Genomic DNA, 68,725 nt, shown 5'->3' with positions numbered 1-68,725 from the left:
AGAAATGGCACGGATGAAAAATGAGTCGACCTTGGTCAGCTGTCTTTAAGGCAGGTCTGTTACATGTTTGTCTTATGTATGAAACATTGTAAGACTGTGGCTGTGTACAGACTGCAGAGGTCAAGGTGGAAGTCTAGCCAACAACTAGCTTATGATGTAACATTCATGTTGGCCTTTATGCTGGGCTATATGCTGCTTCACCTATTATTATGAAGACATAACAACAAAAGGGAACGTTGGTAACCTTAGCTTCACCAACAAAAGCAGATCTGCTAGCTGGAGGCCAAACCAGGTGTTTGAACGTTACTGAAACAAAATGTACGTAAGAGTGCTTTCACACCTTCTGAGCTCTGGAGGAGACCAAACCACCAGCTCATGAACCACAGTCCGTTTCCAAACAGACTTTAAGCAGACTTAAAGTAGGACCTAATACAGGAAGCAAACCAAACACAATGCATTGTGGGTTGTTAACGGGTGCAGACACTTGCAGAGACAGACACGCAGCCAGGCAGCGAGAGGAGTACAGGACAGACGTGGGGGAGCGACGAGGAGGCTGACCAGAACTTTTCACAAATGCTTGGAAACGCACAAGAACACTTTGAACACAGAGGTGTTCGAAGTGTTCAGTGAAAAACTAAAGGAGACAGAACTGATCGATCTGTGGAACGGTGTCGGTTACAAGTAAAAAAACTCAACAAAACATTAAAGTCTGTGATTCTCTCTCTTCTTGTTCTCTGTCTTTGTTTACGTCAGGGAGTTTACCCACGTGAAAATTCTGACCAATCAGAGAGCAGTTTCCTCGAGCATCAAAACTTTTGGTCCGCTGCTAAAAGCTGCCGTGTGAACAACAAACCAAACTGCAAAATGCAACTTTTTGCAACAATGCAACAATCTGGTCTTTGATTCGGACCAAACAAACAGACTTCAGGTGTGAAAGAGTTTTACTGTCGTCATGTTACAGGTATTATCTCACACAGACACAAGTGGATACATTAACTCACTGCTTTGAATCCTGCAAACAGCTGTGCTCAAACTTCTTTCTTTCACTCCCTTCCAAAACAAATGCACATGCTACTTAGACCCCAAGACGTACTGGATTTGTCCACAGGGGGGCGCCAAAAACAACACGATATGAATGTTTCCCACAGCAGCTTTAATCTTTATTCCTTTGTACACACATCAGTAAAGATACAAGTACGGATAGGTGGTCTGTTTTTTGTTTTGTGGTGTGGAAGCATGGCTGCAGTCTTTGGTCTATTTTTGCAAAATAGAAGCAGAAATCAAAGAAACAATGTGAGAGAGTATTTTTGTTGATGGCACCTGAATTTAATTTGTAAATGAGCTACTTTTTCCAACTCCTGCATGTGTTAACAACATGTTTTTGCAGCAGGATATCGCAGCGTTCCTTCCTCCTCTGACTGCAGTTCCTGTGTGTGAAAGTGGAGCAATCGACCACTGGGGACGAACTCTGGAGTCTGAACGTGAGGGCTTCCCACGCTCGAGGCTCTTCCTCTGATTAAAGACTTAGCATGCTGCAGCTCGGTGACAGTAAATATTTCTCATCTCTTCTCCTCCTTCTGCTTCATAAACAAGGTCGTGCACTGTCATTGAACGTGACAAATGATTTGTGTCACGCCGCAACATATAGAGCGGGGGGATGACCCACATAGATAACGCAGGCATTTGCATGTGATGGCATCGAAGAGCAACAAACAGCCGAGTGGGAGTGGGAGGTGACCGGGGGAGGACGTGCAGCACGAGGGGGGAGGGGGAGGGTTTAACGAGGGCTGTCAGGAGGGCGAATGAAGAGATGATTGTGGAGGAGGAGAGAGGTCAAAGAGCACTTCAGTGGTCTGGCAGTGGCAGCCTGTCACAGGTGGAGGAGACAGGGACTGATGGAGGTCAGCGGACAGAGAGCACTTCAGAGACATCACACGTACAGAGTCTTGTTTCTGCTCTCACACACGGAGGGAAAGAGTGCGCTTCTTATAGTTCAGTCCATGACACAGTGAATTTAATACAAAGCAATTAGAAGTAATTCTGTGCTGGACCATTATTTCCTCCTACATGATTTTGATTGTCATGAAAGCAACGATTCTGTCCTTCACTAAGCATGATGGGTAAAAATGCACTCATCTTCTCTAGTGTCATTACAATTAAAGCCACCATAAAATGCATTAGGGCTGTTTTTACATATTAGTGGGTCTAAATCTCTGATAGATACACAGTGTGTGAATGTCTCCAGTAGATGTGTTCGTCCTGCAGCAGTGAAACAGGCTGTAATGTCTGCAACATAATCCTTGATGGGTCAAAGGTTGTCCACTAAAAGTTCTTGTTGTTTCCACTGACAGGCTCAGATTGTTATTCTAAGTGTGTGACAACATGACAGAAAGGATCCCGACAGAGAGAGGTGATTTTTTTAAACTCAAATCAGCAGTTACATCTCTGTTTAGAGCCACCAGACTCCATCGACAAAAACAGTGATTTTACATTGCAGGATGCAGGAGTTGCTGGTCTAACGCTGTTTCGATCTGTACGTGTCTTTTGTGTTATTGTGTCATTTTGGAGCCTTAAATGGTTAGTTCAGATCCAAACAATATTAGTGTTACCAGAATTAGACAGACTTATCAGCAGTCTGTTCTGTGAGGTAAAATCACTGTTTTTGTCAATGGAGTCTGGTGTGTTTGCAGAGAGCGATGTAACATCTGTTTGTGGTTAAAACAATCATCTTCCTCTGTAATAAAAAGGTCTGTCTCTGTAGGGATCCTTTCTGTGTTACGTTGCAGCTGTTGCAGCCCGTTTCATTGCTGCACCAGACTTTTTATGGAACTCGGTTTCCAAACGTGAGATACTGATTAAATATCAGCATGTAGCAATTTAGATTCAATTATTCATTAATTGTGCTACCAGTTGCTCATTTAATGTAGCTTGCGCTGCCCTCCTGAGTCGAGTAAATGTGTTTATTTTCTGTCCACTGCAGGATAAAAACATGATAATAAATGTTACTGATAAAGAACAGAAAGGAGGGGGATTAACTGCACTTCTTTCTGTTTTTATAAAAGCAAAAATTGGAGCTAAAAAAGGAAACAACATAATGATGAGGAAACACTCGGCTGAATGTAAAGGAGTGTGCAGCAGCAGCGTCCTGTGGGATGTGATGACAGCAGCTCTAATGCTTTTTACTTCTTTTTGTTCAAACTGCAGCACTCTGTGTTTTTGCACCAAATGAAAAAACCTGATGAGTTAAATGCTCCTCGGTTTGTCTAAAAGCAGAGCATTTATTTTGATTATTCTCTTACCCACAGCTGAACATATTCATGTTCTCGTTTTAAGATGCCGCAACTGATTTCAATAACAAACCCCACTTTATCATAATCGCTCCCCTGCTGCTGCTGCTGCTGCTGCTGAATGCACCGTGCAGGATGATGATCCCGCACTATAAACCAGCCTCATCCACTGTTATGCTAATAGAAAAGAAACCTGGACATGCTCGACAGTCTGATTCACCTGAGACAACAAAAGGAAAAAAAAAACAAAGGTAGAGCTCCCAGGGCAGTAAAACACGGCTTTGTGCTGAAAAGTGGAGCTGAATATGCAACAGATTTCTCATTTAACACAAAGCAGAGACAAACATCACACTGTAATGATGTCCTTCAGGTCCTTCATCATTTCAGAGCACAATTAATGTATATAACCTTCTCAACCAAACCCTAATCTAATATTAAACCTGAAACTAAACCTCAGCGGTCAGTCTGTCACACCGCTTGTACAGACACTCTCATTTCCAGCCTAGCAACAAGTGACCACCGAACAAACAGCTCAATATTATCGACGGTCAATACAGAAGACACACACAACACAACCTTCAGATATGATTCAACAGAAAACTAAATACAAAACAAACTGAACGTGTCCCTGAGCTGTACGAAGCACCGTGCTGCACTGTGAGAATGTCTGCATGAGGAAATAACACGCGCTTTGTGCAGCAGACACACACACACACACACACACACACACACACACACACACACTCTGTGTGAACTCATAAAGAAGACACCATGCAATAAATGCAAAGTGTCGGTGAGGCATAAACCTCGTTATATGGCCTGTTTTATGAGCTGCCATCCGTCCTCCATTGGTTCATCAATGTAAACAGAGCTCGAGTGTGCAGACGGACTTCAGCAGAGCACAGCTTCTCCATTAGCAATAATGAGAGTAATCATCTACAATACACTGCTCTTCATCGTCTATTAGTGCAGATGAATACACAACAATGTGCGCCTTTTTCTTATTGAAAGTGAGGTAAAAAGTCGATGAATATCGGGACTGTGATGTTTTTATTTTACTGCTTCAGATCTCAGTGAATCTGGATGCTGCGGTGGGATTTTGGATATTGTGGTTTTCCTTTTTAATGAGCTGAATGTGTGTGACCATGAACAGGACACACAGGTAGATCATTGAAAGGACTATTTAAGTCAACTAAAAGGAGACAATTAATGGACCAGTTCTCAACCATTCTTTATAAAGAAAAGGTTATTATAGCTTCTTAAATGTGATGTGAAATGTGGTTTCTTTCCTCCTCTACGACAGTTATGGACAAAAACAGGACATTTAAAGATGCCATCTTGGGCTTTTGAAAACACTGATCTACATTTCTTTCACCATCTTCTGACTTTTTAAAGTCCAAACAACTTTCACGAACGGATCAATCATCCATTAAAATCCCTAGGAGAATCTGCAGAAAGGAAAGCAATGCAATCTTCCCTTTTTAGTTTTAAATGTCTTTATTTAACCTCTTGTTAGGTTTAGTTCATAACACTGCTGTCAGTTTACCAGTTACTCTCAGTGGTGCACGATCTGCAGGACCAACCAACAGGAAGTGACAGAAAGGTCATCAGTCGCTGACACAGGTGTCGTTTGCATACATTTGGTTTAGTTACAGCTGATTATATGATATTTGCAAGTTTAGTTATAAAACCATACCAACAACAAAGAACGGCTCTGTGGTGTCAAACAATAACAGTCTGTACGTTAGCGATGTGATGTGTTTAATGTACTCAGCTGCAAAAACTGTGGGTGTATTCGGAGGTCAGAGCCTGAGTTACTCTTCAACCTCACAGCTCTGCAGAATTCAGAGAGAGCAGTGGAGCAGAAAGAACTCAGATTAACTTCCAAACTAAGCTGTGAGATTATTCTGCCTGTACAGATTGTACAGTTATTCTTTTTATAAACCAGAAACAGCAGTTACATCGCTCTCTTTAATGTCACCAGACTCCATTGACAAAAACAGTCATTTAACCTTAAGCAGAACACTGAGCAGGAAGGTCCAGTGCTTACATGATTGGTCAGTTTGTTTGTGTTGTAGTCTGACTTTGGTGTTTTAAATTGTTAAGTAACACACAATAACACAAAAAACTAACTAATTGAGGCAGCGGGAGACCAGCAACTGCTGTGTTCTGCAAGATTAAAAGTACTGTTTTTGTTCATGGAGTCTGGTTGGTTTCAAGAGAGCGATCTAATGTCATTTTCTGGTTCATAAAAAAGCATCTTGACATGACAACAATTCTGATTGTGAGGTTACAGTAAAAAGTATTTTTGAAGTGCGTCACATTCAAGGCCTTTCAAGCGTTTGTGTTTAATGTACTCAGTTTGCTGTTAATTAGACGCAGCAGAATAACAACAGAAGCAGACCCGATGCTCTCTGAACTCAACTTTCTGCAGTGTCATAGACAAGGACATGTTTTTAGTGGGTATCCTGGAAAATATAAACTACGGCCTACAAAATCAACTTTAAAATCTTCTGTAAACTTGAAAGGCTTCTGTCGATTCTGTAGATTTAGAGCAACTTTATGATATTTTAGACATTTTTAAAGACATCACAGGAACATATCTATAGTCTGCGTTACGGAGAATGTGGAATTACATCATGTTCGTATAGCCTCTGTCATATTTTACAGTGTGAATTTCTGTTACACCCAACTGATTTTACTTCATTATATTATTATAAGTATAATAACATAACTTCAATTATATCATTATATTACTTATGATACCTTACAGTGGCATAGTCGGGCTTTTTTTCTCCTTTTATCTCTACAGACTTTAACGGGATATTAAGTTACTTAATAATCAAATATAAAATTCACTGACAACTTCAAACCTGTTTCACACAATTACTATTAGCTATTAAAACAAGTGTCTGTGCTATAAATAATTAAATCATGTCACTCGCCTTTCTATGTTAAATAAAATGTATTGATCTATTTATCTCCAATCAAACCCTGTTAGGCAAGTATTTATATTAATGTAGGCCTGTTACTTTTTGTAGTGTTGCAGGCTATCCAGGTACGGAGGAATATTAGTGCCAGACTTAAAATAATAATAATAATTCAATTATTATTATTTTGCATTTCAAGAATAAAAGTTGAACTTTCTGCAAGAGTGCCAGGTGAGTGCCAGGCATAAGAAAATAATCAATCTGAGGAGGACTGCAAAAACGTGTAAAAAAAATATTCCACTTGTGATTTAATCTTTCACTATCTCTGTCACCTTTACCGAAAGTCTGACTTTAATCTTGACATGTCAGATTTATTCTTGACATTTAGACTCTAAGTCCGGCTTTCAACTTTATTCTTGACATTTGATTTTTTTCCTTGATATGTCTTGTTCGTCAGGTACATCCCTGGCTCTGAGGCTGAATTTTCTGACACTTTATTCTCCAAATGCTAAATAAAAATAGATTTTTCTTATGCCTGGCACTTATACTCTTTCCTATTCAGGAAACTATGTGAGGACTAAAACATATATCTTAAATATTGTGTGACATACAGTATAACATACTATTTAACATATGGTGTAACATATCGTCCATGCAGCCCACTGTGTGTATGTCGTACCTTCTGGATCCTGCCGTCCACGTCCAGGTAAATGACCCGGTATGAGGACGAAGCGGAGCCCATGGTGCCCCTCTCCTCTCCCCGGAGTCGGTGCGTCGCTGTGCGGTTCCTGCTCCGGGCTCCGTGTCGCCGCGCCGGTCCAACTCCCACCGCCGATAAACAACCAAGGAGGGACGAGAGCGTGGAGTCAGCGGTCCGACAACATCCCACCTGTCTGTCTGTCTGTCTGCCTGCCTGTCTGTCTGTCAGTGAAACACACCGATACAAACTGTTGTCCTCAGAGTCTTCCTCTCTGCTCTCCGTCACCTCGCGCTATCTACCAGCATCTCATAAAGCCTGTCCACGCGCGTCTCCGCCCCCGTCTCCTCTCACTACACACCTCCTGGGGCTGCGCGCGCTCTCCTACACATACACACACCGACACACACTTGAAATGAATTATACAGGTAGATTACACATTCTCTACTTCATGTTTATATTTCTGTGCAATATGCGAGGGGAGAATAGTCCTCCATCTCCACCAATCAGAGACAGGTTTGAGTGATGTCACTCCCAGGACTGAGTCATTCACATTAAATCAACAAAACCGACTTTACTGGTTTTTTATGTGAATTTAAACAATACATTTAAAGTCTCACACTTATTATTACTAAAAAAACAACTAAGAAAACTGTCTAACTTTTTAATTAACTTTTAAAAAGGTGTCATTGGAAATGTGAAAGAAGAAAAAAAACAATGGAGCAGAACAGAAGCAGCTTTTCACCACAGCTGCCTGTGTGTGCAGAGGTTTGTTATCTGCAGTGATAGAGGCTGAAACATTAGCAGGCTGCTAAAGAGACATTACCTTTGACGCTACTACAACCTGCATTCATAAACGATTTGTCTAATATTCTTAAATCTATCTGCTTTCTGTTGACTACATTTTGTTTCCTTTTGCTCATGTTTGGTGACATACTGAAGATAAATGTGAAAAAGTAAATGTTAAAGCTACAGTGTGGAGAGAAGGAATAGTGGGTAAGCCTTGGATCTGATCAGGCAGGCATTTAGAAGGCATTACTGGGTGATCCATCCATCATGGACGGGGAAAGTAGGCTAACTGGGGGGCACACAGGCTGTGTTGTTATTCAGATGAGTCACTGCAACACTCAACAGATCTAATCTTCTTCCGTCATAAACCCACATCAACTCCTGCAGCTGAGGGGAAGTTTAAACTCTGAACTACTGAGAGTTATACGGATAGTTTGCAGAGCCGCTTTCTTTCTTTACATCTACCGAAACAAACGAAAGGATTCATTTTATTTTATTCACATTTTTAGGCAAATGAAGAACACTTGCTCTGATAAATAAGTAGATTTTTACACTTCTAAATAAGTACAAATGTAGCCTCCGTTCAGCGTGCATCCTGAGACTTTTAAGTAATTTACCTCTGTGCTGGAATCATTGACTTTACATGCAAGCAGGGAATATGTTAGCTGCAGTTTGGGGATTTAGCAGAGCAGCTTGACACTGAGACTTAGATCTGATCTCATGTCAGTGTGACGCTAAAGCATCTTAGCAATTAGCTTTGATTGCTATACAAGCAGGGGACAATATACCCTGACTCCCCATGTTCAAAAGCAGACCTACCAACAGCTCAGAGGATAAATTCAGGCTTTTATTTTGGTGTTTTTTATTGATAGTCAATGATAAAAGCAAAAATCTAAAGTGGGTGTCTCTGTGCAGCTGAATGCATACATATGCAAGTTTTCTAAGGGTTAGCGAGGGGGTAAAAACAGACAAGGATACTGCAGTCTAGCCAGCCGATAATGAATGATATATTTGACTGGAAATTAATCATTTAAACTGTATCAAAGAAAAGTCATACTTACATTAATACTTTAAATTTACTTTGTGCCTTAAACTAATTTGAGATCCTTTAAAAGATGTTGCTTCAAATTTTCTGATAATTGAATTGCTCTAAATTAAAAGGTTAAAAATCATTGATTTTGATTCTGTGTGTAGAAATAATTGTCATAAATTAATTCAACAAATTCAGATTTTTTCCCAGAAGCTCAAAATGAACAACTAAAGTAACTTAATCTTACCTGTTACCTGTTCTATGACTTGTGTTTATATAATTAGATCAATCTTTAGTACATTCTGTGTAATAGCGCCTTATTTTGAAAACCGAAAGCAGTCGCATCTTTTTCCTTGTGAAATCTAACTTTAGAAGTTTACCTGAAACACTTTTATTGTTTTATTTTTGAAATATGAAATGAGCACGGATAACTGTTAACCCTGCTTTAGTCTTTGTGCTGAGCTGAGATAAGGGCTCTCGGGCTGGAGCTCCAGGATGGCTTTAGATGTTTGTATGTCAATACTTATGAACTTAGAATGGATTTAGAATTATATGAACTTTTGCAAAGGTCTTTGACAGAGGGAGTCGTGTTATAATCTGTTTTCCTGGCTGCAGCCTGAGGCAAACTACTAAAGTAACACCGAAACTTTTTCGTACCTATTAATCATTTAACTGCAAAATATGTAAAAATAGGAGGGATCCCTTTGGAGCCAGTATGGACACATAACTACAATCATTGTGGCCGTTATCTTCTTCAATATACAGATCAGCATGTGAGGACGGAATGACGACAGACTCTGAGAAAGAAAGAAAGAGGCAGTGTTTGCAAAATTCTGAACTTGAATATTTATAACCAAAAAACCTTAGCTGGAGTGTAGTGGATACCTAACCTATCCGTGTGTGTGTGTGTGTGTGTGTGTGTGTGTGTGTGTGCGCGCGCCTGCTTGCTAGTCTGCCTGTGTCACTGAGTGGGTGTCTGTCTGTCAGGAGCTTACCGTTTGGGCTGACACCTGCCACCTCCAGCTGAGTCTCAAGCCCCCTCCATGCCATGAATCAGACCGATTTAGCCTGCCTGTAGTAAGACGCCATCAAAAACACAACCCTGCCACAGGTAAGTCAAGAACACAACGGTTTATTTTTCATCTCCCAGAATGCTTTGTGAGTGAACCATCCTTAAAACAAGTTCATTCACAAAGACGAAAGGGAACAACTGGATGTTTATGCTGTACAAAGTCATCTGCCCATTAAAGAGACAAACAAACAAGGCACACAATGTTTCAAGTCCTAGTCCTATCACTGACACAGTAAAAACACAACGTGTGGTCTGCTCTAAGAAAGGCAATTATCAAAATGCTGCCACCATTAAAAGGAAACGATCCCAGAGTTTAACATATATGAATGTATAGAACATTACCAGGTGATTTTACTCTCATACAGTTTACAGCCAATAAATTAACAGAATATTTCTAAGTAATAAACAAACCTGTAAAAATCACAATCAGCTTCTTTTTTTTTTTACCTTACTTTAAACATTTTCAACATTGTTTCTGCCCACAAGATCAAATAATGGAAGTCACTGATATATATAGATTCTTAAACACTACATTACAAGATTGCACAGAAAAATATATATATCCGTATGAGGTTTGACGTAACCTTACATTCATAAATCTCCCCGACACAGAGAAAAACACGTTATTAACCACAGATCAGATATAAAAATACAACTTTGGTGCCTTCATTTCAAAACGGATCAGAAAAAATCACCACAAAACTGACAGGAATAACTTAAAAAAGAGGGTTTTTAAATTACAACATGATCCCCACAATCTCTTTGGTTCAGTAAGGCAAAGGTGACATGTAAAAACAGCAACTTCCACTCAGCAGGGGGGAGTTCTAGTGGTCTTCTCGGTGTGTCCACGCACATAAAGGCGTCACACAGAGTTTAAACTTGGTCCGTTAAGCTGTTTGTATGCAGGGGAACAGAAGCTGAATTGTTCTTAGGCATAATTCTTATAATTCTGCAGGTAAGTACAGAATAATATCAGGAACAGAACGATATCAGGAGTATCAATTACAGTAAGAGTCGACAGGAATTCGGGCTCACAATTTGTGTCGAGCAGCTATCCACGGGATTTAGTCCAACTCGGCAGCTACGAGCTAACACGCTAAAAGTTGTGTCAAGAAAATGTGTGTGTCTATTTAAGCAGACATTGGACTGAGTTTTGCATCCGTCTGGCTTCACTCATTGTTTAGCAGTATAGAAGCTCTTGCTGGGAGGAATTAACCTTTTTTACAACAGAGATATATCTAATAAAATCTAAACAGTTAAGTCCTGTTACAGTTATTTGTGTTGATGTTTTGGGGATCTGGCCAAAGATCCTCATACAGATGGACACATTCTTTATCCTCCCTGAAACCTCGGATTGGCCGAGCTTTTTTAAAGCTGCCAATATCAACAAAATCTATCTACTGTGGTAAAAAAAGTCTATGCTGCGCTTTTATTTTGAAGGACATGGTTTTCCTATGACGTGCGTGCAGTAGAAGTGTAGATTATTCACTCCGTGTATCCAATGAGTAATGGGTAATCCCAGCTACTGTTACATTTACACTTCAGGCTCCATAAAGCCATGATGGCATCACTGAAAGTGCTAAACTTAAGGCTAAAATAAAAAACAGTCCATTTCTCATAAACAGTCTCTGGTTTAAATGGTAGAAAGAAAATGTCTACCATTTAAAGCTAGTAGTTAAAATGGTTTTGTTATTGTTTTTCAGTGTTTGGTGATCCTTTAATGATGAGAATAGCAGGAGGCAGGAGGATCAGTAAGAACGCAGTCATGGAAGTTGCTGTTTCAAAGGTTGCTAAATAAATAACCATCATTGGAGTTCATAGAAAGTCCTAATATACACATCAAAATAAGGCCAGTTGAAATATCTGCCCATCCTCCAAGCAGACTGAGCCGGTAGTGTGGATCAAATTGGTTGCCGTAGAAAAAGGCCAGTAGAAGAAGACTTTGTGTGCGTTTCTGTGTGCATGTACAGTATGTGCAGGTGGATCCTCCAGACTAACATCTGCAGCAGGTCTGTTTGGTTCTTCTGCTGCAGCTCTTCCTCCGGGACGAAAGTACAGTCCTGTTTACAGTGAGCTGCTGTGGCTGCACACACACACATTAACATGTGCATGGGTAAGGTTCATGTCTCGTGTCCACGACAGTCCATTTATCGTCAGACACACAGTCCATTTCAGGCTTAGACAAGTGGTTTCAATGCCCTGTGAGTGCGTGTGTTTGTGTGTGCAATCCAAGTGCTCAGTGCTCCTTTAACCTGTGAAGTAGAGACAAACATTAACATTATATTGATAAGTTGATAAGTTTTACAATCAAGAGCAAAATACCCTATGAAAGCTGAACTCCACAGTAATCGTTTAACATTAGTTGTGAACAACAGAGATTGGAAACTGTTTCACAAAGCTGCTCCTGACTGATTTTATAAACATAAAAATTAGGAGATCCTGCCAGGTTCATCACAGATATTTTCCTTGGGAGGAACTGGCACCTGTCTAGCTACCTTTGTCCATATCGGGACTTAAACCGGCCACCCTCTGGTTCCCAAGCCAAGTCCCTACAGACAGAGCTACCTTCTTCCCCAGTAGAGTAAATATGTCTCCATTTGTTTTGCCATTTTATTGAAATGATTTATTGAGACAACATGTAAACCAGAACTGGAGACAATTTAAATGTCTTTTAAACAGACATTCACTGCACCGGAGAGAGACTTTATGGAAAAGGGAATACTGGTGTTACACTTAGACCCCCGTTTAAATTCTGACAACACATGTGTTTGCTATACCTGGATGACACTTAGTTTGATGAACAATAAAAACCGGACTTACTCGACAGCCGAGATGGGATGGGATTTAGATGAAGCCAGCTCCTTTGAGACGAGCCGCAGCAGAAGCTGAACACACACAAAAAGGGCTTTTATTTAAGTACAGCTTTATATTGTTTAAATATGTAAAACACATTCCTGTTGTGTGCTGCTCGTGGGTTCATCACTTTAATCCAAAGTCAAAATAAACAAATTTTTTGTGCAGCTTTAAGAACAACACCATGGAGCTCATATGCAATCAGTGCTATTATTAGGTGCTGTTGTCTTTGTTGTTTCTGGTTTTTGAAGCACTCACCAACAGAGCGAAGAAGTCTGCAGTCATCAGCATGTAAAAGACTTGATCCCAGCCTCCTGCAGACAACACCCCGGCCAGCAGGGGGCCCAGTGCTGCTCCTGGAGGCACAAACAGGATCATTTGTCTGAGTGTGTGTGGATTATCTCAACGCTTTGATGACAAATCTAGAGGGATCTAAGATTCAAGTCTGTGATCTGACACAACAGTAACAGCCTGACATATCCTCTTCCTCTGAGAAAATAATCCCCACCAAAAACTACAGTGAGCCATTGTTACAAGGATATTAGTGAGCCTTAAACTATATATTTGAGAGTTCTCAAAGCTTAATGTCTTCAGCAGGAATCAGTTGGTTGAAGGCTGAGGGCTGAAGACAAGATGGGGAAGTCGTAAAGTGCTGAGGGACGGATTAAAGCTGTGTACCAAAAGAGAAGCGAATGTCTACCTCAGATCACTCGTATGAGTTTAACCATGACATCTCCTAAACGAAACCTGCAAACATTCACCCTTCCAGATGTTGCAGAAACTTAAACGCCATCCTGTCTGCCAAATTTGTCGCCGCTGAGTTTGATAAACAGGCTGAATGAGTGATAGGTACAATAAAGACCTAACCCCTGTAACATCTTCACTGGTTTCTAACCCTGTCTCCGGCGCGTTTGTGACAGTGATGCAGCAGAAAAGAGACCGACAGGAGGATACTTCACTGACAATGGGAAAAGAGACAATCGGCATCTATAAGCGGGTCTTCCCGGGTCTGGAAAACCTTCGTCAACACGCTAATTTCGGTGGGAAAGCTGAATGAGTGATACTGACCTACAGATCCTGTGCCGTCGATGATGGCAGTGACAGTAGACAAAGCTCTGGCGTTTCCTTTCAGGCTCTTGTGGGTCCCCTGGGGTCACACAGAGGGAGAGTTATGAGAACAAGGGGCTCTTCAGATTGAGTGAATAATCATGTTTAAATTTAGACTGGTATTAAAGACACCTACCAAATCAGCAGACACTGCAGTGGTGATGAGGGAGTACGGCCCATTGACCAGACCTCCACACACTAGCAGCATGCCTGGAAACACAGAGAAGGAGAGATATGTAACAGTTTTCAGAGTTTGTATTTCAGTGTTTCCCACTCCCGCTGAAAATATGAGGCACTTTTGAAGCTTTAATAGCAAAGCCTCCTGGCGGTACAATATCTATCCCACATGCTTTCCTTGAAGACAATGTTTGTTAAGATAATTACTCGACATCAGAGCTGCTGTTGTCGCCGAGCAGCTGCACCTCCTCGCCTGCTGCATCACACTGTCTGCCATAATGACATTTACTGATTCCCCTCAGCATATTGTGAGGATAATGAGCTGCAGCTGTGACCATCAGGAGCTCAGTGTGAATGAATTAATCGTGATCAGTCGAGTCTGTGTCTGCGCTGAATGAGCAACTGATGATCATTAAGGCCTAACTAATCAGCCAATCAAAGCTGATGAGCCTCTCTGATAAATTTAGCAAGGTCATGTGACCTCATTTATTGGGAACTCCTCGATGTCGAGCAGCTGGACACACAAGACTGATATTTAGCTCAAGTGTTCTGCTCAGGAGCATTCAGAAAAACACAATGAATTAATACACCTCCACTCACACACACCTGCTCAGGTGTCATAATAAGGGCGTTACTGTACTGACCAAAAAAAAAGGTCACTGAAAAGTTTTGTTCACATCCTAAAGATATTCAGTTCATTGTCATAGAGGAGAAAGAAGTTAAATATTCACATTAAATATTCAAGATGCTGGAATCAGTTTTTTCCCCCTACATACCGTATAGGTCAGAATATAAGACGACCTTGAAATACATCTGAAAAAGTGGGGTCGTCTTATATTCAGGGTCTAGACTTTTAAAGGCTGATTTACGTTCACAACAGTAGACAGCACCACTTCTCTGTATAGAGAGTGTACCCCTCCAGACTGAGGCCAGCCGTCACTCACAGCTACAGAGCCAGGGGGATGAAAGATGGAGAGACACGGTGATCGTCCGGAACAAAGTGGCTCAAAAGTCGGCCGAGTTAACCAACAACTGAGGCGGCGTTATGATGTCAATAATTGTTATCAATGCAGCAGAGTCATTAAAGAACTGTCAAGCAGCTAAGAAATACGGTGTCACAGAGCGTAATGTCGGAAGTCTTAAAAACAACAATCAGAGAAAATCGTACCGTGGTCCTCTGAAGCGGCTGCTTCAGGAGACGGACAGGAGAGCGTGTGAAAAACGAAGCTGAGGAGATGCCAAAGAGCTGAATAGACTAATAACTAATAGACAGCTGGTTGTTTTAATTTTTATGGACACGTGGGATTACATTTTAATTTATTTGAATGCTGTGACAATTTAATCTAAAAGATATTGAAAACATGATGTTATTTCAAATGTCCTTGTTGTCTTCAATGTGTTTGTAATATCATTATTTTTAAATAAAATTGTTTTCTCTATAAAAACAAGATTTGGTCTTAAAAAGTTTTTTTTTTTTTTAAATTGTCTTAAAAAGGTCGTCTTATAATCAGGGTCGTCTTATAGTCGGACCAAAACAGAATTTAATCAAACTGATGAATTGATTATCAACATGGTTGTTTGAAGTGTGTCTGCTGCCTCTGAGAAGTGTTTTCAAATGTATGTAAAATCTATTCAAACATTTCTGATGAGTATGTTCACGTTTTTGTCTGGACTTTTTAAAGTGACACTAAATGGAATTTAACAATGTTTTTCTCTGTTGTGGCGTTTCCTTCAACCTCCAGTTGGTTGATTTTCTATGTCAGCCAATTTGGCACGCTTTCATTTCCTTTTCTTATGTCATTACAACTAAAAGATAACTCACAAAACGTTTAATGAATTAATAATAATAATTAATGAATCACTCTTCTCATCATTCAACATCAGCTCCGACTAGGTGACTCCTTCACTAGTCGGAGAGCGCTTCTTACCGATGGTTGGCCCCAAACCGAACTCGCTGATCATGGAGAAGCCGTACAGCTGCAGGACGGAGACAAAGCGTGAAGAATTAGCATCAACCATGTTACATTCAGCTCCAGTGAAAAGAGGTGATTTCAGTCTTATTTGTCAACACGGTTTTAACGGCCTTTGAGTTTAAAGAAACTGTAAAAAATGCTTTAAATATGTCCATCTTCTTTATTATAGAATAAAGACACTGCAATGTTGGTAAAGCTCCACTGTCCACAAACACATCCAGCTTCAGATTCAAGCACACAGAGTCATGCTGAACTGTTTTTGAGTTACCTAAATGTAAGCATGTTTCTGCTCAAAGTTTATCCATCGCTTCTCAGCTTAACTTCCTAATCAACAATGTTGGAAGATACTGAGATTAATGTTTTCGTGTGGACTATGTGGTAACTCCAGAATACAGTGGTTGATATATTCTGTAAGAGTGCATCAGTGCAGACTTACTGTTGGAGCAGCCAGCAGCAACATGACCGCACACGTGGTGGCTCTCTTCCCCAGTTTATCAGAGATCACTCCTGCAAGGATGCCTCCTGCACACACACAAAACACACATGGTGTAGAGAGGCAATGAGCCAGAGACACAGCCTCTCCTCTCATACTACACTACAGTAGAGTAAGTTAGCACTGAGCAAATATCAAGATAAGAGGAAAATGTGAAAGCACCCACCCACGATTCCTCCCACATCAAACAGGGTGGAGAGATCTCCAGCCTTCTTGGCATCTAGGTGAGCTGAAACACACAATAATGCACCATTTTAGTTCTCATGTGAGAGTCTTTTGTCTGACACACGAGCGGTGGTAATGAAACGAGGGGGCAGATCTGCCTACACAGTGTACCACAGAACAAGAACAGTGTGACATAACTGAGACAGACAGAGAGCTGTCAGGCCGGGATACTGTATCAGGTCGGTGATCACATAGCAGGTACTGTTACAATAATGTGTGCTAAATCCCAGGGAAAGAAAAACCTGTTCAACTCAGCAGTAGCCTCAAGTCTCTTTACATGTATCTGATATGTTTGTTGCCTTAATGTCTGAATAAGCACCAGAGTAAAAATCACAGCTGTCATCCAAGCAGCATGAGCATTTCACCACAACAGGGCCAAATCTGACAAATACGAATGACAGTAATGTTTGTAGTTGTGTTCGGTTCTCACCTGCTTTAGTGATGTAGAGCGGCAGCCAGAAGAGGAAGGTGTAGCTGACCAGCTTAGCAAACAGCAGACACAAAGAGAACTCGATCACTCCCTGCAGAGACAAACAGCACACACATTAAAACAAGGATGTTGGTTTCCTTATCAGCTGTAGCATCTCAGCTAACTTTGTTGAATGCTAATGCAGCTCTGTACCTACTGGAAGTGGAAGTGTGAAAAAGCAACTGTGTGTTAACTTGTTGTTAATGTGTTCAGAGCTTGCCCCTATTGACAAATACTATCCGGGTAGACACACTTGGTTTGTATTGAACTTGTGATAGAGGTTGATTTTGATTGATATTATCATATTTCTTGATATGTTGCAAGAGGTTTGTCGGCCCTGCTGGAGAGGAAAACTTCACTATTTAAGATAAGTGAAGCACAGCCATGCACAGGGTGAAGCTTCTCCCATGTCTTCCACTATTTATACATCCTTACATACCTGAATAAACATGTAGAGGTGACGTAGGTTTGCATTCTGTGCACAACGTTAGTTCATTAAAGCGTATGTTCACATAATAATTATAATCATTTAATGTGCTTTTTATAATTTTATAATGATGTAGAAATCATGTGTTTGATTAATTAATTAAAGCTTCAAAATAATTAACGCAGATTAATCACACTCTGTCATGTCCCCTGACCTCATATGTCCCTGAGCATAGCAGCTTTGAAAACATGACGAAAACACCTGACACAGCGTTACAGGGCTTTTAATTTATTATCATGTTATCCATCCGAAATAAATAAGAGCTAAATCAGCCCTCGCTCTCCGCCGCTCCGCTGAGCAGGGTCTACACACACGCTCTGCAGAGAAACACAAATACACACAGAGACGTCGTCAGGTGCGTCCCTGCTGTAAACTCATTTTCCTTTTAAGTTAACCTAAACCTGTCGCTGTTTCAGAGCTTGTAAAAGGTGCCGATGTCATTTGGTAATGGTCGATCGTTTTGAAACGCTGCGTCATTAATAACATCCCTCGTGCACGCGGCTCACGTGCTGTGAAACATGACGTAATAAAACAGACTGCTGATGAAGACAGAGAGAGACAGACAGGCGGTGCAGGCAGCTGTGTGCAGAGGTGCAGGTGTGTTGGGGACTGAAGGGAAGCAGACTGATGATTACAGTATTCTGTAAATTAAGACTTAAGAAGGTGAAGAGGGAGTTCAATTAAAGTGTGTAAATAAAATATAATCATCTAGAAACAGGGTAATGCAGAGTCAATTTAACTGTCATGCATTGCTCCAAAAAATCATTGATATATGCGATTAATTAATAAAAAGCATAAGTAATTAATTTGATTATTTTCTTACAGCACTAAAGATTATATAATGTTTTGACAGACAGTTTAATAAAAGTTAAAGCAAGAAGACAAAAGGTGTAAAATGGCAGCAGAGATGACAGGAAGTGTGCAAACATGAGGACATAAAATCTATTTATTCTGGTGTTATAGTAATGCTAATCAACAACATTACATGCTAATGTATAACCAAGTTAGCATGTCATTAGCATTATTCACCACCTGTGTTGTAATCATACTGTAACGTTGATATGCAAGCTAAGAGACACTCATTCTGTCCTTTTCTTGTTACAGTTTCAGTCACAAATTTCCTGGCTGGCTGTAAGTAGAAAAGCAGCTGTTAAAACACTGTGTGTGTGTGTGTGTGTGTGTGTGTGTGTGTGTGTGTGTGTGTGTGTGTGTGTGTGTGTAACTGACTGGTATGCGTAGAGCTCCCATGAAGCTGATGGCGGACGGCTCTGATTCCCTCTTCACCACCACGACCGGCTGCACGGGGACACACACGCTGTCTCTGGGCAGCAGCAGCTCTGTGTCGTAACTCTGCAGGAGAACATGTGAGGCTTTGATCAGGAGCTGCTGAGGAACTCTCCTTCAGTCCCTCCTAATAAAGATCATTAAACGGCAGTAGAGAGCAGATCATGTGCAGAGGTCCAGCTTTTTTATTGACCCAGACATTTTTTATCATTGGAACAAGATAATTTAAAAGGTGCATTTTGACAAGTTGCACACCAATAAAGTAAAGAGCGCTGCATAGATTACTTAGCCAGAGTTTGATTTGAAGATTAATCCAATTATAACAGCATCCATCCTTTGATTCTGGGAATAAAGAAAGTTACATGCCAGCACAGTTGCATCAAATACCATCTTTGTAACCATAAAGCCTCGGCTGTTTAACCCACTTGATAGATGGGAAGGGTTCGCTGCATTAAATTGAAGATAAACTGGTCCACTGTGAAGCCTGGTAAGAGCAATTGCATGCAGTAAACCCAACCCATCTGTCGTTCCAAAAGAAACCCTGAGGATGAATTCAAATGTCCCAACTTCAGTGTACTTGTAGACTCCTGGACTTGGCTGACTTGTTCCCCAGGAAGTCAACAAGTGCAAAAATATTCAGTTCATCAAGTCTGTAGAGGAACATCAGAGCTTTTTCTGCAGCTTCCAGAGAGTCTACCATGCTGCACACGAGGGGGGACATTTGTATTCAGCCTGACAATGATGTCCTAATGTTTATCCAGCATCCCACAAAATCTGACAGATTGACTGCACCTGAAGCAACCATGAAACACCTGGAAGCACTGAGAACTAACCTTCCTGTTTTGAACACTATCCTTGTAATTGTAGCCGGCCTGAATGGATTACAATGACTAGTTAAAGTGCAACTTACTAAATATAATCTGTTACTCTGACAGTGTTCAACATCATAATTTACACAGAGACGCTGCTATCGAACTGTATCTGAGCTTGTTGTCTGTGGGAGATGCATACACAGCAAAGCAACAACAGATGCAACCTAATGATGATTAAAGTGTTTCTGAGTTTATTTTTCTTCCTTTAAAACTCTGAAAACATAAACTTTCTCCTGCAATGTAAATTATAAGACTCACAAACGACTCAGTTGCTCAGTGCTCTTCTCACTGGTTTGAAGTTGGATGGGGCTCAGATGGAAAAGGTTTTGTCACACACTTTTATACATCAATCAGGATCAGGCTTTTATGGGCACAAGTCTTGACGTAAACAGACAGTAACATTGTATGTATTAAAAATAAGGCTGTAGCATACATAACCACAGTTAAACACACCTGTTTGTTGTCCTTGTACTGCAGATATACCTCAGTGTGTCCATTCACACCATTCCAACTTTTGGTGGGAACCTGCTTGGAGACATGAAATAATAAAATTATTGACACGTGTGTAAGTTAATTTATTCAGGGATTAAAGGACGAGTCTGGTGTTATTCTACAGTTTTCTTATTGCCAGCTTATCCTAGTGTGATTTCTGACAGACAGGTTCACAGACATCACATGCAGATCACTGTGAAATGACTCTTCGTCCAGACATCCTCTAGACTTATATTTTCATTTATTAACAATCCGTGTAGGAAATAATATTTATTATATTGTAAAAAACACACAATAAGGCGCTGATTGCTGCTGATACAGCTTATATAGTGACATATGTAAAACACAACCAGACTTCAGAATTAATTTTCTAAATTATGAAAGAAAACTAAGATTGTGTTTCCACTGACTGAAAGAAAAGAAACCAACAAACTGTTACTCACACTTGTAGTTGGTGATGAATTCTGAGCGTACACGCTCTTCAGGTCATTTGGATCTGTAGATGACATAAGGTTAATATAAAACCTTCTTTTACAGCTGTAAAGTCCAGCTCAGAGCTGTTCCTGTTCTCTATAGAGCAGGCAAACTAGAAATACAGCCACAGAAAGCAGACTGTGTTATCTAAAGACTCCTACAGCCACATATAGATCTTCTTTTTTGTAATATTAACATGTAGCATAAATAAAAATTAACTTAAGTAAAGAAGAAACAGGTGAAGCTCAATAATGTGTGCAATTCAAAAAGGTGCAGAAAGAAGCTAAATCAACAAAAATCAAGTCAGTCAGCAGATATTCACATGTGGTAGACTTCCAGACAACAAGGAGGCTGCACTCACGCTCAATAAGGAAGAGGTAGCAGACAATGCCCATGAATGCGATGATGAGCCCAGGTACGATGAAGGACATGCCCCAGTTGGAGGAGACCCAGTATCCAGCGATCAGAGAGCCCAGGATGTTTCCCACTGAGGTGTGTGAGTTCCACAGTCCCATGATGAGTCCACGCCTGAGAGGGAGACAGGACGGCAGCGACGAACACACATCAGGATGTTAGAGACTCTGAGAGGCAGTTGTCTTTTTAATCTCCTCTGATACAAGAGTAAGATGTTTCTATAGCAGAAACAGCCTTTACATCTCTCTCTTCAAAGCCACCAGACTCTACTGATATAAACTGTAATTTACCTTGAAGAGCACAGGAGTTGCTGATCCACTGCTGCCTCGATCAATTGGTTTGTTTGTGGGACTTTAGATTGTTTTAAGAATAAGTCAAGATCCAACACAACACAATAAAACCACCTAACAAACCAATCAGGACAGCAGTAGATCAGTTACGTCTCTGTCCTACAAGGTTAATTACTGTTTTTCTCAATGGAGTTTGGTGGCTTTAAAGGTTTATAAGCTCTGATTAGATCTCACCTTCCCTTTCCAAACCAGTTGCTGATGCAGGTCACTACACTGGGCCAGCCAGTGGTTTGGACCAAACCGTTGGCCACCTGAAATCATGAGGACAGTGTTAGTTTAACAGTGAGGTATAAGAAGTCAGGTGTGCATGCATCATAAATCTGTAATTATGTTTATGTAAACATCTACGATTTACTTTTAAATTGTGTCTCACCTGGACAACTACATAGAAGCTTAGGCTGTGGATGTTGTAAACGTAACCCAGTCCAAACAGGCAGGTGAACAGGCCGCTGGTCACCATGCCAAATGTCAGGTAGAGTCTGATGGGCAGGCGTTCACCGATGATGCCGCTGCACAGTGATGACATCATATTAATCACATTTTAATCACAAGGCTTCCTGCTTGCAAGCTTCGTTCTAAAGCCTTGTAATACGATTACGAAAGATCATTTTGCCATAGATCTTTCTAAAGGGAGTGTAACGCATTTTTCCAATAACATCATCACATGTCTAACTGGCATAATGAATTTTTTCGTTTGTTTTTGAAGTGTAATATATTTGTGTCCTTTTCTTTCTTTCGTCCACTTTGGTACCCTCCATCTATTCACCTCTGCAATGACTGCTTACTGCTACTACTTCTTGACATCTTACCTGAGGTACATTCCCACTGCGTAGGCACAGAGGAAGGAGTAGTCCATGGCTCCCAGCAGCTGCTTGTAGTTTCTTTTATCTGAGGAAATAAAGAGGAGACGTTTAGTTCAGTTCAAGTTCATCCTCAGTTCTGTTTAGTGGTCTTCATGTTGACAGGTTCTTTACTGAACAAAGCTAAAGAAAAAAGACCTAAAGCAGCAGTGTGCTGCAAATTGCTTTGCACAGTCAAGTTTTATTTACTTCATATCAGATTTTAAGGAAACTTAAAGGTGCAAAAAGGACAGTAATATAATGGCAGAATAGCATTGTCTATGATGGCTCCAGCAAATCAACTACATCCACACCATTAACTGCCACTCACTGAAATCCCCCCGAAGCTCTGTTAAAGTGAAGAGTAATGTAGATACAAACCGAAAGGCTTCCAGCTACAGTCCATGTCTGTGCGGAGGGACGGCAGGGACGGCTGCAGGCTGCCGCTGCCGGCAGCAATGGTGGCAAGTTCATGGACGGATGAGCAGTTTTTATGAAGCTCGCTCTGTTGATACAAAAAATAACAAGTGCATCTTTTAGTCCAACACCATGTGTAACACACAGACAGCATGAGGTAAACATACGTGTCAGGATGGTAAATATTCCTGCATGTTTTTTGCGAACTTTAAAAGCCTGTGTTCCTGCTACCCTACCCTCCCAAAACACGGACACATGGACCTGAAATGACATCCATACTTTGCATATCTTTCTAACTGCATTGTTATGATGGAATCCATAAAACCCAACAAACACATGGACGCTTTATGTTTTTGTTGCCAGACAGCTTCAGCGTCTTATTGGTGATGCAAAAGCAAAAGGGTAAAAAAGTCCTTAAAGGTGTGAACTTCTTGGGGGAGCTTGCCAGTCAGCAGCCCTAGAAACTCTTAATGTGATATTCCAGCCATTCCAAGATTTAAAATCCTGCTTTTGGATTGTCCGAATGGGATTTTGGTTGTAGATTGACAAGACAAGTCAATAACTAAATGTGAACATTTTACTTTATACTTCTAACTGCAAGGTGGACAACCCTACAGGTAATCAATTAACCATATCTAAATCCACTGGATGAAGTCTTAAACCGGGCTTTATTCTTGCAGAACAAGAAGCGCATGTTACCTTGACAATGCTGATAGGTTTCCTGGAGAGGTGGAAGCTGGTGTAGAGCAGGAAGGTGAGGATGAAGGTGAGCGCTCTGTACCTGCAGAGAGCAGACAGAAGAGGGCAGCACTGAGAGCCGAGTCAACAGTGAACAAGTTAAACTACACTTTTATCTTTCTACATTCTTATCTCCGTTTCCAACAAGACACTTGGAAAGTACAGCACACACATCTGCAGAGAACACTTGACAAACATTACTCCAGCTGTCAGAGGTAGCAATAAGGAGGCTGATGACATTTACGGGTATATGTGGAACATTAACAGATACTCAAAAGTGTCTTATTGACTTTATGTCTGCTCAGGGTCATATTATGTAACAAGCAAATACATCCAACATCTGCTATCACCAGCTACGATGAGTATGATGCACTGTACAGCTGACTCGACCTCCCACATCTGCCTGCCTGACAAAAAACACCAGACCGGAGGGGAAAGCTTTGTGACATCTTTAGGCACACAAAGGTTAAGCTATCTAAGGTGTGGCTAAATGAAATATGTAAACAGATTAGTGTCATTCAGATGAAAGAGAATGTCAGAGGCAGCTCATTACACAGCGGTTATGCCGTCCACATTAAACAGTGCACTCAGTGAGTGACTTAAGGTCAGGAGGTTTGTTGCACTGCAGACACAGTAGAAACTGTAAAACTAACAGAGCCGTCAAAGCCAAATGCGTTTAGTTTTTATTGCCCCCTTCAACAGCTTCAAACAGGATATCCTGTCATTTGAGTGTGTACGTCACTGTGTTTGCTTTACCTCGCAGTCCTGTTTGCACACTTATCTCTCTTTTAGATCCACCTAAAGTTCTGATTTAGCCTGTGCCTGCATGAGAGCCTGTGTCTTTCTGCAAAATAGCCTGGTGTGTGTGTGTGTGTGTGTGTGTGTGTGTGTGTGTGTGTGTGTGTGCTCATGGCTAATGAGGAGCAGCACAGTATGCATCAGTGGACATCAGAGCAAACAGTCTGAACCAGAGATCTGTCCAGTAGTTCAGGCATTGAAGTCGTTTTCAGGCTCTGCAGCAGACACTGGAGACGGATGAGGAGCAATTGTACACATTCTTATGCAACAGCTGGACAGCCCGCTGTGAGCCTGTTCCAGTGTGTGTCACTGTGTGTGTGTGTGTGTGTGTGTGTGTGTGTGTGTGTGTGTGCATGTGTGTGTGTGTGGGCTCAGAGCTCGTTGCCAAAAAACAAAAGCTAGACAGCTGTAGCAAGACATTGCTCTAATGCCAGGCTCAGACAGCCGGAGTTTTAAAATCCTGACCGATTTTGAAATCGAGTTGCTTCCTTGTGATCTCGTATGATCTCACGTGATGTAAAAACCTGAGATTATTTTGGTGCAACAACCTGTTTAAGAGCTGCTTTGCTACAGGATTTATAACACCTGTAGACTGACTGACATTACTGTGTTTATTTATAAGTCAACAAAAATCCAGCCAATCATTTGCCAAGCGATCCGAACATGTTGCTTAGAGGTAAGAGTGTTCACTGCCCTATGATCTTTAAAGGCTGTAAAACCATTTGAGTTAGCAGCACTGTGATGCAAGACGACAAGTCACGTGCACTTAAAAAAAAGTCATGTTTCTACCAGAGGTTCCTGAGGCTTTCAGTCCCAGGAGCTACTTTTCAAGGGATTATAAGGTTCCTCCAGCTCGTCGTTGTCATGAGAAATGTTCTGCTCTGAAAGGCCCACCCCAAGTCCCTTCAGACAGGGACTTTTCAGGGGTATATTTAGACCCTGGTCCCTGTGGTGGAAACACACTGAATATGTCTTTAAGTCCCTGAGGGAAGTTGCTGCAATGGAAACGCAGCTCAAGTATCCTCCTAACAAAGGAAAATGCTTCTTAGATACACAGTTAGAAGACACACAATAGCATGTCAGCTTTAGGTAGACAAAAAGGACTCTGCACATCTGAACAAACGGGCAGAACCAGAAGCTATGAATGAACACTGAGGAGTATCATGCTTCTGGAAACTGCAACATCTGAAATAAGATCTTTACAGTTGGCAGAGCAGAACTCGTATCAGTGCACTCATGGTGCACGGATGGCTTCCCAAGCAAGTAGATTAATCCTGAGAAGCATCCTCCACACAGAGGCTCTATTCAGCCGTCTGCTGTGGCCTGTAAGCTCAGCTCTCTGCTACAGGACTGTATGTCTATACAGGATACTGTATGTGCTCCAGAGAGCTGACTTATAGGAAGGCTTTTTCATGCTCGCGACTCGAGAGGCAGACGTCTCATTAAAGATGGAATTTACCTTTAGGCTAAGGGAGTTACTTTAGCTGAGCAGGTTTTTAACGCTGTGTAATCTAGTGTAGATTCAAACTGCAACTGTTCTGCAGCATAGAACAAATCAACTTGCTTAAGAAACACGATTTAGTCCAGTAATGCAGACTTTCTTTGCTGGTATAGATGGAGGCTTACCAGGAGATCTCCCTGCTAGTACAAACAAATCCCTGCAATAACAGGGAGTTTAACAGGACGTCTTTTCACTGGTAATTCTCCTTTCTGTAAAAATGCCAGACCTATTAAAGGGTCACCCTACTGCCACAGTTAATAACTTTCTAGTTGAGTCCAGTTTTATTACAAATTAACTTGCTGATGTGAAACCTGTAAGTCCAACCTTAAAGGAGCAGGCTGCTGATTTTCTAAACGTTCCTTACTGTTAAGAAATCCCCTGAAAAGACCCAAAGGACATGATGACTCCTCAGGAAACATTGCATTTCATTAGATATGCTAAATTTGCTTTAGAGGTAAAAGAAGATGTGATGAACAACCTGTGAAGGAAATCTTTATGTTAACCCGTTTGCTCATATGTTTAAATTTCTTTAATATTATAGTCAATAATCATGGTATAATCAGCTAAGGTTAATTTGAAGGATATGTATTGTCTGCTCCTCTCCAGGGTCTTGTGCATGATTTACTGTTGCTCCTTCTGTCTTAGAGAGATAGTTGGTGGCTTTGTCTGGGCTGAGAGCTCGAGGGCAACGGGTAAGCTCTAGATAGTCAGGTGCCTCACCTAAAGTCATAACAATAACACCTTACTTTGTCTCTGTGAGAGGAGTTCTTTCTCTAATGTCTAACATACACTGTGAGCCTTGATTCTGTGTCAGTCAGCTAGACAGCTGCGTTCTGTGTAGTACTGGTCTGGCCCAGCTCGAGTTGTTAACTGCTCTTCAATTAAATGACATCAAAAGACATCTATGTTTCCCAAAGAACTTTATTGGTCTCGTCATCAGAAATTGCCACCACACAACCCTTGCTGGTAACGATAGAAAAAGTCTGGTGGTTATTCTATATTTTCCCCACAAAATCACCAAACAATCCATGAATGTCTCAGTTCACCTGGTCATTCCTAACTAAGCCGCACACCAAACATGCATTAATCTGCTGCAGAAAATAGTCCCCAACAAATACTCTTTTTCCTCCTGTTTGAGAAACATTTTCTTAAGTTGTCAAGGACTGTTTCAGGATACGACTGAGCTTTAAAAAATATTAAACTGCATATCTTTGTGTACAGTTCAACATGCTGCCTGTATTGGGGCAGGTGTAGATTGATTTCACTTTGATTCCAGAAAGCCTGGTGAGCAAAGAACCACATGAAATGAGATATGACCACATTAGCAATAACGGCACTTAACTGCATTAATGCACTTTATTAGAACTGGAACATGCCCTGTGTGTGTGTGTTTGTTTGTATGTGATATATATTTTTATTTTTATATACTGTTTTTTTACTGTTTTATGTGTTTTTGTCTGCACAAATAAGGTTTGCACTCAATTTCGTTGTACATGTACAATGACAATAAAGATATTCTATTCTATGCTATGCTATAGATGCTAGCCACGTTTCCAGGTGGTTTGAAATTTGATTACAATCTGATTTCTGCTCATGTGTCTGACCCTGACTCTGTGTGTCTTTTGCATGCATTGCAATGCAACACAAAGCGATGGGGTCAAATTCAGAGTGAAAGAAGTGCATCAGAGTCGCAGAGCAGAATCCATGCAGCTACTAACAGCGGGGTGTGTCCTTTTCATGCTGCAACTTGACAGTGAAATAGTTTGGAGGGTGAAATGATAAGTCTCCATTTCTCATACTCCCGTCTTATAAAGCTGTTTCACTAGAAAACATAGTTACTGACAGCTATGTCTTTACCTCAGGAACCCACAAAGACAGATTGGATATGTAATGAAATCCATTGTGATCACTGAAAATAACAGTGCCCAAAGTCTGTCGGGACTGATTGGCCTTCTGTCTGACCAAAAGCCTCAAATTGTGTCTTTCATAACTGTAGCCTTACTGAATAGTTTTCATACTCGGCGCTATAGAAACATTTTAATACCTTAATTCTCTCAATCACACACAAGTTCAAGCCAAACTGCCTTTACGTCCCAGCATTAAAATTCTGTATGTGCACTGAGTCAAAATAACAAACAGCGTTTGTGTTAAAGAAACGTAATAAAACTTTATGACTTCTGTTTGTGCTGTGAACACAGCTCTATAAATACAACTTTTCATGGTTACGCATCAGCATCATTAGGTCAGACAAACCGCAGAACCTGCAATACGACTTCTAAGGCTGTCAAGGACTTGACTCGACAGCCATTCGCAGAATGTAGAACTTCCTGTATGCATCCTTCTCACAGTTGTCATGTAAATGCCTTGCTTTATCATGCTTTACCAGTTAAAATGACCTAAATTGACCTTCTGCACAGAAGTGTCTTAATCTGCACTTTCAGTAAAAAACCCTCGGCTTTTAGTCCAAGAAGTTTCTTTTCAGGAAACTAAGATGTTCCTCCAGCCAATTATTTTTCTGCCTTACCACTGAGGTCACACCATCTGTGAAGATTAAGATAATTATTCTGTTGACGTGTTAAAAAGCCACACCTGTACTCCACAAATCAGAGACGTTCAGAGATGCAAGGCCCAACTTGCAAAGCACTTTGTTGAGAGCACAGGCTGACGGGTTGGATCACAGGTTGTCCTTCTCGAGCACAAAACACATTTATATTTTCACAGATAAATAAATAGATGTGACCAAATGTGTTGAGAAGGGCTGCTCTTGTAGATTTAAAAAACAATAAGAACTTCTAGACACTTTCTATCATTAAAATGTATGAAATTAAAAAGAAGGAATGGGAACGATAGAAATGTTGATTCATATTGCAGCATTAAGAAAAACAGTGAGTCTGAGTTAGTCTAGTTTTAAGTATCACCTTTCTTCTGTGAAATCTGAAGCTTAGCAATAAAAATGTACATAATCAGGTAAGTAAATTCAGTCAGTAAGAGGGGATAGAATGCTATAAAGCATTAACATTTTACACGAACACACATCCGTCTAATAAGTATATTTGAAACTTGGACTGGAGGAACCTTTTAGTACCAAGACAAGAAGCTTCTAAGACTAAAAGTCAACGCCAATTTAAACACACTTGCACAAAGACACACACACATTCAGGTTAAAACTCACCACTGGTCCCTGTCGAAGGACACCAGCAGGCGGATCCCAGGAGGAATAGCTGCCATGTTTAGACGCTTTCGTTCTGACAGTCACAGTGACGGGAAGTTGATGTGAGTTCACGCTGAGCAGCCTGACGGGGTGCATGCAGACGTGGTGGTGGTGCTGCCTCGGCTCATCTCCATCTCACAGGAAGCTGTTGGGAGATGGGCAGGAGGAAACATGGCTGACACGGAGAGCAGATGGAAAAACCAGGAGTCTGAAAATATGATGGAGGAAGGGGTTGAGGGGGAAGGGAGGAAGAAAAAGAAATGATAAGGGAAGAGAAAGGGTGAAGAGATACAGGAGAGAGAAGTCCATCAGTGAGAACATGAAAAGGTCACAATCATCATAAACTGCAGGTTTTCACAGCTGGTTTCTATCACTCAGCTTATTCACAACAAAGGTCACACGTTAAAGTCTAAAAAAGAAATGACAGAACAAGACAAACCAAACAGAGGAGGTCATGAAGCTACAGTTCAGTCAACACGCATGATGACTGTATTAACAGAGTGAAAAGACAAACTACAAAGGTGAAATCAGGTAGTCAAACAGATTTTAGTTCAACTGTAGAGCTGAAATGAGTGGATGATTAATCAATGAGTCAGTCGACAGAAAATTGATAATCGATCAGTCCTGAAAGTGATTTACTGAGTGAAATAAAGATTAAACACTCTCTGGTTGCAGCTTCTCAAGTTTAAGGATTTGCTGCTTTTCTCTACGTCATACAAACAAGTCTGTTTTAAGTGCACAAGTATCCTGGTTCATCAGGTTTTCAGGGGTATCCTGGTTGTTGTTTGCACATGTAAACATGCTACTTTGAGAAACATGGATGAGCCTGTATCCTGCCTTTTCTTTTTAAGAGAGCTGAATATGCCAACTAGGGCACTTCAGTTTATAACCAGGATGCTGTGGTACTTAAACAGCTATCAGTGCTCTGATAATTCTTTGCCCTACACGTATACTACATCCTTACTCAAGTTTCACAATAAGTTATAAAGTAGAGCTTAAATATTGAGGATTAAAAAACACAAGGATGATGAATAGTGCTGAAATGAAGGAAAACATCTTGACAAAAGCGGGATACTAATGTGCATGTAAACACACAACAACAGTATGTACCTGCATGATAAATTCTACTTTTTATACACCATAGATCAGAAAAAGATGCGTTTCTAAACATTAAATGGAGCCATCAGTTAATTTGTCAAACATATTTTGTAAGGGTTCAATGTGGTGGGATATATAATAATCCATTGTGCTTAAAATCTCTCAGGTGTGCATACATCAGATTATAAACCTCTTATTAAAATACAAACATTTGACCCTAATCACTTGCCTAATCAGTATTGGGTGGGAAAAATAAAAATAGTATCCCCAAATATTCAATGGGTAAATTACCAACTGTGCCCACCGAAGCGCAGGTAGTTGTTCCACCGGGAAGTGGGTTTAAACCACCTATGAGCAACTAAAGGGGTTAATAATTCACTTATACTTCAACTGCCAAGATTTAACAATGAGGTGAGATTCAAACGAATGCCTCTCAACTGAGTCACAAAACCACATCTCTAGCCTCCATGCTGTTCGCCTCACCTGAAGGCAGTGAAACACACCTGGCCTTAGATTTGCTGAGCATCTACTGCTCCCAATCTATCCATTTGCCTTGGGCAGCAGCAGCAGCTCAGCTCTGGAAGACCACATGCTGTGAAGAGGAAAACATGATGGGCCAGAAGCTGCATGTGTTGGCCTGCATGAATACTCCTCTGTCTGCCTTACATGAAACCAGGGAGGGTGGCCACGTTACAGCCAGGAAATGTACACAATTAAGTCATTAAACTTTTATAATTACAACCAGCAGCTGTAATACACTTCATATATACAGTAGCACATTTCAGATGTCATATATAGCTTCCTGGCATAGCTTCTTGGTTATATCTTTCATTTTATGGTAATCTGAAACCAAACCTCAGGGCTCCATAAAGGTGTAACCGCAATCTCACCAAACCAGTGATTCCTGCTGGATTTTGGTCAGATACACTGGTTCCCAGCAATAATTTCCAATCAAACTAGCAAGAAAAACAGACGTGACAGCGAATTGAGACGTTACATTATTGTTTTCATCCAGCACGTCTCCAGTATTTGCAGAGGCTGAGAGCAGCATCTGAAACTTCAGACGTGGACAGTATCCAACGTTACTGTACGGCGATATTCGCTGCTGTTTCCTCATGTGTTTCATAATGTTAACAGTAACCACTATTTACTAAATAAAACGTGAATTTACATCTCCCCTCATGCTGGAAACAATGTGGTGGTTAACGACAGCTAGCTAGACCACATCAGGGCTGGATCAGACGTTAAACCGTCGGTCGGTTGGTCTCGTGCCCGGACTAAATTCGTCACAAAGACTCCATTCCTGCTGGTTTTCTTACCTCAGAGCGGAAAAAGTCGACGATTTTCTATTTGTTTCTGCCGTCAGGTAAGCGACATATCCTCCACTTCCTTGTTTAGTGTGAAAGCTAGCGACTGTCACCTCAAAGCCACACACACACATACACAGCTGGGCTGGCCGCGCGCGGCGTACGCTCCTCTCCGCTGCTCTGACGTCACACCTGGCTCACTCTACTGCCGTTCGGATGTTTGATCTCTGACCAAGAGCCAGAACCTCTCTCTCACTGTTGTCCCCAATAATGTTCATGGGAAACTCCTTTCTGCCAATGTGATGAATCAAAGATTACGGTAGTTACATTATGGAAAAAATGTAAAGATAATGACTAAATATCTCATAAATAAGATAAGATAATCTTTATTGATCTCCCATTGGGGAAAGTTAAGTTGTAACAACAGCTCAAAAAACAGTTATAAATACAATACAGTATGCAAAAAAATGACGTATGTCAAAGTAATTAATTAGTGTCTCTAAATAACGACTATAATGACTCAGTATGTAGAAATAGCCTGTATTCTAAAACAACAATGTCTCTCATCTTAGGAGAAATTACTTATTAAAAAAGGGAATTTTTCTGCTGATAATCAGAATCAGTTTATTGGCAAGTAGGTTTACACATACAAGGAATTTGTTTTGGTGGTTTTGGTGCAGAACAATTAGCACAGAACCAGAATAAAAATTAAGTAAAATTAAGTAAAAGACTTAAATAGAATAAGATAAAAAACAGGTAATAAGAATAAAAAATTATAAAAGGCAATACGTATAATACAAAATATGTACAACAGGTGTGAATTAAAAACTGTACAGATGTGCAGGATATTAGAGAGTGCAAAACTTAAAGTTAAAAATAAAAATACAGCAGTGTACGGACAATATAAAAGTCCAGTGTGCGTTAATGTAACATAGAGTCTGAATTAGAGTCTATTAAACATTCATGGAATATTGAGTGACTGAGGGGCTGGATGATTACTAATTACTTACTGTTTCAAAATAGCGACTCTGTTTCTCATAATAATAACAAAGCATCTCAATATAATGATAAACTTTCTCAAACCAATGTCTCTTAAATAATGAGATATCATCTCAGTATAATAACTCTTTGTCTTAAAGTATCCATCCATGCGCAGAACATTGCATTGTATAGCTTCATCTACAAATCCATGCTCGGACTGTTGCCCATTTACTTATCCAGCTACACCTGACATAATCAGTGCTTCTACAGCTTACGCTCCCAGGGTTTCATCGCTTTGTCCACCCCATCATTACGTACTGAACTCGGTAAAAAAGGCCTTTTCCTACTCTGCCCCATCAACCTGGAACCCACTACATCAGAATTTAAAGCTGTTCAGCTTAATTCAACGAGAGGATTCTAAAATACTGTAAAAAACATGTATTGTCTGTATTGAATGTCCTGTCTGTCTGTAACTCTGTGTTGTTACTTTAGAATAATGACTCAGTATGTCAAAATAATGACTCAAAATCTGAAAATGATTACTTACTATCTAAAATAAATAAGTATTCCAAAGTAATGACAGAATGTCTTAACATAACACCAAAAATAATGACTAATGATCTCAAAATGTGCATAAGTCTTGTTTTCTCTCATGTGCCAAAGTAACAGAAGTGAGTGGGTGAGACAGACAACGCTTAGCTGATCCAAATGCATGCCATTATTGAAGACTAGATTAGACTTGAGCTATTTCTGCCTCTCTGTTGACCTCTTTGTTGTCCTTGTTGTTATCTGTATGACTATTTCTATCTTCCAGTAAATTGTTCTTGGAACTTTGTTTTAGTACACCAGCGCCAAATTCCTTGCATGCGTGAACATACTCTGAAATAAAGCTTCTGTTTCTGAGACTCCGTTAGATTAAAAGTTGCTTTAATGACGAAAACTTTTGTAAAATGATGTGGATTATGGCTTTGGTAGTGAACTCTGTGTTTTTATACAGTTTACAGTTTGATGAGCAGCGGCCAGAGGCTGCCGCCCTGTGTTCAAATTCAGAAGTACAGCATACTGATTTCTGGTGACGTCATCATTCTGCGTCGTACAGGGGAAACGTGGGAAGAAGTGGAGCAAACAGCAAAGTGAAGCGTCTCCACGTGAACTGATGTGAACATGGCGTCGATACAGGAGCCAGAGGTCCAGTTCGCACAGAGATTAGCCTCCAACGAGAAGCCCATCCGGACCAAAGCGATAAAGAAACTGAGGAAGTACATAAATGTCAGGTCCCAGAAGGAATCAGGTAAGCTAGCATATCAGCGTTTGCTAGCTAGCTCTGGCAGAGATGCTAACAACACCTAAATCTAAACTATCACAAACTTAGTATTGGCATGGTGGTAACAAGACATTAATGTTTGAAAACGACTTGTTGGGTCAAAACCATAAATTACTATGTAAAGGGGAGATGTCCTTGTCTGACGCATATTCATGTGTGATGGGAATAAATGGGAGCCAATGCACACGTGTGGATGTAAGTTAGCTTCAGGTCAAAGGCTCATTTATTTCTAGCTAGCTAGTAACAAAGATAAACAATTACCTGTGTTACAACGTCGATAATAATTATTAGTTACTGAGTTTATAGGGACGTAATGTTACTTTGTAATGAATAAGCAGTATACCTGTTCTGAAGGTTATGCTGTGACTATAGCTCCTTTCATTAGTTGTCTTATAAAAAGACGAATCAATCATCATGACAGTCATCAGTGTTTGTATGCAGCTAACTAACCTTGACATGTGTCTTGCGTTTTCTCTATGGAAAGGTGGATTCACAGGTGATGAGCTGCTCAAGCTCTGGAAGGGTCTATTCTACTGCCTGTGGATGCAGGACAAACCACTGCTGCAGGTATGTTGAGCTAGTGTTTGTGAGCTCTGCTTACAGACACATTTAATCAGAGAACAAATGGTGGGTGTATGCAGAGCGCATTGAAGCCCCTTTCAGACATCATTATGCTAAAATGACTTGAATGATTTCCACGTGGGGTTGATTCTGGTAGAAGCAGGAAGACATTCTTCTGAGAGTTTCCATTGAGACTAGTTTGACATCTTATTCAACATCAGACATATCTGGTATATTTGTACCATCATACATGTTTGCAGATGATTGTTACATTTAAAATATTTTCAATCTTTGTTGTTAGAAGTACTTCTAGTCATTTTATCAGTTTAGTCAGCCACTTAAATTTGTCTGTTGACTAAGTCATTAAGACAATAACAAAACTGCTCAAAAATTATACTGCTCAAAATCCCATATGGGTCTGCATTTTTTTCTTCAATATTGGGTTTGAATTTGAACATTTTCCCACAATTGTTTTAATGTGATTATGCTCCTGTTCGTTCAGCCTCTCTCATGTGATATTATTTATTATGTTTCAGGAGGAGCTATCGAACCAAATCTCCGGCCTGATTAACAGCTTCCAGGATGTTGAAGGACGTAAGTTACCCATCTGTGGTTTCATGATACCATGTGATAAGAACAAGTATAAACCAGGTCATGGCCCCTGAGAGAAGCCCTGTTTTTCTTCTCCTGATGATGAGGATGATGATGATGATGATGATGGTGTGCTCCTGTTCCCTGCAGAGATTTTATACCTGGAGAGCTTCCTGCAGACCTTTAAAAGAGAGTGGACCGGTATCGACCGGCTGCGGATGGACAAGTTCTTCCAGGTGAGCGTGAGGAGAATGTTCAATGAGTTTGATCTTTTACAGTTTGTTGCTTAACTCTGGAAAAATTCAATGCTTTCATTAAAAACAATGTGCAGTGTGAAGTCTATGACCTCCGCACATGGATGCATATCTCAAGTTCAATCAACTTATCAATATACTCATAACAGATATTTGCAACAAATAAAATCTCCATCTTAGCACAATCTTTTTTTTCCAAACAAAGAAAGAGGATAAGTGATGTATTCTCTGTTTTATGGACATTACTATCATTTTCATTAAAGTAAAGGTCAAATGTTTAAGATAAAACTAGTGAAGCCCTGAACACTAAGTGATTTTTGATCTTGTTAAGCAATTAAACTGTTGATTAGAAAAATGAACTGTATGATAATCTTCAAATCTGCTGCAAAATTATTGACTTGCTGGTTGAATTTTATCCTAAAATAAACAGAATTAGTAAGGAAAGTAAACTTAGCCTTGCACCTCCAAACCTCTAAGAAATCAAATGTATTCAGGCCTGCTAGCTAGCTCTGGCAGAGATGCTAACAACACCTACATCTGCATCTCCTCTACATGCAGACCTGGGTTTGTTTTGCTATTTCTTAAGGTTAAACATGATCGTTGGCAGAGGAGGTGGTTAGTAATAACCACGCACCATGTTTACCAGCAGTGATAATCAGTCTTGTCTCGCTGTGTTTGACAGCAGTGTCCCGTGCCCGTTTACAGGCAGCTGACTCACAGACTCTGCAGCACAGCGGTCAGTTCACTCTGCGCTGTGGTGAAGAGCTGCACTAATGTGTTATCAGACCAACTTTTCTTGTAGATTAGTCGTGGAAGACGAGAAACTAGCGAGTTTTTGTTTTGCATCAAGCAACAAAAAAATTGGTCTTGCGATGTGACACTCGCACGTGAGTGCACCTCAAGTGCCATTTTGTCATTCTCCGATCACACGCCTGATTTAAACTGTCAAAGAAAAAAAGTTTGCAATCAATTGTCTGCAGTCTTTCATCAGAGTGGCTGAGTTTAATCTAAAATTGGTGATATTTGATTTAGTCTATCTGCTTGTTTTCTGTCAGAATAGAATCCAGCATCTGCCGCTCTGGAAAATAACGAGCTAAACTGCCAAATAAATCCGGCTGAAACTCCGAATAACAAAACACGTCTCTGCCCTGTAGCTCTAGTCGAGCACAGTGAGACTTGTTTGCTCTGATTGCTGTTGGATCAGGTGTTGGTACCTTCAGGAAGTCTGACAGACTGACTTGTTTTTACTGCCTGCAATGAACATCTGTAACCCGACTGTACTGACGGGGCGCCCGAACTCTGTCTGGTAAACAACGTGCAGGGTTTGGTGAGCGGCCAGCATGAACATCCGTTTAGAAAATGAAAGAAATGACATTCCTGTTGCTTAGTTTCGATCGTCGAACGCGTCTTCAGCGGTGCAGTTTAGTTTGTGTTGGTTACAAAAACAATGATTACCCTCTTGTTTCCTCTTACAGCTCGTTCGCTTCATGTTCAGACAAACTTTTGAGCTGCTGAAGAAGAAAAACTGGGAGAGCAGGTAATGAATGAAATGTGATTTTGTCACATCTAGTATCTTGTTACAAATATGTATTTTATTTTATTATTTGTAGATTTGTGTAAAAATGAAGCATTGAATCCTGATGGTTTTGACACATGGATGCAATGTGAGTTTGCTGTGAGTAACCGTGTTCACTGCTCCTCTCTCCTCAGCGTGGTGTCCAGATTTCTGGAGGTGCTGACAGCTCAGCTCCTGCAGAGCGCCAGCGGAGCGCCCAGCGGGTTGCAGTTCCACATCCTGGACCTCTACATGACGGAGCTGGCAGCTGTGGGCTCTGCAGAGGTACAGCAACACTGTCTCTAACATGTTCATGATGTTTGGGCTTTGAAAACAAGTCTTATTGCTGTGTCTTGAAGCAGTCTTGTTTTCTCTTCATAAGTGACCATGATTCATGCTAAACAGTTCACAAAGCTCACCACCTCTGTTACCTCTTGAGACCTGAAATAAACGAGACATAATACCTTGGTGGAAAGAACTAAAAAGGAGGAATTGGACCAAGTGGGGGAATTGGGATGCAGCCCAGGTAGATTGTAAAACCTTCAGCAGCACTTGATCTCGACTTGGCAGAGTCTGACATTCAGTTTTTCATCAATGATCCCTGGCAGTTGAAAAATGGACTACTTTATATAACCTTATAATCCCTGACTTTTCAAAACTTTTAAATTGCTTTTTAAAATTACATTTTTCGATGTCACAAAAAGGTATCTGCCCTGGTGGCAGATAAAATAAACGATTTTCTACCAGAGCCAAAATTTCCCCAGTATTTGGCAGGTTGCAGTTCGTTACTCCGTTCCCTGATCTGCAGATATTCTGTGCAGGTTTTAAGGTCTCACTGCTGTCAGACTGTGTGAGAAAAGTCTGGAAAAGAAAACTCTTGGATGACCTTATTTTTAACATTTATCCTCTTGTGTCCAGAGCAAAGAGGGGAAAACAACAATACGTTTTTTTGTCCTCTGTTGGATTTAATCTGCGCTCACACACAGGAGCGAGCCTCACTTCTGCTTCGTCTCAGAGTAATTATTCTCGTCCATCACAGTGCGGTCGTTTCTCTTCATCTGTCACAGCGGCCGGACGGAGCTGCAGCAGCTCACTGACCCTATCTTCACATTTTAAAGTTTTTTAATGAACGGTTCGACTGATTTATCATTTTAATTTAGCTTACCACAAGAGTAGAAGAGAGAGGATTCGATTAGATGTCAAATTGTTTTTTTCCAGTAGAAGAAAAAGTAATTGTTGTAACTTCCTGCTGCTGATCCACGACTGAATGAATCCAATCAGTTACACCTTTATTGATACTTCTCCATTACTTGTTGATAGAATTGACTCGACATGAGAAGATTAAACAGTTTTTTCATGTTGCAGAGGCTGTCGTGTTTGGCTGAGTTTGTCTGTAGGCTTATGTAGGAACATAAGTTACAAAGAGCTTAAAATAAAAGCTCAATTTGCCCTCAAGTGCTCAATAGCTTTTTTAGTTACACACAGTGACGCATGAGAAACAGTATGGCAGGCTGTAAACTTTACAAAGTGATGGCGGTGTGACTCCGGTCCTCAGGCTGCTCTGACGTTCTCTGCTCCGATGTCGACCGTCGGTTTAGTCGGTAAAACCACGCTGGGCTGACGGTCCTGTGAGCAGCCCGCTGTCAGGATGCTCTGTGCAGGGCTCTGATTTTATAAGTGAGTCTGAGCAGGACGCACACGTCTGCTCTCGCTGACTGTGGAGATCGAGTGTTTTTACATCACAGATGAAAAAGGCTTTAAACAGAAATGACATTAATGCAGGCTGATGAAGGAGTTTAGTGCAGGTATGAACTAGAGGTCTTCACAGGTCCAAAATGTTGTGCCCGAACCCAAAGAGACCCAGAAAAGTACGACCCGGAACCGAGCTGGACCCGTCTATTATTTGAAAGCTGGGGCCCGGACCCGTGCAGGACTGAGAAATGATCAGCACCGACTTCACAGCTGATTGCTACTTACAAGTTACCGTTCGTCAGCTGCCTGTCCTACCTTAATGTGACGCTCTCTCCTGAGCCTGGCCGTGCAGATAATCCATCCTCGTTGCCAAGACAGTTTATTAAACACATCCAGGGTTTCTGTTATCCATGTCGTGTTGATAAAAACAGGAATGCTAATCCACTCCTTGTTTCAGATTAAAAGTCCACTTGCTGTCCCGCAGACTGATGACAAATGCGTGGCTCGTTTAGAAGCAGCTTTGCTGTTTTGTTGCATCGAGCATCATAAAGATAACTACGATTCCTTTCAAACAATGATAACCTTTAGCCGACTCTATCATCCGTGCTGTCCCACTCTGACCTGTGATCTGACCCTTCACCTCCAAAAGCAGCTGGAGCACTCGCTCAGCCAGGTCATTAGTGCCACCTTGTGGCCAAAGCTGCACTTAGCTTGCACTTTCTCTGCACGTCACACAAACACGCAGTATTTACATCATGACCAGCACTTTCTAAACACAGCCAGGTCCACTCGGGTATTAGGCATAATGTTGATCAGACCCGGAACCCGGGGTTATAATAAGTCCCGGACTGGACCCGTGAAGACCTTAACAAAGGCTGCATTGATCAGGTTTATAAAATGTCTTATTCAAATGTTAACTTTGATGCAGGAGTTATCCCCTTTACATGCCACTAGCTTTTTCATACATTGAATTTAGCTGCATATTGAGTGAGGCCACATTCAGCTATGAAGCCCAGGATGTAGACAAGCAAACACAACTGCATAACACTCATCATTAGGAGATGGTCATTACCAGTCCTTGACTCCCATCCCTCACTTCTTTATGAGGAAGTTTTCAATGTTCCGTTAACGTGATGTTTTCTTTCCTTTCACAGCTCACTGCCGAGCAGAACTTGACGTTCATCGAGCCGTTCTGCAAAACAGCAGCAAAAACAAAAGAGTAAGTCCTCGTCGACTCACTTCCTCTGCCTGATTAAAATGCCGTCCCTCACACGAGGAATATGTATGTGCTGCATGTCCTCTTTCTGTTCTTGATTCTGCTGCAGCAGCTGGAGTTTTGCTGAATTCGTGTTCGCTGAAAACCTCACAAGTTTCTTTGGTTGTTTGCACAACCTGTGACATGTTTCTTTATTTGCATTTCAAAGCTTCTCTGCAGCTTTCAATCAGCCTGAGCAGAATACTCGCAGAATATTAAACACGTCACGAACAGCTTTCTTTACTCATCCCGTCTGCTCACTGGGTCATCTGTCCCTCTCTCTGTGATTGTTTTTCCAGTCGCAGTCTTTTCGGAGCCATCTGCAACAGCATCTTCAGCACCATCATCGACCAGGCTCCCTTCGCTATCTGTGAGTTGATGAAGGAGGTGAAAGGAGCACATGAGTCAGACTCGGACTCAGGTCAGGCTTCTGAAGAGGACGACGAAGAAGAGACAACAACAAGCAAATTAGTCGCCAAGAGAGGGAAGCAGGTGAACGGTACGTCTGCAGAGAAACACAGGACTGGATTTCTCTTGATAAAAACAGAGCAATGAAATGTCAGAAATAGTTGCAGATAGAAAATCATTAATTACAGATCTCTAGATTTGTGTCCTTTATTGGAATATAAATGAGTAACATGCACAAATGACTGAGTGATGCTCAATGAGAGCTGCACAATCAGAACCCGATGAAAATCCTAAACACGGCCGGGGGAAATATACAAATTGCAGAAGCTGAATTTTAAGATTTTAAGATGCGTGCTGGTTTCTTGTTTTCAGGTACAATATCAGATGAACAAGAAGAAGAAGATGATGATGATGATGATGATGATGAGGAGGATGTTGATGTGGATGATGATGATGATGATGAGCTTCTTCACCTGGAAGAGTCGGACACAGAGGAGCCAGGAGACGAAGACATCGGACCAGTCCTACAGGTGAAGTTTGGCAATCTCAGTTTTATCAGTATTGGGCAGCCCGAGAACTGTGTCATCAAAGCTGTGACCTAACGTACACATGGAGCAGAGCCGATGTTCACTGAGGAGAGTAAATGCTGCATTTAAAGAAAGTTTCAGGTCGAACAAACAGAAAATCGATGGTTTTAAAAACAGCAAGTTTTCTGATTGCAGCCTGAAAGTGTTTCAGCAGGTTGATTAGTGTGTCGCTCGTTCTGAGGGATCAATCTGCGCGTCAGAACAACTCGGGTTGGTGACACAGGAAGTGTTGATGAATGTAGTTTCTTATGATCTGTGTGTGTGTGTGTGTTTGTAGTTCGACTACACTACCCTGGCAGACAAACTGTTTCAGTTAGCCAGCCGGAGCAGCACGCCGAGCCGCAACAGACAGAGACTCTACAAGATCATCAAAGTGTGAGTAGAAGCTCCCTTGTGTGTGTGTGTGTGTGTGTGTGTGTGTGGGCATGTGTGGGCATGTGTGGGCGTGTGTGTGCGCGCGTGTGTGTGTGTGTGTGTGTGTGTGTGGGAGTGTGCGGGCGTGTGTGTATGCGGGCGTGTGCGCGCGCGTGTGTGTGTATGCGGGCGTGTGCGCGCGTGTGTGTGTGTGTATGCGGGCGTGTGTGCGTGTATGCGGGCGTGTGCTTTTTAATGACAGATTGTTACCAGCATTGATCAGCATGACGCATACTCAGAGTTCAGAGCTTTTCTTAAGAAAAACTTCTAAAAGAAACTTTGTCAGTGATTATTTAACTTTAGGATCAGTGTTTATTTTCCCCTTTTGTGCAGTGGTACTGTGTAAGTATTTATTCAGTACATGTAGGGTGTCGAGTTCAATTCTACATCTAAAACACAGACAAATATGCTTTCGACCGACCGCCTATCAATATTTCTTTCTCTCCAACTGCTTATTTGCAAACTTAAAGGATAAAAACACTTCAAAGACAGCACAGCGTAGCTCACCGACAGCCTGCAGCTGCAATATTGTCGTAGTATTGGGAATAATAATGTAACACTAGTGTTCATGTGCACAAATTTACTGGCATAGATAGAGAGATACTTTATTGATCCTGAGGGAAGTTTAAGAAATGTCGCTGCCAGTGTAGAACAAAAAAATAAAATTGAATGGAAAATGTTTTTTGGTAAATCCTGACACCTCCAGTCTGAGAATGTTTAGTGGTTTCAACACCAAAACAAGAAACTTGAATAAATAATATAAAACTTTGTTTAAAGTTCTTTTTGCCGTACTTGTAAAAACCTGATTGGCCGATACTTACAGTCTGGTGTGCTGAGCATGTTTCATTAATACAAATAAATACAATAAAGTTGCAAAACTTGTTCAGGTCAAGTCCTGATGGACGACTTTGCTGAATTTACCAAGAGAACAAAACTGATCACTTTGAGGCCTGTGGAGACTTCTGCACTTTGTACATTTCTTGTATACGTAACTGTGTCCAAGCAGGCTGCTGTGTTGTTCTTCAGAAACTTTATGAATCAGCCAATAAAAACATGTTAAAGTTATAATCTCAAAGATCTCAGTTTCGTTCTCTTTGGTGGCACCGATGGCGATAAGCACACGTCCCAGATATCCAGACAGTGTCGCATGTGTGACGTCCACGGTTGGCTCCGGTTGTAACTCTTGATTTTCCTGGCTGACGGTCGCTTTCCTTTTCAGACTGTTTGCTTCATCTGAGCGTCGAGTTTGTTTCTTCTTCTTTGGATTTTCACTTCTTGTTGAAGTTGTATCTGTAGTCATCCATCTTTTCTTTGTTTGTTCAGCCATAGTAGATTACTGTTTACTCGCAACACTTGCAGAGAGCGGAAAAGCAGCCGCTTAGCTCCACCTACCCTCTCTGGCAGACCAACCACTGCTGGCTGATGGAAAACGCGTCACTAACTGGGCGCCGCCACAGACACCCAGCCCATAATAATACTATATACTGCAGATGCAAAGGCTTTCATCAGGTTGCCACAGGCTCAGTCACCATTGTGTTACCTCATTCAGAGAGAGAGAGAGACTTACAGACATTTTACATGGAAATCAATATAAACTATTGCCATCAGTCTGATCTGAAATTAAATACCGAGTTAAATCCCTCATCTAAAGTACGTGAAAGGGCCTTGAGTACTGTCTTCTGTGTTGTGACATGTTAAGTCAAATGTATGTGTTTTGTAATCACAATCACAATTGAACAAACAGTATCAATGATAATCTGCAGTTGAGTTTCGATGCTTTGTTGAGTTGTTGGTTTGATCCTGCAGCGTGAATCATCTCTGCTTGAATCCAGACTAATGTTTCTTCTTCTCTCTCCTCGTGTTGACCCTCAGACTGCGTGACATCAGTGAAGGTAAGAGCTGACCATCAAATCGTCTTTTTCTTCACACTTTATATTATATATTTATAAAAACAGAATCACTGTTCTTGACCTTTGACCTCACACCGTCTCCTCCTGGATTCCCCCTCAGGCGTCTTCCCTCAGGACGAGTATCCAGAGGAGGTGTCCACGGATGAAGATGATGACATGTTCGGCAGCAGGAAGAGGATGAAGAGAGGAGGGCGGCACATGGAGGACGAGGAGGAGGAGGGGGAACCAGCAGCCAAGAAGAAGAAGAAGAAAGGTATGTGGAAAGCTAGCACCTGTAACTGTTAAACATCCTGCACTTACCTGCGAATAACTAGGAAACTGTTTTGTGTCTCTGCTCCTTCAGGGAAGAAAAAGGAGGCGTCCAAACCAGACAAGCAAAGCAAAGACTCAGGGAAAGACGACAGTGAAGCAGCTGACGAGACTGCAAATAATGACAAGAAAAAGAAGAAGAAAAGGAAGAAGAAGAAGAAGAAAGCAGGACAGGGTGAGGAAACTACCAAGGTGTCTGAAGAGGGAGAGATTGTAGCTGTAAGTACAAGTGAAGAGACTGAAGGAGCTCAGACGGAGTGTTCACAAGAAGATTTAGCTAAAGAACAGACCGAGAGCTCGGTCTCATCTGTAAAAGTTACAGAGGCAGCGACAGCAGAGGGTCCGCCAGAAACTCTGGTTCTGTCTGAGGTGCAGAAACAGCCTTCAGTTACAGTCACAGAAGAAAGCAGCCAGCAAACTCCCTGCTCAGAGCAATCTGAAAACTTACAGAGCAAGAAGCTGGAACCTGAGGCAGCAGAGGAGCAGCCGGCAGAGCCACAGACTTCCTCTGAAGTCGACGCTGCAGTCTCAGAGAAGAAGAAGAAGAAAAAGAAGGGCCTGAAGTCACAAACAGACGGGACCCTGGTCGACAAAGAGGCTGAAATCACGACAAACACACCTGAGACTCCTGCCAAGAAGAAGAAGGGTCTGAAGGCTAAGCAGGACCCCGAGGAGTGCGAGGCTGACTCACAGGTTAATGGTGCGAGCACAGAGGCAGATCTCCCAGCAGCACCTTGTGAGGATTCAGTGGGAAATGAAATAACTGATGCTGTAACCCTGGCCAAGAAGAGGAGGAAGAAAAAGAGCCTGCAGGCTGCTGCTGATGAGGCCCAAAAGGTCGAGCCTGCTGCCGAGGAAGAGGAGAAACAGGTCGAAGCTGAAATCCCGCCACAAGATGAAACGACTGTGCCACTTAAAAAGAGGACAAAGAAACGGAGCGAGGAGGAGGAAACAGCTGAGCCTGCGGATGAAAGCGCTGTAACCCCGCTGAAGAAGAAAAGGAAAAATAATCAAAAAGAATCTGCGGTTTCAGTGGAAGAGGAAGCAGCGGTGGTGGAAGCGGCTCAGGTGCTGGATGCTGAGGAACCGCTTTGTGAGAACACCATGACAACCCCGGCAAAGAAGAAGAAGAAAAAGGCCGTGAAGCCGGCGGCAGCAGCTCAAGTGGACGACATCAAAGATCCGTTGCAGGTGGCTGGCAGCGAAGACGCCGAGCTCCAGCTGGGAGACTCAGAGGTGCTCTCTTCCTCTGGGAAAGCAGCCAAGAAGAAGAAGAAGAAGATCCCCGTGGTGTTCGAGTTCGAGGCTGACGAGCTGGAGGCGGCTGCATCGATCAACGGCCTCGCAGAGGAAGAGACAAACGGAGGCAGTGTGAGTGTTCGAAGAGGTTAAACGTTCCAGATGAGATTAAACTATCCGATAACTCTGATTGACTTCTAATTGATTTTCCATTTCAGGATGTTGGAGAGCCGTCGACTCCTCTGAGCACTAAAAAGACAAAGAAGAAGGCGAAGGCGAAGGCGAAGGCGTCCTCGGGGTCGGATTTCATCACTTTTCAGAGCAACGCTGGCGTTCCAACACCGCTCTTCTGCAAAACCAAGGGAGGCCCCCGCACCCCGCTGTCCAGCAAGAAGGTAAGCATCAGAAGCTTAAAGGACTCGTTCACACATGAAGTTGTTTTAGTAGAATCTTAAAACCTGGACAAACGAGCAAAACTCTCTCCTTTGTTCGGAGTGGGAGAGAGAATAGTTTCACTCAAGTGTATTTCTTTCTTTAATGGTGCTTGAATATAGTTTCCGTCTCCTGAATCAATTCTCTTTTTGCACGAGCTCCTTTTTCCACCAGCTGTTACAGACGGCCCAGGAGACTCTCAGACTAAATCACTTTTCATGCCGTGGGGCAGAGCCAGAGTGTCAGGCTGCAAACCAAAGCGCTGATGTGAGGAACCATTAAAAGACAAAGTTCCTCCTCCAGTTAAATAAGAAAAGTGATGATAAATATAGTGTAGTGCCTTTCAGCCAGGCATAAAAACACTTCTTTTCTTGTCACGCCGAAGAGCACCGGAGAGACAGATGTTTAACATTAAACTGCTTCGTTCAGCTTCTTTAACATTTTCAATAACTTGCTGTGTTGTTTATAAGATAAGGAGATAAATCTATATGACTATGCCCCCGTTAAAAACCTCGTTAACCATGTCAGCTGAAGGAATCCTAAACTACAAACAAGGAAAAAGCGGAGTGAATATTTGCTGCAGCACGGCTCGCTGAGCGTCAGGAGACACTGACGTGTTTTTACCGGTTTGATTATAACAACAATAAATTCCTCAGTGTCTTTGTTGGTGATGCAAATATGGTGCGGCATCAGGGTTTACCGTTTACATGACAAACCAATCATCATGACGGTAGATGAGCGACTTCTGCAAGGTACAATCACTGTTTCTAATCAATGGTGTCTTTGCAGCGAGGGATGTAACGTCTGTCTCCTCTGAAACAAACGGTCCGTCTCCGTCCGTGCAGCGCTCGAACATCATTTCAAAGTTGTCGGTGCAGAGTTTGACAAACCGACTGAGTGAGTAATAGATACAATAGAGACCTAACCACCGTAACATCTTCACTGGTTACTAACCCTGTCTCCGGCGCGTTTGTGATGTCAGACGGTGACGCAGCAGAAAAGAGAACGACAGGAGGATACTTCACTGGCAATGGGAAAAGAGGCAATCGGCATCTATCGGCGGGTCTTCCCATATCTGAAATACCTGTGTCTGCGCGCTAATTTTGGTGGGAAACGGGTCTGACAGGAAAGTGAACAACGGCTTGGCTCGTTAGTTTCCTCCATTGGTTTGTAGCAGGCAGCGTATTATCGCCATCTCACCTTAAACGTGACAGCATTCTGGGACTCTGGAAAGCAGATTACTCATTTGTTCGGGGCTCAGCGTTTCTGCTGTGCTTCAATTCTGAATTCAATCACATCATTACAGTTTGAACCATTAATAATTCCCCAGGTTCGAACAATATATCGAATTTTGATTAAATAGTGAAAGGCTGCACTGAATCGAGCAGCACCCAAACTGACCTTTTACCAGAATCAGAATTCAGATGAAGCTCATTTAACGCCTTTCATTCAGTGCAGTCTGAGCGCTGTGATGTTGACTGAAGCCTGATTAAAATCTTTCCAGAAGGTCACTTATATTTAAAAGTTTTGGAGTTGAGTCAGAGCAGCGATCTCAATCTATTTCAGATAAATTGGTCAGCAGATCCAGACTGCTGCTTTTAAGAAGTGGCTGAACACCAGTTTTCAGCGATTTTATAAAAATGCTTTGAAAGAATTGAGCCATTTTAGTCGAGCCGTTTCCGAGCAACAGAAAACACTTTTGAAACAGTTGAATAACAGCTGATGGAAGAAAAAGATGCCCTAGCTTCCTACAAAGTTTTCTTAATGGTTGGACTGAATGTTGCCAAATTGTTCAATAGTCAGGTGAAAGAAATTTGCTTCCATTTTTTGACACTTATTCAATCGCTAAATTGTTACAACTTCAGACGTTTGGAAAGATGAGTCACTGCACAAGACCAGAAAACATTTTTAAAAAAACATGACGTCAAGAACATCAAAACACAATCAACAATTGTTTGAGAGGAGAGCTGCTTTTTATTCTTGATGAGAGAAACGGATTTCTGCAGCCCGACAGTCGGAGAAATGTAGTTCCATCTGTAGGTGTTCGTAGTTTACAGAGCCGTCACTTCATCCATGGTTCAGCCCGTGGTTCAAACATAATGTAAAGATGTTTATAGCAGGAAACATGAGCATGATTAAAAAAAGGCAGATATTTAACCTGAAACTGTTTTTACTGGTTTTAATCACCGGGTCAGCTTGTTTTGGAGGGGGGGGGGGGCCTCTGTGGATACTTCGGCGCCTGTTAAAGACTTTCAGAGTGATTAACAGTGAATGAATCCTAACCTACAAACAAGCAAAGCACCTACAAAACAAGCTCGTGGCAGCTCGGCTCACAGCCCCTCCTGACCTCCTGTGTCTGCTGAAGAGCGATGGAGAAACATTGAACATCAGTTTCATGTTAAAAATCAGAGTTTTCATCATCCAGTCTGTTTATTTTAGAGACGAGGACTCAGAACAAAGAACGATGAGACTCAGTTTAAGTTTACCGCCTGCCTGTTGCTCCTGCGCTGCTCTGTGTACAACGATGCAGCTAAAAACGTGCAGACATTTCACTGTCAGCTCAGGGTCATCTCCTCTGAATGGAAGAGTTGACAGTGAACAGATCACAGTAAATTTCAAGGTACATGATGGATTTGAATTGAAGCAGCAGAGCAAAGAGAAGACTTTATATTAGTTCTGCTGTTGGACTCTGAGTTCATGAACTGCTGGAGTGGGCGGCCACCTGAGGACGTGCCTTTATTTAATCTTTGAACGACCGGCTGAAAATATAAAGACCCATCACAGGCCTGATTACTTATTTATTTTCTCTGCAGCAAAGTCTGTTTCTGTTGTGTAAAATATTTCATGTGGTTTTTAAATGTACTACATCAGACAGATGATCTCGACAGGTTTCAAAGGCCTGAGGACATTCTTCAGATACAAACATTAAAATACGTCTCTCGGTCAACAGTTGATTTGTTTTGGCTTTTTAAATAATAAAACAAAAGTTTTGATTTAAAGAAGAAAACTTAAAAGCAACATCACCCAAAGACTAAAACTTTTAATATCTGTAAGGTTGGAGTAAATCCGAGCTCATCTTAACGTTTGTTTCAGGCAGATGTAGCATAGAAACTAAATGTTGCTTCAACATGATTTATTTTTTTCCCTTTAAACTAAATAAGCACGCTCATTCGTATTTGAGCATCCTTAGGAGGATAATTAAATCCATAACAGATTAACAAAGACAGATGTTTCAGCACAGATTGTATAAAAAGATGGCTGACGTGACAGCTCCCTAAAAGTAAAGCCAAACCCTCTCTGTCGCCCCCTGCTGACTGGCTGCAGTATAGCTCATGAAGCCCGCCTCCTCCATGTTAACAGATGGGACATGAGTCAAACTATAAAATCAAAATACGCGTCAAATACATTTTTCTCCAACATGGTTTCTGTCATTGTAGTTAGTTCTTATCATGCTGATTTATGTCCAAGTGTTCATTTTTCTGACAGGTTTACTTTTAATTAGTTATTTGATGCTATAAAAGGGGGTGTGGCCTCATGATTGACAGCTCTGTTGACAAATGGGGCTCCTGCAGCGTTCTGTTCCTGAGTAGCAGAGTAGAGGAGGAGTTGAACACGACAGTCACTGAACTTTCCATAAGCGTGAATATCTGCTTCAGACCGACACAAGAAGCTGTTCTGCTGTTAAACACGCCGGCGTGCCGGATCTTTGACGTTTCATCGGTAAACTAAATGTGTGTTTTGATTAGCGAATCACCACCAGCACATCTCTGCTGCACACACTCTGGATACAAACGAGCGAGATGGCAGCGCCTGCTCGGGGGGGATGTTGGCTTCACTTTTGTACAACGAGAGGAGGTGGAGACGCGTCGTTCATCTTTATATACAGTCAATGGTTCTACCTATAAACCGATTGTGTTCTTTTATTCTTAATTTCTCATAACATCTAAAAAATGTCCTCCCTCGTGGCATAAAACCTGAAACTGTCCCTCCTTTATTTTGCACTTCTTCTGTTCTCTGACAGAAAAGATCATGAGCTGCGTTTTAAATGTGTCCAATTGACTTCTTTTCCGTTTTTATTCCACAGAAGAGCCTAACTCCTAAATCAGAGTCCAAGAAGGTGACCTTCGGCCTCAAGAACAACAAGACAGCAGGTGAGAGATTGATAACACATCATTTGTATGTATTCAGAGTCAGTATTATCAAATGCTGTTTCCAAGGTCAAGAATGAACTTTGACCCCCAGCTCAGCTACCTGTTGTCATTGTCACAACAGCTCTCTAACAGTGTCGTGTCATGTTGCAGAGTTTAGGAAGACTGATCGCAGCCTGCTGGTGAGTCCGGACGGCTCGTCTCGAGTGCCCTTTGACCCTCAGCAGAAACCCAAGTTCGGGGTCTTAAAGTCTCCTCCCACACCGCTCTCCATCCGAGTGAAGAAGACCCCGAAAGGCAAGAAGAGCATCTGTAATACTCCGAAGAGCACGCCCAAACGAAGGCCCTCAGCTGCAGACTTCTTCTAACACCCTCCCTGACAGACTGTAGATACAGACGTTAAAGGACTGATTCACATCACACCCTGTTTGGACTGATTTATAAAGAGGTATTTTTATGTTTATCTGATGTCAGTGTTTCCTCTTTGAGTGACGCAACGTTTGAATAAAAGTTACTCATTCCAGTTTTCCAATTTTACCACATTTTCAGTTTGAGTATTTTTTTTATTTTGTCCTTTAAAAACATTTTTCTAAGAATATGAGGTACAATAAAGAATTTATAATTTACTTTAACTCCTTATAAAGTTTAAAGGTCAAGTTATGTGTTCCTCTGTATAACTCAGGTGATGTTACGAGACCGAAGGCCTCATTCAGAAAAACTCGAGCCCTGCAGGAATCAATGATTTTCCCCGACCAGTCCATCAACACAGCGGGATGTAACTGCAGAGGCCTCTGACCGTATAAACTTTGCAGGGTTGTCGGATGTTCTGTTGATTTAAATTATCTTATGTTTAGTTTAAAGCATAAGGAGGCAGCTTAGAGAAACCAGCAAGAGTGTTCTGGATTTTGAAGACTCCCCCGCACACGGACGTGCCCTGCCTCACTGTCAGTGCAGGATGAGTCCAGGGAGCGTCACCGTGCCAACCATCTCTAATTTCCTATCTGCTAATCTTGTGCGACTAGTTTACAGGGGCCGTATCTTCTGCATGGTTATTCTCACATTTTCATGGGTTTCACATGTTTGGGTGTTTATCATTCACAGTGAAAAAGTGAAAACTGCATAATTCTGTGTTTTTCCAGAATGACATCTTTATAAAGGTCGCCTCTGAAACGGGCTGCTCAGAACCGCTGCAGGTTTCTGTGTAGACCCTTGCTTTGGCTGAAATCAACCAATTATCATTCACCGTCATTCACCTCAGGCTGCCTTCCTGCACTAGCTTGTAGTCATCAAGATTTCAGCTTACCATTCTGATACCTCCCGGCAATTCTGGCTCGTACATATAAGGCCGAATAACCGACCCTAGAGCGGCCATGTTTTCTACAGCTTTGGAGTGACAGTGCAGTGCAGCCGCTCCACACATGGGGGAGGGGCTACACAGTCCCTCCACCTGACCTTTGAATGGCATAAAGGCTTGTTTGTTTCAGGAGGAAGGAGAGCCTCCGAAAAATAATTAAAACAAACTTTATCAGCGTGATTGGAAAATTAATTGCATGGCTAAAATATGTCCCCTTTAAGAGTTGGCACTGAGTGCACCAAGCAGGCAGGTAAGACATTAAATCATTGTATTAATGGATGGACTTTTTACAGGCATGCAACAGACACCAGATTATTTTGTTTATTTCCAACAAATAGAACTAATTAGTTTCTCCAATAAATTGACTTCCCTTGTTTTAACTTGCATGTAGTTTTTACTGTCTGTAATAACAGATTGGGAAAACTTTAATTTAAAACAAATAACTTCGAGGAGCTTTATATTGAAAAGAAAACGGGGTTTTCTCTGAACCCCAACCCTCTTAAAGGTAGTGGAGATGCATCATATGTTGTGCTCAGAAAGTCTGCGGATGGTGTTCAGCTTTTTAAATCGAGCACTGAGAAAGAAGCAGAGCCGTACTCTTGTGACCAGACTGCCAAAGCAGGAAGTCAAACTTAGTGCAAAGCTCCATAAAGCCGGGATAAGCTGCACATCCAGCTGACAACACAGATGCCTTTCACGCGGCTTTCACACATTTTAATATTTGCTGTCCAAGATCCTTGATGCTAGTTCCAAAACCAGCCAGTATTTATTTAGACATGAGATGTTTCATTATGCGCACTGCCGTTTACTCTTCTCCAACATGAACACCCTGCAAGCGACCTGCTTAGAATCTGCGTAAATGTCGGCTGCTGCTGGATGTGACTGCGTCTGTGTAACGGACTGACGCACTCGATGCTGCACTTCTGTGGAAGCCGTCATGAGTTGTCACCAATCTGAGGTGTGTTATTGAGTGTGAAGGCTGCAGGAAGAAGGCATGAGAGAGGGATGTAACCATGGACACGAGATGCTATAGCACAAATCTACAGGGACCATTCATACTTTGTGTGAGCCCTCTTCTTTGTGAGTTATTGATGAGGTCTGACCTTCTCATGGTGCTGTGCTGCTAAATATTTCTAAGTAAAAACTGGTTGAATATTGGTAAGAAACGGAGCTGCATGAAAAGATTTACTGATTACTTATTTGTTCAGAGGAAGTGGGCGTGGCTTCAAATGTAAACTTTTTAAATAGATCCATCAAACATAAAACTAACTTTGAGTCCGTGTGGATCCACTTTTTCTCTCCATGTGTTGGTAGCGTTCTTACCGCAGACTTTATATAAGAAGTGGATGTGGCCATCATGACGTTTTTTGCTCGTCGCCATCTTGTTTGTTTTAAGCCAGAAGTGACCTCCTTTTTGACGTCCGGGCTGAGTTGAAGAGGAGCAATGTGTTGGCAAACGCAATCACAGGTAGCCCCACCCTAAACCCTCCCCTCTCTCTGGTCTGTGTGACTCTAAACAGGAGCATCAGTGACTAAATGAACATCACGCTGTGTTGAAGAAGACTTGAAACTAGAGACTGAGACCATAAACTCATGAGGAACATGTTTACTGAGGGAATAAAGAGAGAGAGAAATCAAGTGACAATTTATTTAACACTTAATAATGTTAGTTAAAACAATAATCTGGAAGATGTTCATTTAAATAAATGTCTGTAAGTCTCTCTCTCTCTCTGAATGAGGTAACACATGGTGACTGAGCCTATGGCCCACTGATGAAAGCCTTTGCATCTGCAGTATATAGTATTATTATGGGCTGGGTGTCTGTGGCGGCGCCCAGTTAGTGACGCGTTTTCCATCAGCCAGCAGTGGTTGGTCTGCCAGAGAGGGTAGGCGGAGCTAAGCAGCTGCTTTTCCGCTCTCTGCAAGTGTTGCGAGTAAACAGTAATCTACTATGGCTGAACAAACAAAGAAAAGATGGATGACTACAGATACAACTTCAACAAGAAGTGAAAATCCAAAGAAGAAGAAACAAACTCGACGCTCAGATGAAGCAAACAGTCTGAAAAGGAAAGCGACCGTCAGCCAGGAAAATCAAGAGTTACAACCGGAGCCAACCGTGGACGTCACACATGCAGCACTGTCTGGATATCTGGGACGTGTGCTCCTGCTATTACCGTTTATCACCAGAGGTGCGGCCAAGATCTATTTCCCAACCATATCCAGTTAGTATTTGTGCCTAAATATAACAAAACTTCAAATGTTTGGAGGTAAGTTTAGGCACCAAGATGACTTCATTAGGTTTAGGAAAATATTTTGGTTTGAGCTAAAGTTAAAGTAAATAATAATCATAATTTTTGATGTTTTCGTTCAGCCAAACAAAAAAAGCATTTATAAAAAATGGTCCATGTGCTTATTCAGCCTGAAAGTGAAGGAAAGAACACACTTTGTGTTTCAGCAGCAGAAAGGAACGGAGGCTTAGTGACAGACAATCAGAGCAGCCAGAGAGCAGAAACGACAGCAGAGGAAATTGGAGAAAAAAACCAACCAAAGGTGCAAAAATGAAACACAGCAGACCATTATCGACTTGTTAGAGAGATCTCACAGGAAATGAAGTCTCTGCCCGAGCAGTGATACGCTCTGAAGACTGATAGGACATCAGGGCATGAATGGAGAAGAGCAAGAAGCAGCCTTTGTTTGACAGAAACCTTCAACAAAAATCATTGATTTATTCATGAAATGACAAATGCAGCAGGTGAGTTTCACATGTGGTGTTCTCCACAGACTGGATCTGCCAGTTCTCGCTCGCTTCAGATCTCAACGAGCCATCCTTCCAGATGGACAGAATACAGAACAATACAATGTTCCAATTTCATGTAGCAGACGCTTTTGTCCAAAGGGACGTGCACCTGAGAGTTAATACAACACAAGCAACGATCGAGACAGGAGGGGGCGGAGTCAGGAAGAGCCAACAAACAGCTTCAAGCTGGATCGGACACTGGTGCTGACAGGCAGAGCTCAGAGGCAATGCACAGGGTGTATAGAAGTATCATCATCATCATCATCAATAGTTTCAATATCATTAAGTGCGGAGGTGTTCATGAAAAAGTTGGGTCTTTCTGTTTGGTCTCATTCCAACTCATTCGACCACCGGGGGACGACAGAGGAGAAGGGTCTAGTTAGAGACTTAGGGCCCTGTTGTGATGGGAGCACCAGGCGCCTTTCATTGGCAGAGCGAAGTGGGCGGGACGGAGTGTAGACCTGGAGGGATATGAGCAGCGGAGGATGAACAGCGGAGTGATATGAAGAATGGAGGGATACAAACAGTGGAGGGATATGAGCAGTGGAGTGACATGAGCAGCGGAGGGATACGAGCAGTGGAGTGATGTGTGCTGTTTTGGGTTGAAGACCAGGCGCTGCTGCGTTGTGATCATCTGCAGAGGTTTGAATGTGCGTGCAGGAAGGCCTGCCGGGATGGAGTTGCTGTATTCACACCTGTTCTCCAACAGTGCTCTTACATTACAAGGATGTTTTGTTAATTAATTATTAATTGATATATTGATCAGCCTGAGGCGGATGTTGCCTTTAAAATAGAATAAATTATGAATTTACGTCTTGAAGATTTTTTTTAGAAGGATCATTAACATTCAACCTATTTTTAATGAAAATGTCTTCATCACATCGTCGCTGGGTGGGAACATGTTTTCCAAAATAAAAACAGGTGTGAGCCGGGCGTCCGTGTCCGTCTGGGTCGTCTGACAGAGTTTATGAAGACTTCAGAGAAACGTCACGAAACAGAAGATAATCTGATGACGATGATGTCAGAACACTTCATGCTTTCTTTCAACCAAATCATAACATGAAGACGGATATGATATATGAAGAAATCTTCTGTTTCATATTTATAATGTTTTACAGTAATGCAGCAGCTATCATCATCAGTATTGAATTCCAATACGTCATCTTATCGCTCAGAGGTTTGCTGCCTCGTATTGATCTGATTCCTGTAACAGGGAAGGTTTACAGTAATTATGTGACATTATGTTAAATCTACACGGTTCCTGGTTTGATTCCCGGTTCAGACGTAGTGGGCCTTTCTGCGTGGAGTCTGCATGTTCTCCCCGTGCATGCGTGGGTTCCCTCCAGGTACTCCGCCTTCCTCCCACAGTCCAAACACATGCTGGTTAGGTTCATTGTTGACTCTAAAGTGCCCGTAGGTGTGAGTGTGAGCGAGAAAGTTTTTCTGTCTCTATGCGTCAGCCCTGTGATTGACAGGTCACCTGTCCAGGTGTAACCCAGCTGGGATAGGCTTCGGCCCCCTCATGACCCTGAACAGGATAAGCGGTACAGATGATGTATAGATGTGTATCGATCAAAGCTGTTGACTGTGAGCATAAGTGGCTCATTATTGATGTAATCACTGTTGTTAAATCTGTTATAATCAATATTCATCCCCAGGTCTGCAGAGCCAAAGAACAGCGCACGCTACTTTAAATAAACTGTATGCACACAGTCAGTGACCTCGTCCTTACTCAGAGGTGCGGCCATGTTTTCCCGCCATCCTTTTCTCGTCTCATATTTAGATTGAAAGGTTTCTGAACGTCCTCTTCAGTTCTCTCATCCTTTCTTCTCGAGTTACTCGTTCATGTGAATGACATCCTAATTCTCACCTAAGTTTCCAGCGCTTTTCATTTCCTGACCTTCACTTCCTTTCCTTTATTTCTCTCCAGTGGATCCAACATCCGTCTTCCTTCTCTGCTGAGAAATCTTAGAATAAAAAGGTCAGCAGGAAGACAAGAGGTCAGCTGTGATTGCTGCAGAGACGACAAACAGTTTCTCTTTTCTCAGTGTGTAACAGAGTTCATGCTCCAAACATCTTTATTTGTGTCTGCCAGGATGATGTTTGTTTATACTTGTATTTTCTACAGGGTGAAAAAAAACCTTCCCCCATAAAACTTTATTAATATCTTATATCTTTAATATACTCTATGAATATAGTCTAAATAAATCCATAGCATGCAGAATTTAAAAGAATGCTGCAGAAATACAATCAAACAATGGCAGAAGAAACAGTCAAACTCATCCCTGTTCTGAGTAACAGAAACGCACCAAGATAGAGATGTGGAAACTTTAACCTCCTGCAATTCTCTTTGTTATTTTAGTCGACTTTTGATGGTTTTAAATATGTAGCAAACAACACAATCAAGAAATGCATAATTACAATGAACTCCAATCACTGATGGAACCACAAGAACAGTACATAAACACACTCCCTGATCGTTCTGTCGCATGTCACGAGGATATGTGGATATAATTGCACATTACATGGAAACAACTCTAATTATTCTATTTATAATGTGTTTTCTTACCGCCTGGCAGCAGCCTGATGAGGAAATCTGCACACTTTCTTTCTCTCAGACACGAACTCTTCTTGCTTCCAGGTCCTGCAGTTTCTCATCAGTTTCAAGCCCTGTGCCAGTTCAGGTTCTGCATCCTTTGAAGGACGTGTTTGAAGGCCGAGGCAGGTCGAAGGCTGTTCCTTTCTGGAGGCTCCTTCAGATGCGGCTGATAAATGCGTCCTCCTTTTCCCGGGCCACAAAGGATCCATCAGGTGCATCCTTCGGGCCCCAACGTATCCCAAGATTCATTGTGCGCCAGTTCAAATGAGATGGCAGACTCTCGCGTGGAGGAATACACTTTAAATGTAAACGTTTTTGATTTCACCTCCACTGAATATCTGTGATACAAATGTTAAAAACAAGTAAAGCTCTGTGACGTTAGTTATGTTAGCTATCTACCTGTTACTGGACCACTTGAGCTGCGTTTGGTGACAAAAGGTTCAGAGTGGTAACAGCTGGTGACTCAAACAGGAAATCCTCCGTCGACCAGACCGTCTCATTTCAGTTCGGACTTAGCGTCTACGCTGGCCACGAGTGACTCATCCTCTGTAGACCGTGCCCTTTGAAGGATGCAGCATCTGAAGTGAGACACAGCCTACGTGTTGCTTTAGCTCCAGTTCCCACACACCTTCTTCTCATTCCCCAGTGACTCTTCTACAGTTGTAGAAAAATGCAGTCTACTTTAAGCTCCTGAAACAGAACTGAGATCCTAAAGTGACGACAAGTTTGAGTTTGAGATGTGACAAGTATAAAGTAAAATGTGCAGTCAGGAGTTTCTCTGTCCTTCAGGGACTCTTCAGCCTTTTTATAATGAATGAAAATCAGCTCGCACACTAACCTGACCTTTCATTATTTGCACATAGCAGCGGTGTCAGGGAATTGTGCCTGGGGGGACTGGATTGTTTGAGCAGGTGCTGCTGATGTTTGACCCAGCAAGTAATAAGAAATAATGTTACAACAGGAAAATCAATATTCACTTTACCCTAAGGTAGTATTGGAATGTGCGTCACTAAATGAGCAGACTGAGAACATTTGATTCTGATCATGAAGAATAAAAAAATCTGTAAAAAGGAACAGCCGCAGTCTAAACAATCTCATAGTCACCATAAAGAGCATTTATGAATATAACAAGACTCGGTCAGAACCTCGTATGTGGCTGACCGCATCAGGTCGCTGCCGCTTTTGTGGGCAATGTGTTAAAGGACTGTCCTCATGAGGCCGATGACAACGTGTTTGAAAGCAGGTGGGGACGTAGGTGAGGACAGCAGACGAGCAGCGGAGGAGCAGCCCCGCCTACTCCTCGAACAAAGTATCCAGAGCCGTATAGACAGAGTCGCGTCAGTGGAGGTCCAATATGCTCCATGATCCACCAATGCAATGTCGCAACTCTCTCTCTCTATGCCTCTATGGTATATCGTATTATTATGGAGAGGGTGTTCAATATGAAATTCCTGGAAAAAATCCCAAGCGGCGCCCAGTTAGTGACGCGTTTTCCATCAGCCAGCAGTGGTTGGTCTGCCAGAGAGGGTAGGCGGAGCTAAGCGGCTGCTTTTCCGCTCTCTGCAAGTGTTGTGAGTAAACAGTAATCTACTATGGCTGAACAAACAAAGAAAAGATGGATGACTACAGATACAACTTCAACAAGAAGTGAAAATCCAAAGAAGAAGAAACAAACTCGACGCTCAGATGAAGCAAACAGTCTGAAAAGGAAAGCGACCGTCAGCCAGGAAAATCAAGAGTTACAACCGGAGCCAACCGTGGACGTCACACATGCAGCACTGTCTGGATATCTGGGAAGTGTGCACCTGTAATTACCGTTTATCAACGCAGGTGCCGCCAAAGAGAACGAAACTGAGATCTTCAAGATTACCACTTTAAAGGTGTTTCATGTGATTCATTTAGGTCGGGTTGTGACGGGTTGCTCCCTCCACAGGGTCGCCTAGGGTGGCGCAAAACACATATTAAGCAGTGTCAGTAGTAAAAAACAAAAACAGATTCAGGCGATGATGTCACTCTTCATAAAGGAATTATCTTTGAAACTGATGAAGTGAAATGAAAAAAGATTCTTTTGAAATCTGACGCATGTTTTCCTGCTTGTGATACAAAGACCCTGATGACTAGAGGTGGGGGGCGTCTGCAGTTATCTAAGCTTCTGGACACACACCTGCTGGGCTCTGTGTCAGGAATTTCACCTCCTATCTCAGAATCCGAAGGTAAGCTTTTTCATTTGTTATGTGTGTTTGCTTCTTCCAGGGCCAGATTCAGCTGCTCTCGTCGGTACCCCCGCCAGGCAAACTCCAGGTGCAGAAGGATCAGTGGAGCGAGTCCTTCTCAATCTCCTCAGTGAGGAGGATAAAAAGATCTCCTGTCTCTATCAGTCTCCTGATTACACCTCTTCTCTCCAGGCCACTTCAATGCAAAAAGGAACTTAATCATCACCTCGTTGTCCTCGGCTAACTCAGTGAAAACCATCGATTAACGCCTCAGATCCCTGCAAAGTGCTTCAGCAATCAAAGCCTCCATGTTGCAGCCAGTGTAACGTCCAATCAGCCGTGCACCTCTGCTCGTATTGTTCTCAGGGCCTTACATTTCAAAGAGCAAACATACTCCAGGCTGAGGTCTGAATCCTACAAGGTAAAGACTTCAAGGGGTCAGCGTGTCACATCCAGCCATCTCCTGAGTGTGACAAAGCTAAAGCCACCTGGGAAACATGACTGTCGTGAGCAGATTGCAGGCAACACGCTGCAGGCTACAAGAAAGTGCATGAAAGTTTAAAAATGGGAAGAACTTGAAACATTTTCATTTCAAAAATAGAAAAATATCTGTCATACTTTTAGAGTCCTTCAAGCCAAGCTGCACTCCACATTCCTCCATCAAACGTCCGTCTGAACCGGTGCATGTTAAACTCTCATTTACTGGTAATAACACCCTCAGTGCTCAAATCATTTTGTGTATCTCCTGCAGGAATTCAGGTCAAACATTTCAGCCTTCAACCAGAGAGGGGGATTCTGCCTCTTTCACAGCCTCTCACGGACAAGCTGGGCCACAAGGTGCATCTTTTAATCAAACGAGAACGACAGTAATTTCCATGGAAACTGTTTCCGTTTCCACACCTGCCATTTTCATCACGTCTGCAGCAGCTGTAGGGAGGATCTGTCTCGGTCAGTCTGACCAGCATCCACCATCATCCTGCCGCCCCGATAAATGTTCACAATGTAGCAGCAGAAGAGTCCTCTCACAAGGATCCTGTCTTTTTAAAACATGTTCTCACAGGGCTACTCAGGGCTCCTTCAGCTTTGAGTCATTGTTTCTTCCAAATTACCTCAACGCTAAAATGTTCAGCCTGCAGTTAAAGTGCCAGAGACAGTGTTCCAGCTGTCAGAGAGAGAGGTGATAAAAGGTTTGTTTACGGCCTTCACTTTCAGTGTTGTGTGGAAGCCTGGTAGGTGAAGACACGAGGAAATAATCACGGAAAAAAAGGACGAATTTCCAATCCGTCTCCGTTTCAATATCATCGCTGTAACGTGAAAACATTGATCCACGTTCATACCTTAGATACACCTGTATTACTCCCACAGCACGCCTGTCACTAGTGAACTTCCTGGCGTGGTCGTGTGAAGCTGTTGAGCTATATTATGAACAGGGCTCTGTGTAGTTTAAAAAGGTTTTACATGGATTAAAGACTCTTACTTTGAAAGTGGGGGGTCAGCACTATCACATGCTTTGGTTGTGTTTACATGTTGTTTAAAAGTTATAATGAATGAAGTGTAAATTGGTTACTGTGTAATGTTCGGGTCAGACACGTCCCTTAAAGGAAAACGTGGAAAGCTTTTTATTTCATGAACTTTTTCTGCTCTTACTTTAACTCCTCTTTGTCCTTGGTATTTTCCATGTGATGCAGCTGAGAGCATACGAGAGAAACACTGAACCTTTAGATTTTACAATACAGTTGCCTCTTGCTGCTTGTTACTGCTCTACACAACACACTGAAGAGTCAGACGAGCTACAGCTGCACCAGGAAGATGATATTGTGCAGCCAAGGAAAGAGAAAGCGAGAACATGTTCTTCCTTCTCTGGAATGATTCGGCAGTGTGGAAATATTCTGAATAACAGAGAAAAGACGAGTCAACAGAACGTGTCGTATGCAAACAAGATATGAGATACAAACAGAGTAACGCAAGTGCTTTATTTTAACTATTTCAGACTGGAACACGTGAGGTCAACGTTTTATACTTGAAAGAAAAGAGAAAGTCTGGAAGAGTTCAGTAATAAAAAAGCTGTAGTTCCTTTGAGTTAATATAAATGGGACTTTGATATCGTCTCAAATGTGACTCTCTGATATCAGCAAATATCGTATCACTGTCCAAAGGATCCATATAAAAGCATGAAGTTTCTTAAACCTTGATACTTTGTCATGTCCAGCAGGGGGCGACTCCCCTGGTTGCAAGAAGAGGTCAGATTGTACAGAAGAAAATGGTCCTACTTCTCTCTTGATTTATTCCCTGAGTTTACGGTCTCAATCTCTAGTTTCAAGTCTTCTTCAACACAGCATGATTCATTTAGTCAATCAGGTGTCGCACAGCACTGCCTTTTCTGTTCCACCTCGACCCCACAGGATCCGTGTCCGGCGTGTTCCGTCTGTGCCGATGTTCTGGTCTGTCAGACGGCACGAGCCTTCGCCCACAGGAAGCGTGTCTGATCCCGAGCACAGTGGAGCGCTGGCCCAAGCAGCTGGATTCATGAGATCACAAGAACAACGTTCTCACGCGAGAATTGCAAAATCACGCGATAACATCAACGTTAAACAGAGCAACACACAAACTACTGTTCAGTTTGCACCTCTGAGGTTGATTATCGGCTCATCTGGAGATCATTCTGTGATTTTTGTGCTTCTACCACGGCTGAGTACACGACTTGATTAAAAGTGTTCTTTTTCCAACATTTCAGTGGAAAAAACGGGAGTATGTACCGGTCCGTACATGGTGTTTTATTTTGAAATGACCAGATGCTGTATGCTGTTTTTTCCTGTGTGACTTCCTGTTTGGAACGATCTGCTCTGTTCAGCTTGACGCGTGTTTCAAGCGGCCTCCGTCAGAAATAGACCCCGTATCGGTCCCCATATAGCTGGGGAGGATTTAGGGCGGGGCTACCTGTGATTGACAAGTTGCTACTAAAGCAACCTGTTAACCAGGATACAGATGTAACAATGTGTATCCAAACTGTGGTCAACATTTGGTAACTTCTGTCCCTCTCACCTTTAAAACAAGATGGAACATGAGGCTTCAAATCCGACATCAACCAACGGGCGGGTTATGGTGGCCACGCCCCCCTCATACAGTCTGTGCTTGAGCCCCCCGCCCCAAATAATGTCTGTGCACGCTCCTGGTGCAGCTGGTAAACTGGAACATTTCCAACAGCACGACCCCAGGAAGAAACGTTTGAGATTTAGGCAAAGAACTTTTGTCTTCCATCATATTTATTTCATACTATAAGAGCCGAACAAGAAGCAAACAACAGGAAGCAGATTAGGAGAATAACTGAGGTGAAAAGCTTTGGTGTGTGTGTGTTTCCCACTGTGAGGCAGAGGGAGGTCTTTATTCTCTCTCTCTTTCTTTCTCTCTCTCCTCACACACACAGCCCGCTCTGATCCTCCTCTCCCTCAGTCTGCAGCGTGTCTTGACGTGTGAGCCTCCTCTCTCTCGCTCCTCCTGGATTTTTAATGGAAACTCAGAAGTGTTCAGACTCCGCTGCTCGGTCTGGGATTCCTCTTCCATCCGGACATCTTAAACTGCAGATTTTAATGCCACACAAGTTATTTCTCCGTCTTTTGTTTGCAGATTTTTCTGTTTGCAGACAGAAATAACGCAGAGGGTCTGTGAGGAAAAACTGAGGTAAGTGGGCTGCATGCCCATTAAGTGCAGATTGCATTCCAGTGAGGTTCTGCTCTGCACAATATCTGCATGAATAATCTCTGTTATGAGGCTTATGTCTTCTCATGTGTGCACAGTTAATTTTCAGTTGTCAATTCTAGTAAAATGTCCTTTAATATTTCTTGATCGTTTTTTTAATATAGAGTCATATTACTCCTTTATTATCTTTACGCATGCGTAAGTGCGTATGCGCGCTGCAAATATGACTTCTAAGCAGCAGTGATGGTCGGTGTTGCTTAAATTCAGTCATCTCATGCAAACTCTTCATCATTTCGCTGTTTAATGGAGTAAACATGTTTCCCCTGCAGATATTTCATGCACTCCGCCTCTGTTTGATGCTCTCCTGCACAGGACCAGGTGTAAAATGTTACCTGAGCATTTCCCGCCGGTGTCTGGTCTCCTCTTCGTCTACATGGCGCTACCAGCCGTGTGCTGTGAGTATCATCCCATCTCTTCTCTCCGGCTGAAACAACTTTATTATCTCCCTCAGTTCCTCTTCATCCCGCTCCTCTCCCCACTGCTGTCTCATCTCTCCTGCAGACAATCATTATGCAATGAGCTGGTAGTTATCTTTGGATGAGGTGATATGTATCTCAGGATATAGGCTGGCATGCCTCGTACCCCCCCCTGCACAGAGGAAGTAATTACTCAGGCTGGAGAGCTACAACAGATCTGTATCTGCGTGTCCACACTCACACACGTGCATCCCAGTGTCAGTAAATCAGATGCAAACCTCTGTGAGCGCCCGTCCTCTGTGGGATGTAATTATTGTGAGGGTGCCGGCCAGCTGGCTGTGCCGTCTCTGATTACAGCTTTCACTCAGGAATAATTATTCTCCTGTCATTTCATCGAAATGCCAGCACTGTTGTTATCTGCATTCTGGGCACGTGCAGTCAGGAAGTCAGGTGTTTGCCAAGTCATTTCCTAATCAATGTAGAGCAGTGGTTCTCACCCGGTCTCACCTCAGGACCACCACCACCTCCTTAATGACCGATCGAGACCCACACTTCACATTTTGTCAACCAATCAGATATATTTAAAGAAAAATGGGGCAGTTTGGACCTGAGGTGGAACGAGACATCACAGCATGTTAGCATCACAAGAGACAATAAGAGACACCATCAACCAAAATGGTGGCAGTGCATAAGAGCAAAATATTCCCTCGACAGAAATATGTTTAAAACTACAATGTAAAGGCTGTCGGGCTCATCAAGTGTCAAGAATGTAATAGTACCTGGGATTACCCACTCTGCATGCAAGGCATAGGAAAGCCATGTCCTTCAAAATAAAAGCACAACATTGACTTTTTTTCTATGCACACATCCACGACCCGCTGAAAACAGCTGCACGACCCACTCGTACTAAGATTTACTTAAACGTCTCAACAACACTCTGTAAAAGAACGCCAACTGAGACTGCGTCATGCTTTTCTGCATCCCAATGTGTTGTGATTATTAAATATTAAACATAATGCTAGTCACTCTTCCTGAGTGCCAGAGGCAGAGCTTTAAACAGGATGTCATCCGTCTCTCCAGAATGAAGGTCAAGTTTTCAATCAACAAAGTCTAATGTGACCTGAGGTGCTGTACAGCCCACTGGAGGCGCCCCCGTCTGCGCTGAGATCGTCAAGATTACATTTGCACATTAAATAAAATCATTAAAAAAGCTCGTACTTGATAATCAAAACTGTTCAACTATTAAAAAATGTTTCTTTTGCCCTCATTCAAATATAGAAGCTACCTTGTAGGCCACACCTCTGAGAACTGTAGGCTCACTGGTGTTTTTGCTAACAGAGATTAGGAATGAATCCCTTTAGTGTTTTGGTGTACGTATGTGCGGGCTAGGGGACACAGCCTTCTTAGATACAAGCAGAGGGGGCGCCAAGGAAAAACACCACTGGTTTACGCAACACTTACTATGGCCAGTGCATTGTGCAGACAGCTGATGAACTTAAATTAGAGGCTACTTTGCAATCAGAGGATGGCTGCGGAGAGTTACAGTGGGAGAGCCCTGAAACCTGAACTGGGCATGCACAGTGACCCGGAGAGCGGAGAGAAAAAAAAAGAGATCAGAGACCAATTAAGTCTGTATTTTTGTGTGTGTGTGTGTGTGTGTGTGTGTGTGTGTGTCCTTGAGATCTGCAAGTCATTTTATTGATGTTAACATTTCATATCATCCTGTATCAGAACAGACTTTTTTAGTGGAACCTTGTAAATCAGACTTGTGTTGTCCGTGCTGACAGCTGAATGGAGGAGAAACAGACTCAGGATGCACCCGTCGATTCTGGTCAATGAAACTTGGAGGTGGAGAAACTTTGAGAAACACTTGCGCTGTTTCTTTTTTGCAAACAAGACACTCGTAGCTTAGCGTGTTTGCTTACACATGAAGCGAAGGTTAGGACATCTTCACTGGTAAATTGAAACTGATACCCCTTTCCCACTGAAATTTAGCGTGTTGACGCAGGTTTTTTAGACCTGGGAAGACCCGCTTATAGACGTCTCTTCTCCCGCCAGTGAAGTATCCTCCTGTCGGTCTCTTTTCTGCTGCGTCACCGTCTGACGTCACAAACGCGCCGCAGACAGGGTTAGTAACCAGTGAAGATGTTACGGTGGTTAGGTCTTTATTGTGTCTATTACTCATTCAGTCTGTTTATCAAACTCTGCGCCGACAAATCTGGAACAATGTTCGAGCGCTGCTCGGACGGACACGGGTGGATTGGAGTCTACTGCAGTCATTTGACCCTGGTCTGATTAACTGATTGTAAGTGTTCCCAAAAGCAAAAAAGCCGGGTGGAAACGGGTGTTAGCGCGTTTTTGACCAGCGGGAAAGCAGCTTGATATTTGTTTTGCTTCCAGTGAGGAATCAATAACCTGTATTAACTCTCTTCATGGCTCAGTTTTAACTCAACTCCACAGTAAAATATCAGCCTTCAAAGCTTTGAACTGCTCGACCTGCTTCCTCTTCTTCTTGCTGTTTGTGTCTAGACAGGTAGCGTGCAGCAGGTTGTCAGAGCTTTTCACTGATGGGAGGCCCTGAGGGTCAAAACACACAACGTTTACGGAAAAATAACATTTCCTAAAAGACAAGAACTTTTCATAAAATACAACTGCTGTCCTCAAAAAGTTCATGAAGCATAACATCAAGAAACACGAAGACATTTTAGGGAAAGCAATACAACAAACACAACGTTTCTTTGAGCACGTCTTTTTATGTTGCACATCATTTCACTAAAGACGACATTGAATGAAACACAACAAAAATTTTACAGAACACGATGACAATTTTATCAACATGCCTTTTCACGTTGCACATCATCATTTCACGAAACAAAAAGACATTTAATGAAACAACATCTCCCGGACCAAAACAACATTTAACCAGAAGTAATTGTAATTTTAGCAACATAACGTTTTACTTCACATAACGACATTTCATGAAACACAAAAGTACGAAAATCTTTTAACATGATTTTTTATGAAACATTTCAGGAAACACGACATTCAACGAAACGAAATATAAATAATTTCTTTTTTCTTTTTACACATCATCTCATGAAAATGTTTTTATTGCAAATCATAATCACAATTAAGTCAATTTTCACAAAACACAAAGTTCTTCTTAATGTGACTTTTTAAGGAACAAAACATTTCACGGAACTAAACGACATTTAAAGAAACAAACATTTCCCAGACCGTAACGGAAAATAATTGCAACAAAGATTTACGTTACACAACGACATTTCGCGAAACACAAAAACGAATCTCAACACGATTGTTTATGAAATATAACATTTCACAAAACATGGAAACAACGTCTTACATCACGCCTTTCTACGGTTAAGAACATAATTTCACTAAACACGACATTTCACGAAGCAGGACTTTTTACGAAACATCTGTTTGATGTTGGAAATGCTTTAAACTTTGAATAACAAATTTGTTTCCTGTTTGGTGGCAAATTAAGATTAAGTGAGAATCTGAGAGACATTTAACCACATTTATAACTGGAAGTATAACTAAAGGAATGGTGGCAGGCGGGAGGACAGACAGACGACGATACAAGAATACACCTTCAGACTGCACAGACATTTTGAGTGCAGTGAAAACTGAGCCTGAAGCATTCCCATCACAGAGGCTAATATAATGATCCAGTACAGGCTGGTGGGAGAGCCGGGTAGATTTACTGCAGGTAATAAACTAATGAGAGGCAGGTGAGCAGACAGGGAGCGATGGAGCAGCAGAGCCGGTAGCTAAGAGGCACACACACACACACACACACACACAAAACCATAGGCAGTGAGGGGAACACGAGGAGAAACAGAAGGACCCACAGGGGAATCTGCTGCAGTACGGCAACAGATTTTAAACTTCATTATATAGCAACTCTAACACAAGAAATGCAGCTTAAAGTGCTTCATAAAGAGGAAATTAAATGCATCGAGTGCTTTGCTTGAAAATAGACTGAATGAGCATGAAAACAAAGAGAGGGGAAGTTATAACCCTGAGATGGAGAGTAAAACCGACCGGGAAACCAGGATAATTGGAAGACAGGATTTCCAGACTTCCTCGATAGCAGCAGAAAACAGATATCAGGTAAACAGAGAAACCTGAGGTCTTAGGGACTGGCTATGTTCAAGTTTACTAGTTTGTCTGGTGAGTGCAGCTCGGAGGCGGCGATGCAATAACTGTACACTCTGTCTGACAGCTTCTTCTTAAGGGCATCCATGGTCGAGGCTCGGTGGTCCACATGCAGCGTTGGAAGGTTGTTAGCGGTGTGGAGGATATAAAAAAAGAGACTGCAGACAGAAGTTTATTCACCACTTTGCAAACATATAGTTGCTGTGGACTGTCAGACTGTTGGTTTAACAAACTTAAAAATGCACACAAACCCTCCGAGCAGTTTTACAGACTGTTTAAAGATCCAACAAATACTTAATTCTGACGCCGGAAGAAGAAACTTGAAAAACAGAAATCAGATTAACAATGTTTGAATAAGAGTAAAGGTTCAAATGTAAGGTGGGATTTTTATAAACAAATAATCTTTTCATTTGGGACTTTTAAGCCATCTGTCCTCAAACAAAACAGCAGCGTCACGTGCTCGTTGCAGTTTACAGGCAGGTGACACACAGACTGCTGCACGACGGTCAGTTCACTGTGCTCTGATGAAGAGCTGCACTGATGAGATAACAGACAAACTTCTTCTGTATTAGTGATGGAAAACGAGAAACTGGCCAGTTTTAGTTTGGCTCTGAGCAACAATAAAGTAGCATCGCAATTGCAATTATTAAACGATATATTGTGCAGCCCTAATGTGAAAACCCTCCGTTACAAGATAGATCGATCAATACCTTATTGATCCCGAGGGAAATTTAGGAAGCGAACGCCCTGAATTCACAATACTACTGACTACCTGAAACCCACTTTCTCTCTTGTTCTTTATCTGCAAATCCCTGGTTCTTTCCTGTTGTCTCCTCAGTGAACACATTTGGCATAAAACGGTGCGTGCAGAAGTTCTACGGTTAAAACCAGGCTGTCTGACAGGAATGTTATGTTCTCTAAATAAAGCTCCAGCCAGCTTCTTCAGACAGTAAACCGAGGAAGGAGAAGCACCTCATACAAAGACAACGATAAGTAAAGAGTTTTTGAAGTAATTTGTAAATTCATAAGACAGTATTTTATTGTTCTGACTCCTCCATTGTGGCGTTTTCACCTTCCCCAGTTTGTTTTTCTGCAGCCAGACGTCACCGTATCTGGACGAGAGGGTCTATCATTGCTGACCCGTCGCAAGTTGCCCCCTGTTGGTCATTAAACAGAATGCAGAATTAAGGGACTTCATTTTTAGGATTAGGATTTAGGATTTAGCCTCCAAAGGGTCACAAGAAAAACTTTATCACGAGAGGATGTTTGAGGGTTGGACAGGAGGCACATCAAAGCAGTGCTACATAAACTTGTAGCCACGTTTTATGACAGTTTTGGACCATCCTGCCTTTGGCCTGAAATATCTAGTTAACTAAAACCAGTTAAGAACTCGAAACAACTCTGTTAATCCCAGTTAAACTCTGACATCTTTAGTTGAGACTAACTGAAAAGGTTGGTAATGTTACGCCCAGCTCGCTGAAGAACATAAGAAAGAAGGGAGGTCCACACAGTAACAGCGTTTAAATAAACAAATGGTTTATTAAGGTTAAATCGACAAATGAAAACTACTGGTTAATTCAGCTATGAGCCAACCATCAATAAATGTAAGAAGAAACCAAAGCTAACAAACACAATCAAAACCAAACAAAAAACTAAGGTGGGGGCCTCAAAGGCACCAGGAGGGAGCGAGAGAGAGCCATCTTGGATTCCCCAAGCTTTCATGGACCACAGCAGGTGAGATCAATCCCTCAACGAGGTGGGAGGAGCCAGACAATCAGGAAGACTGCAGGGAGAAAGCAGAGGCAGAAAACAGCCATAGACTGCCCCAAGGCCTGTGTCCGTCACAGTAACCACTGCTTTCATCTTTAAGCAGGCTTTGTATTTTAGGAGCCTTCGACATGCAGAGTCCTACCTACAAAATGCTCTTCCAATGGAGGTTCAAGTTGACCTTTAGGTGCATGATTGCTTCTGAGCGAGGTCGAGCCGCTCCTCTGAGGCTGTTCAGATGAAATCATGAGAGAAAGTTCCTCCTCTGAAGATTTCTCCTGGTTGGTCAAAGTGCAGAGCTGAACTGTCTGAGGACGATTAACGCTGCACGAGTTAAGACTTTTAAATGTCTTCTGCTGAGTAAAGAGAGGTCCCAGTAAATATTAAACGAACAGACTGAACCTTTAAGTGTTCGCTGGATTTTATTTCCATTGAAGTGTCCGCAGAGAGTAAGACGCAGCTGGAGGACAGGAAGTCACGCTGCTTCAGAGCGAGAGGTTCTTATTGACAGCTCATTAGCTCGAGTTGCACTCATGCAGGTGGTGACTGCTTCATCACCTCTACATCTAACACACACACACACACACACACACACAC

At 42.0% G+C, this 68,725-nt stretch overlaps 2 protein-coding genes across 3 annotated transcripts; one reads left to right on the top strand and one right to left on the bottom strand.

Annotated features, from left to right (window-relative positions):
* Positions 1-9,849: 9,849 nt before the first annotated feature.
* On the bottom strand, positions 9,850-31,492 carry slc37a1 (solute carrier family 37 member 1). 2 transcript variants are annotated; one of them, XM_069663560.1, is made up of 21 exons: positions 31,397-31,492; positions 28,941-29,187; positions 23,431-23,512; positions 22,696-22,819; positions 22,285-22,363; positions 21,849-21,984; positions 21,650-21,726; positions 21,073-21,239; positions 20,681-20,733; positions 20,199-20,270; positions 19,707-19,745; positions 18,817-18,939; positions 17,064-17,154; positions 16,575-16,637; positions 16,352-16,437; positions 15,871-15,919; positions 13,902-13,975; positions 13,727-13,805; positions 12,917-13,014; positions 12,626-12,690; positions 9,850-12,057 (listed from the first exon to the last, which is right to left on the bottom strand). In XM_069663560.1, the coding sequence occupies exons 2-21, from the start codon at positions 28,994-28,996 to the stop codon at positions 12,042-12,044; spliced, it is 1,629 nt and encodes a 542-aa protein (XP_069519661.1). In that variant the 5' UTR covers positions 28,997-29,187; positions 31,397-31,492; the 3' UTR covers positions 9,850-12,041. The 2 variants fall into 2 exon arrangements, with proteins under 2 accessions (XP_069519661.1, XP_069519662.1); XM_069663561.1 differs by lacking the exon at positions 19,707-19,745.
* Positions 31,493-33,470: 1,978 nt separating this feature from the next.
* Positions 33,471-49,581, top strand: LOC138592843 (ribosomal RNA processing protein 1 homolog B-like). The gene is made up of 16 exons (XM_069663728.1): positions 33,471-33,656; positions 34,174-34,256; positions 34,787-34,844; positions 34,992-35,077; positions 36,571-36,632; positions 36,806-36,935; positions 39,497-39,561; positions 39,897-40,096; positions 40,378-40,535; positions 40,870-40,967; positions 42,879-42,898; positions 43,017-43,169; positions 43,260-44,596; positions 44,683-44,859; positions 48,981-49,047; positions 49,198-49,581. Exons 1-16 carry the CDS (start codon positions 33,530-33,532, stop codon positions 49,410-49,412), a joined length of 3,036 nt encoding a protein of 1,011 aa, XP_069519829.1. The 5' UTR covers positions 33,471-33,529; the 3' UTR covers positions 49,413-49,581.
* Positions 49,582-68,725: the final 19,144 nt, after the last annotated feature.

The sequence above is a fragment of the Semicossyphus pulcher genome, unplaced genomic scaffold (genome assembly GCF_022749685.1).
Source record: "Semicossyphus pulcher isolate SPU_LCO1_2020_fin unplaced genomic scaffold, fSemPul1.0.p SCAF_15, whole genome shotgun sequence".
In the NCBI taxonomy this organism is placed as follows: Eukaryota; Metazoa; Chordata; class Actinopteri; order Labriformes; family Labridae; genus Semicossyphus; species Semicossyphus pulcher.
This window is presented reverse-complemented; position numbering and strand designations above follow the sequence as displayed.

What these genes read in the sequence shown, in the direction of transcription:
- slc37a1 (XM_069663560.1), bottom strand. Translation starts at nt 28,996, where the DNA reads ATGGCAGCTATTCCTCCTGGGATCCGCCTGCTGGTGTCCTTCGACAGG. An exon ending in AACTGGTTTGGAAAGGGAAG is followed by an intron (nt 21,240 to 21,649) that starts GTGAGATCTAAT and finishes TCTCCCTCTCAG; the next exon opens with GCGTGGACTCATCATGGGAC. An exon ending in CGGTTTGGGGCCAACCATCG is followed by an intron (nt 13,976 to 15,870) that starts GTAAGAAGCGCT and finishes CTGTGTTTCCAG; the next exon opens with GCATGCTGCTAGTGTGTGGA.
- LOC138592843 (XM_069663728.1), top strand. Translation starts at nt 33,530, where the DNA reads ATGGCGTCGATACAGGAGCCAGAGGTCCAGTTCGCACAGAGATTAGCC. An exon ending in CAGGTCCCAGAAGGAATCAG is followed by an intron (nt 33,657 to 34,173) that starts GTAAGCTAGCAT and finishes CTCTATGGAAAG; the next exon opens with GTGGATTCACAGGTGATGAG. An exon ending in AGGACAAACCACTGCTGCAG is followed by an intron (nt 34,257 to 34,786) that starts GTATGTTGAGCT and finishes ATTATGTTTCAG; the next exon opens with GAGGAGCTATCGAACCAAAT.